Source organism: Eschscholzia californica, unplaced genomic scaffold, assembly GCF_041429995.1.
Source record: "Eschscholzia californica isolate CP2 unplaced genomic scaffold, dmEscCali1.0.p SCAF_2, whole genome shotgun sequence".
NCBI lineage: Eukaryota > Viridiplantae > Streptophyta > Magnoliopsida > Ranunculales > Papaveraceae > Eschscholzia > Eschscholzia californica.
The window spans coordinates 6,621,444-6,688,394 of record NW_028238309.1 but is presented as its reverse complement, the minus strand read 5'-3'; the positions used below and the strand labels follow the sequence as shown (position 1 = coordinate 6,688,394).

The following is a 66,951-nucleotide window of genomic DNA, read 5'->3' as shown; positions in this document are numbered from 1 at the left end:
TAATGTTAAAGAAATATTAATAATGTTGGAACATTTTCAAGAATGTTTAAGAATTGCAGAAATTATTCCTCAAGCATTATGTATAATGTAGCATGCAAGTTACATAACCTTCATCCATTTCAGAATATATTTGTACATTAGTGGTGGTATGACATTTTACAGATTGTTTGCATAAGTCTTACAGTGTTTGCAAGTAATATATAGAAATACTAACATATGTATTACTGTGTTTTTGAAGCATCGGGAGGTGTCATCAATATTGAAGGAAAACAAAAGATTGTGGAGATTAAACCTCAATTGAAAGTGTGGTTGATATTTTGTGCTTTGAGAAAGAAGTTCTAAGCAATAGTGAAGTTGTTTTTTGAGAACTGGTGTTATGTTCACATTCGTAAACCCGCAACGACTTCAATTTTGCTTAGAGGACAAACAAAAAATGATTATAAATTATTTTGTGTGGTATTGTACTGTTTTTGTTTGTTGTGGGATCTTGATGTTGAAAGAATATGAAGTACATTTGTTTAATATATTATTTTTGTTCTTCAAAATATATGAGATGAATAGACATTATACAGAATGTTTAGTTTGTTTGGGTAGTGCCAAGACAATTTAACAAATGTTAAGGCAAATTTGGAAATGTTACACAACGGCGGAGTATGTCCGTTTCAAAATCAAAAGTTCTCTCGTCAGCGGAGAAGTGTAGGTATTTTAAATTGAATTCTGCTTTGCAATTTAACAAATGTTAGGGCACTGCTTAAAATGCTTAGAAAACGTTAGGCTGATCTGAACATCTTTAATACAAAATTGTGGTGAACATTTTTCAAAATGTTCACACATCCTTTAAAATGTTAACACAAATTGTAAAGTGTTTTTAACAAAACGAGAACCAGTTGCTACTGTTAACATAACTGTACGGAATAGTGTTAACACATCCCGTAAAATGTTTAGACAAACTGTAAAGTGTTGCTTACAAAACGAGAAGTGGTTGCTAATATTAACAAATCTGTACGGAACAACAAAGAAAACACCATGAAAATACCCTAAAACCAAGAACAACCTCACTAATGGAGCTTCAAATAAGTAGATCTACAAATCTATATATTTAACTCTCTACAAACTATGAAAACACCATGAATACAAGATTTAAAGTTTTTTTTAACCTCCATTAAAGAAGATGATGAATGAAGGTGATGACTGAACCACGAAAACGTGAAAATGGTTATCTCTCTCGGTCTCGGTTTTTTAGAGAAGAAGATGATGAATGAATGAAGGTGGAATAGATTGAAGATGATGAATGAAGGTGGAATAGATGAAGTTTATGTCGGCTTCTATAGTCTACAGAGAAGAAGATGATGAATGAAGGTGGAATAGAATGAAGAGATGACCGGTGAGGTTCGGGTGAGAAGAGAGAAAAGAGGGTTTGGTGTTGGGAGGTAGAGAGAGAAAGTAAACCCAGATTATGAGAGGAAGAGAGATATTTTGGAGAGAGAAATTTTGGTTTGTAAAGGGAGGGAGTAGTTGGATATATATGGGAGGGCAAAAGAGGGATTAGAAGAAGTCATTAGGTCTTAGAGATACAAGTTGGGAAGGGATGGAGCATAGGGATGTGTATTTGGGTTTGATATGAGTTATTAGTTGATTATTGGGTTTTGGGTGGGATATTAATCCTTGTTGGGTTTTTTTTTGTATTTGGGCCCAAAATTAGGGCCTTTCATCAAAAAATTCTTTTATATTGGTAGTTACATTTCTCAATCATTTCCGATTTCATTCAGATCTCCGACAAAGTTATGTGGCCCCATTTCGCTCCTTAGAGCAACTCCAATGTGGGGCTCGGGCTCCCAATTTTGGGAGCCCCTGGATTTTGGGAGCCCCGGGGCTTTTCACAACTCCAACGTTGGGCTCCCAAGAGGGGCTCCCAAATCTAAAATATGCACATGTGTGGTGTATGTGTGTGAGGGTTGTGTTTTAATTTTCAACTATAAATTATTAATTTCAAATATAAAATTGAAATTTAATATTATGTTAGAGAGAGAAGGAATTTTGAAAAGATGAAAAAAAAATTAAAAAAAGAAAAAAAATTAGAGAAATGATTGGAAAAACAAATTTAAAACATTAGTTTAAAAAAAAAAATTTTAAAAAAATTAAAAAAAAACTAAATAAGTGGGGTGGATCCCCTTTTTAGGGGATCCACCCCAAATATGGCCGTTGGGAGACCCCCAACGGCCATATTTGGGGCTGGGAGCCCCCCAGCCCGGGCTCCCATTTGGGAGCCCGGGAGCTTGGGGCTCCCAGCCCCACCGGGAGCCCAGCCCCGGGGCTCCCGGGTTGGAGGGATGGGGCTGGGGGCTGGGGCTCCCAAATTCAAATTGGGAGCCCCAGCCCCCAATACGTTGGAGCTGCTCTTAGTGTGAAAAGCCTCATCAATTACTACTCATAAGAGCAAATCCAACCAAAGCCCGAATTTTTTACCTCAGTCGGACAATCCAAGCCCAGTCAGTACTGACCCCTTCAGACGACTCTATCATTAGAGTTAACTGAAGGCTTCCCAACATTACTGTTGGGATCCCAACGGTCATGTTGGGCTTGAAACGGTTAGAATTTTCTCTAATTTTTTTTTTAATATAATTAATTTTATTTCATCTTGTAAAATTTTAATTTATTTTATTTCATCTAAAAATTAAAATACATCCCACCAAAGTGTCAGTCTCCGACTAATTTTTCAACTTTAGAAAAAAAAAATTATTTCAAAAATAGTTTAAAGATGTGTTTCGTACATACACAAAACCATACACGTTTTACGCACATTCACAAAAAGTCCACACACGTGTTTCCCATATGCACAAATTTTCGGCTTCAAGAGAGGTTGAACTGAGGCTGACATTTTTTGGTGAAAAAGTGATTTTTTTGGCCTAAAACAGACTAGGGTTGGAGATGCTCTGACTACCGACCAAATTTACAAAGAAACCAATCATACAAAATATAACTAGTTAATTTGCCTCTTAATATATCATTAGAAAAACATTCATCTGTTTAGAAAGAGGTTTAGTTGTGGAATTATATTATACTAGGGTATATCCCGTGCCCTAGGGCACGGACACTTGTATCAATCAAATGTTACGAAATTTATTGGTATATTTTATTAAGAGAGAGAGATTTTTATTAGTTATTATTTTTTTTGTTTATTTTCTCTTAAATTAGTTATTATTTTATTGAGAGAAAGAGATTTTAATTTCTTCTTTTAACCCTTGAAATTTATTTTATTTCTTTTTTCTTAAATTAGTTATTTTATTTCTAAGAAGGAAATGATTATTGTTTTTTAAATAGGTAAATTTATTTCTACGAAGGACTATATTTTAAATTTTGAGAAAGACTTCTAGACAATATCTATTATAATAAAACAGAAGGGAAAACGCTGACTGGGACAAACACCCTGTTTTAATTAGGGATATTGTCTAGAAGTCCTTCTAAAAATTTAAAATATAGTCCTTCGTAGAGATAAAGTAACCTATTTAAAAAATTAATAACCGTATCCTTAATAGAAATAAAATAACTAATTTAAGAAAAAAAAAAGGAAACAAAAAAAATAAACAATAAGTAAAATACCAAAAAATTAGGGTGTCCACAATATAGCGATAATAAATATGAAAAGTCCTCAAATTTGATTTGTACAATGGTTCGTGCCCTAGGGCAAGGACACTTGTATCAATCAAATGTTACGAAATTTATTGTTATATTTTATTGTGAGAGAGATTTTTATTAGTTATTATTTTTTGAATTATTTTTTTTGTTTCTTTTCTCTTAAATTAGTTATTATTTTATTGAAAGAGAGAGAGAGATTTTAATTTCTTTTTTTTAACCCTTGAAGTTTATTTTGTTTCTTTTTAATTTAAATTAGTTATTTTATTTCTAAGAAGGAAAAGATTATTCTTTTTTAAATAGGTAACTTTATTTCTACGAAGGACTATATTTTAAATTTTAAGAAGGACTTCTAGACAATATCCTTTGTTATTAATTTATTGAAAGAGAGAGAGAGATTTTAATTTCTTTTTTTAACCCTTGAAGTTTATTTTGTTTCTTTTTTTCTTAAATTAGTTACTTTATTTTTAAGAAGGATACAGTTATTATTTTTTAAATAGGTAACTTTATCTCTACGAAGGACTATATTTTAAATTTTGAGAAGGGCCTCTAGACAATATCCCATATTAAAAAAGGATGTTTGTCCCAGTAATCGTTTTCCCTTCTGTTTTATATAATAGATTTATGGAATGCCCGACTATCCTTAATAGACTCTTTCAAAATTGATCTGGAGGTTGAGTTGGTACTAGGTTTGCTGTTGTGAGATATCTTTTTTATTTTTTTTAGAAAAGTAATATAGTATATGTGTCTTGAGCTCGAAACTTAAAAGGCTGAAAACTAATTTAATAACCTGTTGATAAATGTGATGGGTTATCTTAGGCTACCATTGTGTTTTGGTTTTGTTTTGTCTTCTATTTTTTCACGTTTCTTGGTTAAGGCTGTAGTGGTGGTAGATATCTTCGCTAAACGTGAATTATTCGGTAGGAGATCAATACAAGCAGACAAGATAAAAAAAGAGTCAATGTGCTAGGTGCATCTTCTATGCAACACTCAAATTGAAAAACTCAAAGTGCCACCTAAGTTCTTTTGTAGAAAACTCTCTCCAATGAAAAACTGAATTTGGATCTCAAAATGACGTGATATTATTTAATGTTGAGATATATCTCAAGAAGAAACTCAATATTTGAGATTTCTTTTGAGGATCTCAATTGGTCACTCAATATTAAAAACAAATCTAACCATCTACGAAATGACACCTAAGTCATTTTTAAGTTTTTAGAGTATTGCATTGGAGATGTCTTTTGAATTTAAGATCTGAACATTGACATCTAGGAAAGAAAATCTCAATTGAGGCTTGACACATAGAAAAATTTGAGTTTTGCATTGGAGATGCTAGGTCTCAAGGTTCAATTGTCCTATGGGTCAATTTGTTTGAGTTAAAATGTTAGTGTCGTGTTTGCCAAATGCAAAAGGCAAAACATAAAATTATTTTTGAGCAAAAACGATTTTGTTCAGAAATTTACAAAATTTTTGAGAACAAACTAAGATTGGTCAGAAATTTTCAATTTTTTTTCCTATTGATTTCAAGGGTAAAATTGTACTTTCACAAAATTGATTTTTTTTCAAATATTATTTAAATTTGGGCAACGTTTCCCATTATAGCCCAAATTTTGAGTTTTAAATTGCCCTCCCTAACTAATTTTTATTGTTGTGCATGGAATAACTTTTGTAACAAAAAAAAAAAAACAATTTCTATCTTTCTATCAAGCAAACAGGATTTTAGTCCACCACTTTTACAACTCCTCTTCATTTGCATTCAAGGTTAGTTATTATGGCTTTCCAAATTCATTATAAATTTATATTGCAACATTCAACATGATGGAATAAGAATGTGAGCTTATAATGACATTCTGGGTAATCAATCAACATGATGGAATTGAATTAGATATAAACCCTCTAGGTAATGAAGTTCAACAACAATACGATTAACAATCCTGATTCATTTAAGGATGTAATGTTTTTTTTTTTTGCTTCTTTAGTCAATTTGGTGTATCAAGTCTAGGGGTTGGATTTTGGCCCGGAAACCCGGAACCCGCCACGACCGTCCGAGTCCGAAGGGTCCGTGACCGTCCGATGCCCGAATCGGTCCGTACCCGCCCGACCAAAAGATCTTAAGCGGACGAACGCGGGCATAGGTCTTTACCCGGTGGTCCGACCGAGTCCGCCCGCTTATATCGTCCGCCCGACCGAACCCGTCCACACCCGTCCGTTTATCCTACTCGTTATACCCGCCCGCCTATATGATTGATTTTAAGCCTTTAGATTTGTAAAGTTAACTACAACCATTAGATTTCAAGAGTAAAAATAAATAACCCTAGAAATCACTTTTCTTAATTTTGTCTTCGTCATTCTACTTCTCTAGGTCTCTATCTCCTCCAAAATCTCAGTATCTCATCAATAACCCGAGAATCCACAATAAACCGGTCGTAACCCATGAGAAGAAGCATAAAAACCGATCATAATCCATGAGAAATCTCAATGCTTATCTTGCGATTTTGAAATCATTTACTTTTTAGAATTGTAAAGTGAAAGTTTTAGAAAGTTGTATTTAGCGAATAAACATTTTAAATTTCGAATAAAAGTTTCTTTATTTGTTCATTAGTGACCGATGTCCGCCCGACCGATACCCGGTTTGCCCGACTATCAAAACGGTCACGGACTGGCACTTTGTTGGAGAAAAATTCGAAATGTCCGCCAATTTTGTCTGGATGTCCGATTGGACACTTAGGACTCGTGTCCGTTCCGCCCGGAGTTAGTGTCCGTTTCCCGTCCGTCCGAACCGATTCCCACCCCTAAATTCAGGTCCATAAAAAGATAAGACCATTTTTTGTTAGATTAAAAAGTAACCATGGAAAAAAATTTAACCACATCCTCTCTCTCTCTATATCCAACTACTCTTGTCTTTCTTGTCATATATCCATTAATTTCCCGCCATTTTTCTACCTTTTCCAAACAAGTACTTACAACAAAACTTCCTTAAAATAAACCATAAAAATTTTAAGCTGTTTATATGTAAGAAATTAATGCAATCTTCAATTTTATTAGTAATCCCACCCCCTGGAATGAACAAGACAACAAACCAAACACAACCTAGAACAGGAATTACGAACTAGAAAATTCAACTCTCTACTTTTCACTTACCACTTCAACGTTTACTCTTTTTTTTTTTCTCTTTAGGGGTAGAGAGAGAAAGTAAACCGTAAGAAGATCAGTGGAAACAGTATTTTGGTCTTTCTCTCGCTCTTACTTTTCTGTTGCAGCTATTAGATGTCATTCTCTAGAGCTGTTGAGATTTGCTTTGAAAAACCCTAAAATTTTTCTCTCTGATCAACAAGGTTGAATCTGAGAAAGTTGAAACGACTTGTCATAAAAATTGCAGCATAAATCACTGCCATAACCCCGTTTAATATCTACCTAGACTCTAGAGAGAGAAAGAGAGAGAGAGAAATTTGGTAATACTACTAGTAGTTGGGGTAGTTGTTGTTGCCTTCTTCTAGATTTGAGAGCTTGAACAATGGAGTTCTAGGTTTAGGTCAAGCACATTAACCGGTGTATTTGATGATGAATCTCCATCTAATACTGATTCATAGCTGTTCATAATTATTGAATTCATCACATTGTAGCAATCCAGTAGTCTTTCCTGTATAATAAATCATCCGCCATTAATGAATCAAATTAGAAATCAATTCTTCATCTTCTAGAGAGAGAAACAAATTATTACCTTATTTACATAGATAGAAGAAGAAATTGCGTTTCTGTAACAAGAGAATTGCAAGGGAAACAGCTCGTGAGAAGAAGATAATAAAGCTGAAGCTGCAATTATTGATGGTTTGAACTCTGAAAGTTTGATTTCTGAAAATCAAGAGAAAAATTTATAACAATTTGATTTCAATAATCAAAGTTTTAGGAAAAAAGGAGTGAAAAATTGGAATCGAATTTACCGCATTGAGTTGTGAAGATGATTTCTGTAGCACGAGCTTCAAGAGCTTGTTTTAATGGCGGATCTTTAAGTTTGAATAAAGAAAGGAAGAAATACAAGAAGGAGAAAGGAGTTATTGAACGCATACGCCATTTTAGAGCTCCTAAAATTAAAAACTCCATTCTTTCAATCGTTTGTAAATCGAAGATGAATCCTTCTTCATGCTGTAAATTAACAGATGAATCAAACAGAGATTTTTTAAAAATTAAAGAAGTTCAAAAACAGTAGATTTAGACTAATTTTTTGAAACTTACCTGAAAGTTAGTGAGAGAAAACTCAGTCTGTTTCATCTTGGCAGCAAGAGAAACGCAAGAAATGGATAAAAGCCTTAACATCCATGGCTTTTGATGCTGAAATTTGTAGATTCGTTAGATATTTCACCGATCAAACTGACATAACGAGAATAAAAGTGGAAAATCAGATCAGAAACTTCATAAACGAATACTCTAATTTACCGGAACTTTTTGAGTGGAAATGAACCGATCGAGATAATTGACAGCTAGATAACGAATGAAAGGATCAAAGTTGGAAGAAAACTGCATTAACAAGCTAAAACCACATCAAAATGTGAACGATTAAAGAGTTGAAACAATGAGGATTCTGTTTCCGTTTCTGTTTTAGTTTACCTGTAAAATTAAAGAGATTGCTTCTCGACGAACAGAGAAATCAAGATCTCTAGCTTTCAAACTTGTGCCGAAGTTCTCGTAAGGCATGTGATCTGATTCAGATGCAAATAGAGATGAAATTGTTTCTGATTGATGTTCTTCGAAGCCAATTAATGGATTTTCATGATCGTACTCCATTTTTTTTATTCTTCGAGCGTTAGAAGGTTAGCGGAGAGAATAATGAACGAATTTAGAGAGAGAGAAAGGATGAGAAACCTTCAACTTCACTCTTGGTAGCTCACTACTTTCTTTTCTCACTTCCCGCTTTTATTGGGAAGGAAATCGAATGATGAAGAAGGAAGAAAAACTAGGGTAGTACCATACTCCCCATAAAAGCCAAAGTACAGTTTTGAATCATTGTTAAAACACAAATCACGAGGAAAGTTTCTTTCTCTCCAAGATCTCCGTTGTACATTTGTACTCTACTCCTCTACAATACGGGACAGAATAAAGTATGTATGGAGTCTAGTTTATGTATGATACTTCCTATTTCAAGTAAAAATAATAACGTATATAAATAAGATTTTTTTTTTTCTTCAAATAGTTTTATTCAGGGTTAATTTCATTTGGCCCTCAATTTTGTAATGATTGATCGTTTTGTCCTCAATTGTGTTAAGATTTATGTTTTGGCCTCTAGTTATGTGTGAATCTGTTTTGCCCTCTAAATGTTGTCATACTGTCCAATTTTGTTCTTAGACATTTTTATTTAATATATATTTCTTTTCATGAACAATTGGAAAGTGAGATAAAAATTGGGGGTCCAATTAGAAACCCGTACACAATCTGGGGCAAATCGTTTTTTTTCTAGTATTTCGGGTTTATCACATTTGAACCTAATTTTCGTACAAGATTAAATCTTGTGATCACCTTATTGCATAAGGGTGGATAATTATAAAACATAAAATTTGGGGGATAATAGCGGGAGCCACTACGGCTAGGTCGAGGGGGCCATGACCTCTTCTGGCCTAGATGCAAAGTTCCATCCCGGTTTATAAGTGTAATATTTGTCTATGTAAAATTATTCTTAACAAATACAAAAGGGTTAATTTGACATTGACCCCCATTTATATAGTGATATTAGGACTTCACCCCTAAAATCAAAAGTGTTCTGGCGTTTAACTCCCGATTGGCCTTTTTCCGTCATTTTCTCGTTAAATGGTTGGCGTGTGAAACACACACTTGATTCGTGACGAAAATACCCCCATCTAATCCGACCGTGAACACTCTCTCTTGTGATCCACGATTGTGAAATAACCTAGACTTTTTTAATATATCAAATCCTTCATGTCTCTAGGAGCAGACCCTCTTCTGGTTCAAGAAATCCCCACCCAAATCCTTCATTCTTCAATTAACCTTCTTCTCTCAATTCATCCAACCTTAAAAACAACCACCACAACCTAAAGAACAAAGTATAAGCAAACCAGATCTCTCCTCTGTGGGATGCCTCTCCACACCTCTCTTCTTCTTTCTCTATCTCTCTGCCACCACCACCACCACCATTTTGGAGTTCTCTCTCACAGAAAGCTTAGGTGTTGAAGATCTAATTAGGGTTTTATTTTATATGGTGGTGATCCAATGATTCGAGATGGGAAAAGGTCTATTATTAGAGAGTTGGTTCAATTCTTGGAGTTTCTCGATAGGGTTTTGGGGGTTTCATTTGATACCATTTTATTTGATTTTTGTATCTACCCATATTTGAAACTTATCTTTCAAACGTTTCTCATTTTTTTTTCTATTCTTTGGTGTTCTTGAGATCCTGCATAAAGAGCCCTAATTAAATCTTCAATTTGTATACTGAGTAGACCTGGTACTAATATGATCATGGTGGGTGGTTATTAAGTATGGGTGGTGACCATAAGAACACAGATCCAACAGAGTAGAAGGTTATGCATTATCTTGAAGATATTGAAGTTGCATAAACCCTAATTAAATCTTGGTTCATTAATGGTTATAAGTTTGATTGAAGTTGCACAAATCCTGAAGATATTCGTCAACTATGGCTTCATCTTCAATACAATGGCGATTTTGATGAATCTTTTCTTGAATTTCAAAGAAATATTCTTGAAATGTCTGGTCTTGGTGAAGAAACTTATGTCCCTGAAGCTATGCATTATCTTCCTCCTAGACCTTCATTGGCTGCTACTAGAGAAGATCAGAGCAATTTATGTATAGTGCTATAGATTCACTTTTCCAAAACAGGAATTTCTTGTATTTTTTTTTTTTTGTTAAAAAGACAACTCATCTTTTTAACTAGCTAGGCCCCCAAGTAAGTTATAAAAATAGGCTTGAAGGACATTTTTAAAGGCACCAACTTTTTAAGAGTCAAAAATATCCTTCATTCAATTAGAAATACCTAGTAATAATATGACTAATAAATCAGGAACTTGAGTTATGAACGAACCAAGTTGGATTGTCGACGTCGATTAAAATTTTTGGGGTTTGAATCGATTTTGGCTATAAGATAGGTTGATGTTTTTAGGTTTTGGTGATTTAATCTATTTGCTTGTTGTTTGAAGAGGCTTTTAAGGGGTTTGATTTAGTTTTTGGTTCTAAATTCTAGAGAGAGAAAGTTTTATATACTTTCAATGGAAGAAGAATTTGATAGTGTTTCAAGGTATAATCCAACTTCTTCATTGCTTTATTTTCATTGAGTTATGAATGATGGATGACAATTTGTTAGTTTTGATGTTTATGTTCAAACTTATTTGTTGGATTTATATGGAAGTTGTGAAAGTATAGTTGATGCAAGCAATGTGTTTGATAAAATGCTTGAAAGAGATGTTGTTGCTTGGAATGCAACGTTAGTTGGTTATACAAGACGTAGGTTGGTTGAAATAGCTATAAAGTTGTTAGATGAAATGCCTGTGAGATATATTTTTTTTCTTGGACAATCATGATTGTTATTTATGTTCAAATTGAGAATTTCATGAAAGTTTTGGAAGTTTTTCGAAAAAAAGTAAAATGATGATGCTAGAGCTTATAAAATGACTATTATGAATTTGTACGGGTTTTAGCTAGTTTTTCGATATAACATTCTACTAGACAAAATATAATAATTTGTAACAAATTTCATGTTAAATCAATTCAAAAACTAATTTGCAAACCATTTGCATGACATTGCAAGGCTCTGCAAAGTGTTTGCAAGGCTCTGCAAGGTGTTTGCAAGGCTCTGCAAGGTATTTGCAAAGCTTTGCAAGGTGTTCGCAAGGTTGTGCAAGGTATTTGCAAAAGTCATGCAAGTTGTTCGCAAGGCTCTGCGAAGTTTTTGCAAGGCTCTGCAAGGTGTTCGCAAGGCTCTGCAATTTGTTTGCAAGGCTATCCAAGGTGTTTGCAAAAACCATGCAAGGTGTTTGCAAGGCTCTGCAAGGTGTTTGCAATGCTTTGCAAGGCAGTGCAAAGTGTTTGCAAGGCAGTGCAAGGTGTTTGCAAGGTATTTTCTTAGACTAGGGTTAAGTTGGTCTTTTTATTGAAATTGAAAATTACATAATTACCATCAGGGAGGTGAAGCCTAAAAAACTTTGATGAATCCTTTTTAACCAAAATCATAATTTCTTAGGGAGTTTTGGTCAAATTCCCCTTTCCAAAATATCTCTGTTGGGCCTAAAGAAGGAAAAGAGACAAGGGAGAGAAGAAGTAGAAGAGAGGGAAAATAATTTTCTTTTAGGGTTGAAGGTCGCTGGGCGGAAAATTTTAGCCGCCGACCTTCCGCAGGAGAAGAAAGTAAGAGGTGGATATTTTGATTTGATATACTCCCTCCGTCCCAAATTAAGAGTCCTGTATTCCTTTTTGGTCTGTCCCAATTTAAGAGTCCCATTTCTTTTTATATCATATAAAATCTCTACCTTTTCCAAGTATACCCTTGTATTGGATTTTAAAGTTATTATTAGCTAATTAGAATATTTCTTAGTAGAATAACACCAAAATCTAGCTCATTCCCTAATAAAGTATCCCGCTTTCCATAATGGCTTAAAATCAACATTATTAGGGTATGAGATTAATTAAGAAAGAAAACACCAAAACATAAAATACGACCAACATTTGCTACCATAAAATTCAAGGAGGAATGATTAATTTGAATAAAGCAAAATTTTTATTTTTAAAATGAAATGTTATGGATTACATTTGAATAGTCCTTAATTCTCCAATTCTTGCAATACTCGTAAGACATTGTCCATTAAATTACGTTCACATTCTAGACGAATAGGAAGATTTCCGTCCTTCTCCAATTGATTTTTATTCATGTGTGGCATTCTATAATTATTAGAGCCACTCACTTTCATTATCTCAATCATACATTGCTGCATTGTTAAAAAATTACGATTGAGAAATTTCACAGGTAATTCATAAAAGGCATTTTGTACTGCATGAAGTAGATCATCGATTGTATTTGGTGCTTCTTGATGTTGCAATGACTGAATTGCTCTAAAAAAATCCAAGATCCAAAACGTTTAAATCTGGACTATTTGGCGGTTGACAACACAATCGGATATCAAGTCCAGTGTTTGAGACTGCTTGAAGAAACTCAACATCATTCGGGTTGATGTGGGGTTTAGCATTGTCTTGTTGGATAAAAATTGTATCCGTCACTGCATCAAGTGGCCACTTTTCTTTGATTGCTGGCAAAACTTTTTCAATCAAGTAAGATCGAATTGTGTCTTTATTTACAGACACCATTGCTTTTGTTTCTAAAGTACTTGCAATTCGATTCTTACTGTTTTTCTTAGCTGCCACTTTACTTGTGAAAGGAAAAATTCCAATTTTTCCAGAAAATTCTTCATTACTTGCATAATCAAATCTTGGTCTAGCAACAACAGCAAGGAACATAACTTTTGAGATGAATCTTTTGCTTTTACAAGTACGATATGGGTCTTCTTCTTCTGGGAGAAGATAATACTTCTGCGATTCTTTGGTCATATAAAACCATTTTTCATCAATATGTACATAGTTGTACATGTTCTGAAAAATAGGATTTCCATCGGAGTCTTGCTTTTCTATTTTCGTTGTTCAAAGATGGCTTCAAAGCATTTGAATGTGGCCTAAGCATACCTTCTTTAATTCTTCTATGAAGTGTGCTTTTTGAAACGTTTAAAGCGTTGGCCATGGATCGAATATTTGTTCGACGACGAAGAAGAGTTTCCAAAACTTTGCTACGATCAATTTGAATTCTTTTACGACCAACATTGCCGACAAATTTGTTGGATACATTAACAATTTCTTCATTAGCAAGACATTCTTGAGAACGTTTCCAAACTCGATGCACTGTTTTTCTACTCACAAAAAATAATTCGGCTATACGACCAATTGTACCTCTTAATAATTTTCCATTATCACTTGCTTTCAAGAGCTGATTAAGAATTTCTTGACGTTCCTGGTTAGACAACTTTTTTTTAGAACCACAATTTGATTGTTGTGAGCTCATAGTTGATGTTGGAAGAAAGAAAGTGGGATTTTGGTTATCTTTTAGATAAAGGTAAGAATAATTGTGTGCTTATGGAAATTAGTCTTATATAGTGCTACTAATCTATTTTGGAAATCAAAAATTAAAATTTGTCAAAACAATATTTTCAGTAAATTCAATTTTTTGTTCACAATTGAATTCTAATTTGAAAACTCAAATTTAGTTAAAATGAAAATAAAAAGCGTCAAATTTTAGAATAGTGAAAATTAACCAATTTTGAATTTTAAGATTATCACATTTTATTGTGTTTCTAATTTAGTGCTTAATTTTATTTTCAATAGTTGGACACTTATGGTAAGTGAAGTGAGAGAAATAATACCCTACCATAATTCTTAAAATTCCAAAAAGGATATACTACTAAATTAATATGGGTAAGAATGGAAAAGCAAAACTTGTGAAAAAAAGTTGACTTTTCAAAGTGGGACTCTTAATTTGGGACGGAGGGAGTATTAAATAAGTATAGGTTATTCCACAACCGTTGATCACGAGAAAGAGTGCTCACCGTCGGATTAGATGGGGGTATTTTCGTAAAGAATCACGCGTGTGTTTCACACGCCAACCATTTAACGAGAAAGTGACGGAAAAAAGCCAATTGAGAGTTAACGCCAGAACACATTTGATTTTGGGAGTGAAGTCCTAATATCACTATATAAACAGGGATCAATGTCAAATTACCAATACAAAATATAGAAGGAACATTTACAAAATGCAAGTACTGGATAGATAAAAATACATCCCACAACAATTGCACATATAAAATTGCAACTAGATCCTCCTTGTTGAAGGCAGCTAGAAGTATACACTTTATAACAAACAAAAAAAAAAGCTAGAAACATACACATGTTAAGAGTTTAAAAGAGTAAATTCTCTGCCACAGTAGTCACATGGGACAAATCAGCTTCTCTATCTTACCCTTCTGAAAATTAGGTCAAGTAATCTAAAATTAAACTAACTCCTCAGTCTGTCAAATTAGGTTATAAGAGAAAGCAACAAACTTTACATGATAAACCTTTTTTTATAACAAGACCATGAGGACTTTGACCCCAGGTCTTTCTTTCAATCTAAACTATTATATTGCTCTCTTGTCTATGTCTATCACGTGAGTTTTCTGCATGCTTATCTTTGCACGAGCTCTCACGATCTTTTGTTCTTAATTAAACCCTAATTCTCTTGAATGAGGGTTTAAGGATGAGAATACACCAACCATGATCCATGTATATCTGCACGAGCTCTCACGAACATTTTGTTCTTAATTGAACCCTAATTCTTTTGTGTAAGTGTTTGAGGACGAGGATAAATAATTCATGTATCTTTGCACGAGCTCTCACGAACATTTTGTTCCTAATTAAACCCTATTTTCTTTGAATAACCTCACAAAACGCAAGAGATAGATGTGTGACTAGAATGACGATTTAAGCAGAAAGCAGAGAAATAACTCCATAGAGATTTTGTCGTCAAACAATGGACCACCATATGCTTTCTTTAAAGCAAATTCTTATGTAGATTTGTGCAACTCCTATAATCTAGGGAAAAAAAGAGAAGATAAAATGGGCGTACATGCTAAGCACATTCCACTGCGAGCAAAAGATAAAAGGAAATTCTATTCACCCCTTACAAAATTATTCTACTTATAAACTTTCTTGAAAAATGTTGAATCTCATTTTTCTTTACTTGAAGATGCATCTTAAGGACGTCACATATGAAACATATGATGTTCCCATAATATTGTTTGGGAAAATTAATGTCGGGGGCATGATCTATATGTGCAAAGTTAAGCTTAACAAATGGCGATGCCTCTAAACATGGAACAAACCTTCGTACCATGACAGGCAATATTGAATATGTGGCGTCCGGGTTCGTGTCTTTGCCAATACCTAGATTCAGCCTTCACTAGAAATAGAACTTTGTATATACGTGTTGGGCTTAGTTCTGGTCAACAAAAGCAAACGCAATATCCCTAACTATTGGAACTTATCTCATTACATGATAAGTAATCAAATAAGCATAAAATCTAACGATGTGGAATCAATGATTTATGCTCTATAACCAAGATATATAATAACTTAATTCGCAACCCTTATAACCACAAAATAGTGATAAATGCACAACCAATACTGATACGACATTGTCTTTTCAATTTTTATATTCAAGACAACATCTTAGATGCAATCGATGATGTTATGCCAAAAGAAAGCCACGGGTGGATGAATGAGGGATTAAATTCGATGGTTCTTTCTCATGGAGGGTAAGAAATAGAGTTGGTCGGATTAAATGAGATAAGAACAATATTGACAGACTTTTCTTTGTCAAGGCAGGTTTGCCAGCTACACTTAAATGTCCTTGTTTTATCAAATGACCCTATATACAAAAATAATCTTCTTCATTTATTTGTGACCACTCTTATGCCAACTATATAGATAAAACTATTTCGTACCTGCTCACAACCCCATTGATCTTTTCGGTGTTTATGTTTGAAGCTACTAATCTACTTAGACATTGATTCATTTTCCTGTATGTAGAAATTATTTATACTAGATTACTCTATAGAGTGGTGGGTTTAGCACAACGAGTCAACGACACAGAAACTAAACCAGATGAATTATTTTGTTAATACCTTTTCTGAATGTAATGATCAAAGTCAATTAGGGTATTCAATGAGAACTTTGCCTAAGGAGAGTTAGAGATTACTATAAATTGTGCAAAATAAGTAGGAATGCTTAGGGAGCTTAATTTCAGAGTTAGGTTTAAATTTGAACCTTTTAGGATGTGGTATAAAAGTAAAGTTTAGTGGTCCTTGCAAATCTGTGCCTGCCTGATACTCTTGCCAAAGAAATTGAGGGCTTCAATTACCTAGACAGACATTTATGTTAGTTGTTTGTGAAGGTAGTTTGAATTTTGACCTTTTGCCCAAATTAACATTCTTTATGTACATTATTACTGAATATACTCCTTAATATACCCCTAAAAATACAGAACATTTCTTCATGTGACTAATGCAAAATGAGGTCGAGCGGAGTTAGCCTATAGAGTTTCCATATGTTTCCAAAACGTGCGGATAAGTTGAAACATAAAATGCATTATTTGTATAGATAGTCACAAGGTTTGTACTGATTGCACATATTCACATTAGGGGTCCTGAGCGAAAACCTTATAATATTGACAAACTATGGATAAACCTACAACGTGGAATTTGTGTTTACCGTTTACGACATATCAATACTTCATTCCTTTAATCATCTTCACCTCAGAAGGTTTAGTTTAATTATCAATTATTAGGAGGGAGTGATTTCTAATAAGTAGCATATATTAGGTTAGGTTCTTGTACTTTTAGTGATTGCTTCGATGAAAATGACTTATGAGAGACAAAATTATAGAGGCTCCATAAGAACGTTCTAAAGAACAAGCCACTCCATCCTAAACTATATCACACCTAATCACAATAATTACAATCTCCTTTCTTTACCTTTAACTTTTCTCTTTTAATTATGAACCTATCTCTATCTATGAAATCTAATGGGAGCACAAAATTAAACAAGATGTGGCTAGTAAAAAGTTTGTTTAGAATGGTATGTTTAATAGACCCTCTATTATGGAAGATCTTCCTTTATACGTACATATAATACATAGAAGACACATAGGGCCACCCTTAGGTAAAAGGAGAGTCTATAGGCACCTTTTTTTTTTTTTTACTACGGTCTGCTTTCTCTCTTCGCCCTCCGCTGACTACGCAGGTCCGAGAGCACTCGGACGGGAACTAATTTGTGTTGGGCTTGAACAAGACTGACTGAGACCAGTCCGAGTGCCCTCGAACTACCTGGTCCGTGGACCTTGGACTGCTTAGTCGGAGACCAAGAGAAGTGTAAAGAATGAAGGAGGGCCTGAGTAAAAAGGAGGGATGCCTTTAGAGTGTGGTAAATGGGAAATGACATGAACCACATGAAGTTGGTCAGAAGATAAAGATCTTTAGTGATTGATCACCAAACATCTACTATTATTTTGTTTCCTTCCAAAGTAGTTATTATGTTCTCTTTGTTAATCTTTTCTTTCTCTTTTACTATATCTCTCATCTCTTTTAGGGAAGGGTGAGGACTAAGGATTCTCTGTTTCCCACATGCATTGATACAAGAGAAAGCCAAGAGCTTAAAAGATAAATTCATTTTCACCTCTCTCCCTTGCTACCAATCTTTGGTTCTGCTTTTCCTTTCCTTCTTCCTATCTCTTGCATGCTCTCTCTCTATCTATACCTTTCTCTTTTTCTCTCTCTACATTTTAGAGAGACAATGTATATATTTATGGTTTATACTAAAACATGACTTTATATTGTATTTGGTAGTACATTCTTCATGCCTCTGAGAGGATTGTTTTGTAAAAATTGAAGTGGGCCTCTTTATTTCTACTACTTTGGACAAGATTTGAATTATGAACTTTGGTGAGGCATGCCTGCAGCTGCTATACATGTGAAGAGAGAAAGAGACACAATCAAAAGAAAAAGACCAATTCTAGTATGACCCTCTATTTGTCAGGGTGTCGGGGAGTCTGGGACCAGAAATGTGTGTATATAATTATATCGTTTTCATTCTCTCTTCCCTTCGGACGAGGGCACTCACAAGTTTCAGACTAAGTTGTATGAATTTTACCGTAACCTTAACTCGAGCAAAAGAAAATGGGGTTAGAAAAGAAAATTGTGCTACAAAGAAAATAAACGGAAATATTGTACGTACTTTCGCACGCTTGTGTGTCCGGGTGAAGAGCAAACTCCAGCACTTTCAGTTAGGCCTAGAAGTGCCTTTAGTGCTTATAATTCTTGTTTTGTTGCAAGAAGTGCTTATAAAGTTAGGACAAGTAAAATGCTGAAAGGGTATGTGCCTTAAAAGTTAAAACCAGCGAAAATTTTCCCTCTGATCTCCTTCTTCAATCTCTATAGGAAAATTTTATACACACTCACGGTTTCCACCTGCCACACTCACATGGGAAATGTTACATACACTTACCATTGTACCTGCCACACTCACATCTCCTTTTGACTTCAACAAAAATTACTTTACCTGTGAGTATATATAACAAAAATGGCGTGCATTTAAATTTTTCCCACTCGCATGTCACTTGGCTTGGTGAATTTATTTTGTTCAAGAAACGTTTTATTCACACTCCCCACTTAGTCAATAGGTGCCAAACCAGTTAAAAAATCTAAAATCCTTCACCATTCCCAAGATCATACAGAAAAGGATCACCCACAAATAGGTATAAAGACATTCCATAAGCTCTGTTTGAGGTGTACAAATAGGTATAAAGACATTCCATAAGCTCTGTTTGAGGTGTTTTTCTTTAAAGAAGTGGTGCATCAATAGAAAAAGAATATCATGAAAGTAACCTATCACATGCAACAATTTGATAGTAACACGGACCTTTTGCCGATGGACAAGAGAATACATCAATGAGCTATATACCGGTATATTATAGAACCTATCAGTGAGTGTCACACTGATCGGTAGACAGCCATATCAGCTTGTTGTCTTGGAAGTGACAGTGAATAATTACGGATTATCTATATATTAAAACAAAAGGAAATGTGCTGACTCGGACAAACATCCTTTCTTAATAAAAGATATTGTCTAGAAACCCTTTCCAAAATTCACAATATAGGACAAACATCCTTTCTTAATAAAAGATATTGTCTAGAAACCCTTTCCAAAATTCACAATATAGTCCTTTAAAAAACTGATTTTTTAACCAATTTGAATAGAGTTAGTTTTGGTATTTCAGATGTTGTGATTTTTTTTCTATTTGGGGACGGGAGGGGAAAAAAGGGTTTTGGGAGAAGTTTCTAACTTTTGAACCGCACCATTGAGGGATTTGGGGAAAGTTTATATCTTTAATCTCCACTTTCTCTCTCAAATCTCAAGTATTTATGGTGACAGTGGTGTTTGAAGTCGGCAATAAAGAGTTGAGATATTGAAAATTTGAACCAATATTAGTTTAGATTGGGATTACATGAATAGAATTTAATATGGTTTGATGAACGATTATTCTGATGGTGGTGGTGGTGAGATGGGTGGAAGGCAACTACAAATAAAGGTAGAGTTAGAGAGGCAATAGAGCTTCGCTTAAACAATTTTGCCGAATATGCTTGAAGAAACTGTTTGTGCCCTATGGGCACGATAGGGCACGAGCTATACCCTAATTTTTATAATTTCGCATCACATATATGATGATCATCTCTCAAATATTCGAGAAACTTAGTTTTTTTTTCTTTTGTTTTTTAATGAGTTTTGGGAACTTTGTCTGTACTATTAGTGAGAAATATTTTGACGAGGAGTGCAATAAGTACATCAACACGAAGGCTCCTCGATGTATTCAAGAGAAACGATGGTGCACGTGTCCATGATGTGAGATGGTTTAATGTATATAACTAGTGAGATTGACAATGAAAATTTATCCCTCGACCAAGGGTGTGTTCACTTTGTAGCAGATCCAGATTGGAATAAAATAGTGAATTGTATGAGATTCAGATTGGAACAAAATTATATATTAATCAACAAAAATATTTTTAATAAGTAGTAATAAGAATTTAAACATAAACAAAAAATAAAACGAACAAGAAGTTTATCTCTATGTAATTGTGTAGTAAACTTTTGTAGGTAATGAAATAGAAATGTGAGATTGAAGTTTGAAGAGAATTAGAAAAGAGAAACAAAGAAATTATATGAAGATGTATTTTATTTTTGTTACTCTTCTATTTAGGAGTCTTTTTAGGCTCCCATGAGTAGTTAATTAAGTTTAAATGTTATGATGTTGTCTTTTAAGCTTCCTATTTATCAGGGTGTGTTCACTTTGTTATTTGATGTAACTCATAGAAAAAAATATTGGATTATTTTCCAAATGGCCCCCAACTTTGTGACCAGCTTCCTGTCTGACCCCCTAAATTAGCAAAAATATTCATATGACCCCCTTTTTGCGTTATCTTTAACATTCCGTTAACTAGTCATATTCTCTCTCCTCCATCTCATCTCTTCTCTCTGCCACCTCATCTTCTCTCCACCTCATCATCTTCTTCGGCGAAGGTCGCCGACCGGCGACCTCCAAATATAAAAAAACTGTTTTTTTTTTATTTTTTCTCTCTCTAAAAAAAATTTGCTTTAGAGAGAGGAGAGAGAAAATAAATTTTTTATTATGTTTGAAGGTCGCCGACCGACGACCTTCGCCGAAGAAGATGATGAGGTGACGAGAAGATGAGGTGGCAGAGAGAAGAGATGAGATGGAGGAGAGAGAATATGACTAGTTAATGAAATGTTAAAGATAACGGAAAAAGGAGGCCATGTGGGTATTTTTACTAATCTAGGGGGCCAGGCAGGAAGCTGGTCACAAAGTTGGGGGCCATTTGGGAAATAACCCAAAAATATTTTAGAAATGATGTAACCTTTGACTTTAGGTTATCTAAACAACTACTCTGCCAGCTCTACTGTTCAAACAAACTTGATATATGTATACACAAAAATACATATAATAATACTGTATGTATATATATAAATATATATATTATATAAATCGGGGTCCCCCTAAATTTGGAGGCCCTAGACTTAGGTCGCCTAAGCCTAAGGCCGACCCTGCCATTCAGCTCATCCTCGGAGACAGATTGAGAAATTTGCTCAAAAAGATGGGAGGAAGTTTTAAGGCGGCGCCCTTAATTCGTTGCTAAAGGTAATCCCGTTTATTATATATTTTGGTTAGATGATACAAGCAAAAAAAGTTTGACCTAATGGTACAAATTGTGTCGTTAGGTCAATGGTTAAGTCAAACTTGACCAACCCTCTCTACCCTCTTCTCTGGGGAAAAGCTGTCGACCGACGACTTTCAATCCCCCCCCCCCCCCCCCCCCCCCTAAAAAAAGAAGGAATTTTTATTTATTACATTCATATGTTCACTTTATTATTATATTAAATATTGTTAGGATTAATGCGCGATATAGTATTCTTATTCAAATTGTTATTGGTTGAAGCTCGTCGAACAAAGGTTACCGGTCAATGACTTTTTGCCAAAAAAGAAGAATGAGGTGGCGAGAGAGATGAAGTGGATGTGAGAAGAATTGATGAAATTGAAGATAGAAGTGGAGATAAGGTGAAAATAGGTGAATTATGATTGTTTTTTTAGATTTAATTTCATTTTGGCTCTTAACAGTTTCTGGAAAAAATGATAATTTTTTGACAGTTCGTGACTAAATTGAACAGTCGAACACTTATAGAGGTTATAACAACGAATGGTCACAAATTGGGGAACAAAACAGCTTTAGCCCTGATTAATAGTGAATTGGGAGTATAAAGCAGCGCCCATTTGTGTTAAAGTCATCCATAATGAATTTGTGAAACACGTTATTTTGGTTTTTATGTCGTACTTATCATATTTCATTGAACTGCGAGATTGGAACCATTAGAAACTCTTTTTGGCCTATAAATAGTCCTAAACTAAACTAATACCAAAGCATCTCTTTCAAATATAACTAATAAATACTTTCATTTTGCTCCGTACATCAAATTAAAATTGTTCATTTGATCTACTGGAAACGAAAACGCAAAATAAACTTTAAAGCTGAAATGTTGGGGAAAACTGATTTTGTGAAACTAAAGAAAAGGGTTTACTGGCCATATGAAACTGGATTAGTCCTTTATTATGACAGTTTCTCCATGGCAAACCCCAGCAAAATAATTCCTTAGTAATAAATATTCTTTCTCCGTTCCTAAGATCATCCTGTTATTGATTTCAACAAAAAAAGATCACCCTCTTATTCGTTTTAACAAAAAAAGATCATTCTATTATTGTTTTGTGTCATACTTTTTTTTTTCGAAAATTATGTCATTTTCTTAAACGGTAGAATTGAGATTCTTTAGTTCTTGTTGTCTTTTTTTATAAAATAAGTTATTGAGTTATTTTCTTTTTTGGCCCCCTATTTTGTGACCAGCTTCCTTTTTCTCCTGTTTCATTAATTTAAAACTGATTTTTTTTTGTTAGCACCGTCAGTTAACTTTAATGATTATTTTTTTGTTTCCATAATTGCCTTTCTTATAAAAGTAATTTGAAAATTCAAAATTGACCCCCTTTTAAATATGATTTAATTCCCGAAAGTTGAACTCTTTTAAAACTAATTTGGGGCAAAAATGGAATTTACTTTTAAACATTAAAGATACCTCATCTCCCTCCCCTTCTCTCTCTCCTCCACATCATATATCTCGCCACCTCATCATGTTCTCTGGCGAAGGTCGTCGACCGACCAAATTTTCCGATGACCTTCAAACTTATTTTTTTCAATCTATTCATCCATCTCTACTTCTTTTCTTGATATTTCCGGTAAAGGGGCTCTTTCCCTTTGCCAGAGTAACCAAACTGAAATCTGGTTTCAACCAACTAGATTTCAGGATGGTTTGAAACCGATCGGGATCTGGTTGTTGAAGCCAGATCTCGGTCTAGTTTCAGATCTGGTTGTTGCAGCCAGATCTCAGTCTGGTTTCACTTTGAAACCAAATCTTTAAAGTCTGATTGGTCCAGCATGGGGCCCCTCCCCTTCGCCAGATTTATAGAGAGAGATAGATAGTAGGAGAGAGAGAGAGAGAGAGAGAGAGTATAGAGAGATGAAGAGATTAAAAAAATTAAGTTTGAAAGTCGCTAGAAAATTTGGTCGGTCGACGACCTTCGCCGGAGAAGATGATGAGGTGGCGAGAGATATGATGTGGAGGAGAAAGGTGATGAAATGGAGGAGAGATGAAGTGTCTTTGATGTATTTAATTTTTTTTTAAATGACCCTGGAAAATTGACCAGCTGCATCTCTCAAGCTACTACTACAATTACTTGCTTCTCAGAAGCTGAATACATTTCTTTAATGACACTTCGAAACAGATTTGGTATGCATTTGTCTTGGAATACAAATTACAAATTTATTCTCACTCCCTCCACCTTTAGTAACCTTGCTGCTTCCTTTTACTGATTCAGTCGGGTCTTTCGATTTGACCTGGATCAGTAACCCTAACCAGGTATCTAATTTTTCTTCCTTTGACAGACAGTTGGATATTATTTCTCTATCTAGAGAAGTCTGGAGGGTACCCCTAGAGTCTGATGATTCCGAACTCTGGAACTCTATTGTCTTCTTTGAGGATACTAGATTCCTTTTTCACCCTACCTTGGAGTGGTTAGTTTTTGTGTTCTAAGGACTAATTTGGATTGGTCGGCTTGAAAGTTTTACGGAGTGGCGTTCGCTTCTTGAGATTTCATGCTCGGTTCCGAATGAGCTGCAATGGACTGTATCTTTACTATACACTTACTTGTGGGGCTCCGTTGCTACTCGTTCTCTTTTATTGGAAGGTTGGACCGTTGTTAGATACAAGACAGTTAGGCTGACGGCTTACCACACAACCATGAGGGTTACAATCAGGAGAATTAATTTTATGTTGCGCTTTTCAGTTTCTAACTCCTATGTGGTAGCTTCGTTTCTTTTCCATCTGTAAACTTCCGACTTATAAATAATACAATGTTTACAGTTGTCTAAAAAAAACTTTTTTTTCTCTTCTCGAACTCTTTTTTCTCCTTGTCTCTTCTCTTACTCCATTTTTCCTCTCTCACAACTCTCTTTCTCATGCCGACAAAAAGATGAAGATCAAATACAAGCAGAGCAGGAAAACATGAGCAAATCGATCTTTTTCCACTATCATCATTACTAACCGCTTGTTATTGATATTAAAATAAATATAATTTTTTATTTCGCAAATTTAATAAGAGATTTAAAGTAATTATAATTCAACAATACATTATTTTTTTTATGTAATCTAGGTAACGACTCAAATTACATAACTTAAACATGTGAACTTCTTAATACATTTTGTAAAAACTTATTTGAGGAGACATTGCATTAAAATACAAGGGCCACATTTGTGAGTTCGGCCTGAGCCAAAAAGAGAATGTTAGGGCCGACCTAGAATATCCTCCTTCGCTTTTACGATCATCTGCTTAAACTTTAAAAATCACAAAGTTCGTGCTCAACTCCTAATGAATATCTGATATTGACCATGTACTCTAACAATTGAGTTCATAAAACATTATCTGATCAAGAAACTCGACATATTTAGAGATGAAAAGAGAGAATTTCGAATTAGATTGGTGGTGGGAGAAGTGCTAAGGTTAAATGAGGCGTTTCAAAAAAATTTCAGTGGTGGTGAGCGGACTTACAAGCGTTTCCTTACTGTTAGAAGAGTTGTTGTTCTGCTCTATTTCTCCTTACCTACAATTTGTTGGGTTTGTATCATGGTTGGGCTCATTTGGGTGATTTCTTTGTTGGACCCATAACCATCTTATAATTAATTGAGAGTGAGCCTCACTCACTACTAGTCAAAACTATTTGTCTTCTAGTTAGCGCATGGGTGGGGTCCACCTCTAGAGGGAAGATGGCATTCAAAGCTTTCTTTCTCTAGACAATTAATGTCCCACATCTTCCAACTAGTGAAACTAAAGTTGCCTTATAATAAGTTGCTTGACAACTAATTGTAAAGCACATTGTGGAGTAGAGAAGGCTCCCACACGCGCGCGCACACATGTGAGGCATTTGGGCTTTTAACCATTTGGACTCTTTGGCTATTTGGGCTATTTGGTGCTGGGTTATTTAGGCTTATGGGCCTTATGGGCCTTTGGGCCGTGGCCCGTGAGCCCGTGTGCTCGGGAGCTTATAGTGAAAAGACTCTTTTGCCACGAAAAGTAGTTTTACTTAAACTCGGATTTTGACTAAGTCGGTGGGATTAACCTAATCAGTATTTGAGTATATCTCTAACTGATCTCGTAAGGATTAATCAAATTAGTTTCCGAGTTTATCTCCCACTCTCTTAACTTCTCTACCACGTTTCCTAGGCGGTTAGGGTTTTCTCAGAGGCTATATATACTGGCCGAAATCAAGAGAGAAAACACACAACTAAATTTCGGCTATCTTCCTCTCTCTGTCTGTTCAAGCTTCGAGTTCTTCAATCTCCATTACTATCTCTGTCAGTGCAGACAGAGGCGGTAAGCTGTGGTCAATCCTTGGGGAGTGAATGGAAACAGCAATTTGCACCAAGGTTACTCTGAAATCACTTTCAAGGCAGTAGCCTCTATACCACGACACAGCGAAGAAAGTTATTACCGTTCGATAAATTCCATTGATCTTTCCAATATTTCCAACACAATTGACTCATTACGCTACTTGATCTGAATTTGTTGAGATACTAAACTTATATATTGGTAGAATTTCACGTTTGAGAAGAAGAGTAGTTCTTGTTGGGATTTGTGGTGTAATCTCAACCTTCGGTTTTGGTGTAAGTTCTTACAAAAGTTATTAGATTATCAAAAGGGTTTTTTAGTTTTTTGGTCTCTTAACTTTTGACCAGTTCTTTTATCTCTATTGTTTTTATAAATTCAAATATAGTTTTTTTTTTTTATCGTCAGTCAACTTTAACAGTCGATTTTTTGGTTCGCTAACTATCCTTCCATTAAAAATGAATATTTAACAACTCATTTCAATATGTAAAAAAAAAGTTGTAGAGTGTTGAAGTTCTAGAAGTTACCAAATTTTTTAAATTCACGTTCTGGTAACCAACCTTGCACGCTATGATGTGCATTTCACTGAACAACAGAGATACTCTGCCCAATCAGTCTCCCACTCTCCTGGGTGAATTCTAATTGGATAACGTGGTCGGACAAGATGAAGAGAGAGAAAGTTTCCATTTCTCTCCCTAAATCTCGTCCAACCACGTCACCCAGACAGGATTCCTTTAGGGGTGTGGTCGGACAAAGCGTTATTTCCCTGTACTAAAATATATCCCCAAAATCAGGGTCGAGCCCACATAGGGGCGCGTGCCTCCACGACCCTAATGTGACTCGTATGTGTTAAATTGCACTTGTGACTATATTATGTATCTATAGCATCACATTTTAAATAAAATTCTTCTCTAGCTCAAGTGGTGAAACTCTTGGATTACATGTGGAGGTCTTGGGATTGACCCACACACAACACTTTTTTTTCTTGAATTTCCACTACTTACACTGTTTCCGTAGAATGTCTACTATTTACGTTACTTGAAAGTATTGTTTGGTTTAAGATGATTGCTTATTGAAAATACTTTATAAAGTGTATGTTTGGTCTAAAATTGGTTCTTATTAATTGAACAAATTCAATTTCAGCCTCCTCAAAGTGACCAACTTAATAAAACGACTTCGTAGAGATGATGAATTTTCTAAATAACTCTCTTAATTTTGATTATGTCTGATTTTTCAGTGACTTGTATTTTGGACTTCAAGATTATTTTTTTACACGTTTGTTATAGTAAACATGTTATTAGAAAGAAATCTTTATCTTTATTTTTTTCCATAACGATCACTTGCTCTTCATCATCTCCACCATCGTTTTCTTAATCTTCACCACTATCTCTTCATCCCTTCCTTTGTTTTTTATTTTAATATTTTTTGGGAATGCAGTTGGGGGAAAGATCTCCAAATATTGATGAGAAAATTATTACTTGTTGTACATCAAAATTACCATGGAATATCTAAACTATAAATAAAATTTTGTTGTACATCAAAATTACCATGGAATATCTAAACTATAAATAAAATTTTGTTGAAATTTTATTTTTTAATTTTAGCCTAATCGTATACTATGGAATTCTTTCACTATCTATAACAAAAAAGTGCCCACACTCATAAAATTTTCTCGCCTCGCCACTGTCGGGAATACTGACCATGTACCAAGAGCAACATGGCAATGGGTTAAGAGACGGTCTTAGGTAGACAATTTCCATTTGATTAACCAGTCATTCTTTAATAAATGATCACGGTGAATTAGTCTCACTAGAATTTGTTCAATCATATTTTTTGGTCTGGTGTTGAGTAAATAACTATAGGAAAGATTTGTTATGAAATGAGAGATTCTCCCTGTTCCTCCAAATGAGGAGATGATATCTGGGCGACGAATTAGTTCGCTACTCCCATCTTCTCTGAACCACAACCATAAATCACTATCATCAATCAGACATTTCCCTGGAGAAATTGAAAACATTTCCCGCCCAAATCCAATTTCTCTATCTTCATCTCTCCAACACTACATCCAATCAGATTCCCCTTCTCATGGTCTGAAGATCCATTCCCATATTCTGAAAATTGGGTTCAACCCCAACACCAACATTTCCATTAAACTACTTATTCTCTATCTCAGGTGCAATTTGTTAAATTATGCACGTCAAGTGTTCGATGAAATGTCTAAACCAACTGTTTCTTCTTATAATTCCTTGATTGCTGGTTACCTCAAACAAGGCCAACTTGAAGAATCACTTAATTTGATTAAAATTTTTGCTTCTTCTGATGAAAAGCTTGATGGGTTTACGTTTTCGATGATTTTAAAGATATCCACAGCGTCTACATTGACATCCAAGGATGTAGCTAAACAAGTTCATACCCAGATACTTAAATCTGATATAGAAACAGATGATGTTCTTTTTACTGCTCTTGTTGATTCCTATTCGAAAAATGGGAAGGTTGATTATGCCAGGAAAGTGTTTAATAAAATGTTCGAAAGAAATGTTATTTGTTCTACAGCGATGATTACTGGGTATATGAAAGAAGGATCTGTTCTTGATGCCGAAGAGATCTTTAAGAGAACAACTGATAAAGATACTGTGGTTTTCAATGCCATGATTGAGGGTTATAGTAAATCAATTGAAACTGCGAAAAAATCTATTGAAGTTTATATTCAAATGCAACGGTTGAATTTCCTACCAACAATATCAACTTTTGTGAGTGTTATTGGAGCTTGCTCTGTATTATCTTCATGTGAAGTTTGTCAACAAATTCAAACTCAACTTATGAAGACGGAATTATTCTCAGATGTAAAATTGGGAAGTGCACTAATAGATATGTATTCTAAATGTGGAAGAATTGAGGAAGCGAGAAAAATTTTTGATGATATGCCAGCGAAAAATGTTTTTTCTTGGACTTCTATGATCGATGGGTACGGGAAGAACGGAATGACAGATGAAGCTCTTGCCCTCTTTGAGAACATGCAAAAAGAACATAGAATTCGACCCAACTATGTTACAATTCTAAGTGTTCTTTCTGCTTGTGCTCATGCTGGATATGTTTCAGAAGGATGGGTGATTTTCAATAACATGGAAAGAGATTATATGATCAAACCAAGGATGGAGCATTATTCTTGTATGGTTGACCTCTTAGGTCGTTCGGGTAGTTTAGAAGAGGCTTTGGGATTCATTACGGAAATACCTGAAAAACCAAATTCTGATGTTTGGGGTGCTTTGCTTGGTGCTTGTAGGATCCATGGTGATGTAAAAATGGCGGATTTAGCGGCAAATGAGATTTTCAAATTGAATAGTGATGGGAGGCCGGGAGCTTATATTGCGTTGTCAAATACTTTTGCTGCTGCTGGTAAATGGGAAGGTGTTAGTGAAGTGAGAGAGTTGATGAAGGAGAGAGGTGTCTCTAAAGATACTGGTTTCAGTTGGGTTGGGACTGATAGAGGTTTGTGTGGATTTCATGTTGGCCAAAAACTATGAAGAAAAAAAGGTCACAATGTCTTGGGCTATTCTTGTAAGTTTGGTGGAATAGGGACCGACTAAGCCTCGTTTTATCTTCCAAGTCCGGTGTTGTTCTTTTCAAAGGTCGAGCTCATCGCAAAACTAATCTAGACTTAGAAGAGTCAGACTCAGACAAGCCAGACTCAGGTGAATTAGATTCAGACAATTTAAGAAAACAAATTCAACCTTTATCTATTATTTACCACATAAACAAGTAAGAGGAAGGAATAGTGAGGAGGTTGGCCGACTTGTGAGTACGGACTGAACCATGGCGGAGCTATGCTAGTGGTCTGCTGAAGTGATAGTAGAAAGAAATTTAGCGTGTCTTATCTTCTCTACAATGTGAATACTGAATAAGCTACATTTTAGGGGCACCGCCATTAGCGAGTAGCTGATTCCGGCACATTAAAGAGGAATGTTTTTTCATCTAATTTTTTTTTTTTTTTCTCTTAAACTGGTACTTTTATTTGGAAGCTAATTGATGGAGGATGTTTGTTATAGTGAAGAACAAAGAACAGAAGCCATCTGCTAAAATTCGAGTTTAGAATGTGGGTGCCTGTAGATAAACATATAAGAACCCATAAAGTCAAGGACAACTAGCAGTGTCATGGCACCTCCGTTGGTCCCTTACGACTTCAGTTAGTAATAGACTTTCTCTCCCTAGAAAAGTATCTCTGGTTTTGTTTGATATTAAGGAAACAATTCCATGGAAATAAAAGAGTTTCCACGAAATGATTTCCACGGAACATATTTCACGGAAATAAAATTCTTTTGTTTGGTTGTCATTCGTTATTTCGTGGAATTGCAGAATTCTAATGTTTGATACGCAGTTTATTTCCACGGAAATGACTATAATGTACTCCAAATTCTTCGAGAAAATGAACGAAAATATGAAATCATATTATCCTGAATTATCACAAAGTAGTACTCATATTTACCATACAAAATATAAACTATGATATACATTCAAGAACAACAACATAGAAAAAGTTGATGCAACAACAAAAAATTTCTTTCTAAAACTAACCTTACTTTTTATGAGTATCTTTATTTTTAGTTTTCTCTCTTCATTCACATTTTTCTCCTCCCATTACAAAATATAAACTATGATATACATGCATGGTCATCTTTACAATAAAACAATTTACTGAACATATTACTGAACATATTTTTATTCTCATGAAGAAATCCATATCACTTGGAACAACATAATTCCAGTACAATCAAATATTTTCAAGGAACAAAACATTTTACAGTAAACAAAATTATTTACCAGGAATAAAACAACTTACGGTGCAAAATATTATTCCCATGAACACTAGACAAATCTAAATCACAGTAAAACAAAATATTTTCAAGAAAAAAAAAAATTTACCAGAATAAAAAACATTTACCAGAAACATTTTCAAGCACAAATGATTTTTTGCTCAGTTTCATACCTTCTTCTTTCTAGGACTAGTCCTTCTAGCCAGAATTTCTGCTATCGGTCTTTCCTTTACTGATATCTCTCTATTGGAAGTTGGTTCTATGATAGTCACACCCTTTGATTTCTTGTTCGTATCTTTACTTTTCACCATATCTGCGTCAAAGAAATGTAAGATTATACACAAATTTTATGGTTTCTAAAAACTTCTAGGGTTTCTAAAATCTTCTAGGGTTTCAAACAAACCATAAGAGATCATTTGTATAAACTTTAAAGGTTTCTAAAATATTGCGTCCCTTCTGTGTCAGAAAGTAAAGTTTTTCACAAATTTTAGGGTTTTAAAAATCTTTTATGAAAGAAACTTTTATTAAACAAGTTTAGGTGGATGAGATAGAAGTAAAACCTACTTGAATCCCTTCACAAACTTGTAGATTATTTCTCCAAACAGACTTGAATCCCTTCCTTTTCTTCAAAATAACTTCAATCACTTTAGAAGTAAAAGTTGAAAGAGGAAGATGCAGGAGGAAGATGCAGGAGGAAGATGACGAATGAAGAAAAATTTGGAGAGAGAGTTTTCTTGAGAAGGAGCAAAGTTACCTGGGAAGAGGGACTCGGCGTGGGCAGAAGTAAATGTGGAAGTGACCGTTTGCAGAAACGTCACTTCCGTCCCTCGAAGAAGTCAGAAATCGCGCCAAAAAATTGGCCAAATCCCGGTTGATTTTCAATGGCACGGGGCGTAAATTCGACGAACTTTAGGGTTGTTTCCGTCATTTTAAGTCCAGGCCTGACATTTTGGACCTCTCGTTTATTTATGGGCAACCGTGGACGCCCAGCCCATTTTGGGCCTCCTTTTGGACGTCCAGCCCAATCCATTTTTCAGTCAGGGGTCCAAAAAGGAGGGGGTTAAATGAAAAAAAAATCCTAAGTTGCCTAAAAATGAGGTGCAGGTCCTAATGTCAGGGAAAATATTTGTTTACCTTTTTTTTTTTTTTTCTTCCTTTATTGCCCCTCGACTTGACCCAGCCCTTCTCTCTCCCACGTTTTTTGAGGGATCATTAAATACCCGTCCCTATCTCACAGGATATCACATCCTTCCTCCCTCCTTTCGCGCCAACAGCTTCTCCCTTCTTTCCTTTTCTTTCTCTCTCTAAATTATCAAGCCATTAATCCTGAGTTTCCCCCCATTTTGCCAATTTTTTGGGCGAAATTTTTGGGATCCCGCTCTTTCTCTATTGATCAGTTTCAAAATCTTTGAAAAGTTTTCAAATTTCATCTTCCAACCTATTTATACCACCCACTGTCTTAATATCTTCCAACCAGAATCTGCTCTTATCTTCCAACCTTTTCAGGTAATTCCTCTTAAATGAGCAAATCCTATTTGTCTTCAATGATAGACTTTAAGGAAGCTGAATATTCCATTTGTTCTTTTAAGGAAGATGATAATGCCTTTTAAGGAAGAGGATAATGCCTTTTGTAAATGAAACTTTGACATTCTAAAATGACAGACAAAGTGAAAGGAATATTTTTCTATTCTGTACATTATATTTTCATACCTTAAAAGGCATTATCATCTTCATTTTTCATACCTTCTTTATTCTTCAAACCTTCTTCATTTTTCTTTTCCCTCCAGTATACAATGGATATTGAAGGAATGCTTTCTGGGGACATTGTTGCACGACGTCCTCTCTGGTGAAACAAACTTCAACTTAGTTTTAACAGTATACAATGGATATTAAATTTTGTTTTTTCTTTTCTTTAAATTATCGTTTCATACCTTCTTTATTTTCTCTCTCTATCCAGGTTGGATCGTGATTTTTTCGGCTATGCTTCATCTACTTCTGCTGCAACATCATCAGAATTGATGAACCACAATCAAGCATCTAATTAGTAAGTTTGGAACTAACTTGAACTTTACTGTTTCGTTATTGTTTTACTTAAAATAATAAATTGGTGAGTACACATTTTAATTTACTGAAATCCAAACTCTGCTCAGTACATATTTTCATTTACCAGAAACAAAACTGTTTCCTTACCTAATAATAATTTACCATTGCCATTTATATGAACCAGTAACAAATGTCTAATAAGTATGTGTGGAAGTCATTACATATTGTTGATTGTTGTGTACTTATAACCAGCTCTTACTTTACGGTAAATCCAATAGTTTTATGGTTCAGTATACATGAATACTTCAAATTTTAGTTAGTACATATTTATGTTTACCGTGAACAAGAATATGTTCAGTAAATATTTATGTTTACCGAAAACAAAACTGTTTCCTTACCTAAATTAAATTCAGATGTCAATGATATGTTTGTTTTGTGCAGTCTCCCACTGGATTTTTCAAGAAATTCCTCTCTCTTGGTTGAGGATGCATGTACTGCCATTGTCAGGGCTGAACCTCTAAGGTCTGCTAGCTGGCCTGAGGTGTTTACACATTTGGGGCAGGAATTCCCTGGAGGCGCCAACGCCTTTCGAAATGCACTTGGACGATATTCAATAAAGCACGGGTACAATTTTAATTATTTGAAGAATGATCTTGATCGTATTACTTGCGTATGCAAATCCCCAAAATGTTCTTGGACCATTCACGCTGTGGCTCCTCTGAAGTCAAGGTCAATGTTTGTTCTAAAAGCTTACAACCCTGTGCACACATGCCAAGATTTTATAATGTCAGATAATAAGCCAAGATTATCAACCGAAAGTGTTAGCTTATTAATAGTCGATGACATTAGGGAGAATCCGACCAAAAGTACTAAAGACATTGTCAGATCTTTCAAGAAAGACTATGGAATTCAACTCAGCTACTACTATTCATATAAGGCTCGAAACAGGAGTATTTCTTTGGCCTATGGGGAGGAAGCTGATTCTTATGCCAAACTCAATTGGTATGTTGATGCCCTATCACGTTCTAACCCTAATAGTTTAATTGATCTTGAAGTTGATAAAGATTCCCACCATTTTGTTCGAATATTTATTGCTCTTGGAGCATGCATCCAAGGTTTCAAGCACTGTCGCCCATTGATATTTGTTGATGGTACTTTTGCGAAAACGAAATACAATGGGTGCATTCTTGCAGCTGTAGCGAAGAATGGCAATGATGGTAAGTATTTTACCAATATTTTCCGTCCGGTACACAATTTTATTTACTGGCTTTTTTTTTATTTCCTGTTCTAACTACTGCCATATGTACTTTGCAGGTTTTTTTGTTATCGCCTATGCTGTCGTTGACGTAGAAAATGATCTAAACTGGACCTGGTTTTTTTGTAACTTGGCGAAAATGGTTGATAATAGTGAGTCTTTGACTTTTATGTCGGACAGGCACAATGGTATTATAAATGCAGTTTCGAACATTTTCCCAACCGCGCACCATTCATTCTGCGTTTGGCATCTAAGAAACAATTTGAATGTACGTGTAAAGAATGGTGCGAAGAAGTCGGACTATTTCCAATCCCTCATGTTTAAGGCGGCTAGAGCCCTTACTATATCGGATTTTCAGAAGTACACTTCTGAACTTGTAGTCATGGGTGGCAATGTTGTGGATGCATTTCTTCACTCTGTAAATCCGGAACATTGGGCTGATGTTTTCTTCCCAGGAAAAAGGTACGGTTTAATATGTTCTTCGCTCTCGGAATCCTTCAATTCGTGGATAAGGGATGAGAGAGTTCTAACAATAACCGTAATGCTAGATATGTTGAGGATCAAAATTATGAACATGATGAATGCCAGAAGAACTGAGTCGGCAACTTGGGACTCTTTCTTGTGCCCTAAGGTCAACGAAAAAATGCAGTCTAGATTCAACGTTGCCTGTAGCTGGAAGGTAATACAATCAGGTAAATTTGTGTATGAAGTAATGTCCATGCCGAGTCACTCTGTGGACCTTGGGGCTCTTACATGCACATGTCGTAAGTGGCAAGTCCAAGGTATCCCTTGTGAGCATGCCATATTGTGTATTAAAGTGCATGGAGGTGATTCATCATCCTTTTTTGATCCCGCTGTTACAACGGATGCATACTGTAAGACTTATAGTCATTCCATAAATCCTGTCCCATCTTTCGATCAACCAACAACGTTTGAGGAAGCCAGCAAGATACTTCCTCCTTTAACCAAGAAACGTCCGGGCTGACCACGTTCTGTAAGAATTGAAAGTTCTGGGAACTTTAGAAAGAGGCAGCGGATATGCGGTAGGTGTAAGAAGCTCTCTTATCACAACCGTGCTTCGTGCAACGAAGCGATTTAGTGATTGAAATGGTTTTTATATCAGCAGCAAAAACTAGGGGCACTCTACAACTTTGAAAAGCATTTACAGTGTTGGGAGCTTTTCAAATTTTTGAAGAGAGTCACATTTTAGCCTTGTGCTGCTTTGATTTTTTTTGTATATTTTGTCGAACTTAATGTATTTGTGTTTAAAGTCAATGTATTATCTTATATTTTGTTAGTGTGTATTGTGCCTGAACATAATGCATGATATGAAACTTTTAGTTTTATCCAGTACATTTTTCTATTTACCAGAAAGCTTAAGTTTTGTCCAGTAAATTTTTTTATTTACCGGAAAGTTTAAGTTTTCCCAGTGTTCAGAATGTATTTTTTCTAAGTCAAGTCGAGTACATATTTTTATTTACCGTAAATTTTTTTATGTTTTGAGAATATATTTTCTCGAAGGGATTTTTTCTAAGTTTTGTCTAGAACATTTTTTTATTTACCGGAAATTATTTTTTTTCCCGGGTTTTTTTGGGACAAAACTTCTAAGTTTTGTCCAGTACATGTGGATTTTCCGTAAAATTTCTAAGCTTTTTTGGGAGAAATTTCTAAGTTGTTGTGTCTAGTACAATAATAGAGTTTTGTCCAGAACATGTGGATTTTACTCAAAAATATATTCAGTACAATTTGTTCGAAGTTGTGTTTAGTAAATTTTTTTATTTACCAGAAATAATTTGTTTTCCCGGGATTTTTTCCGAAAAATTTTCTAAGTTTGGTCGAGTACATATTTTTATTTACCGGGAAGTTAAATTTTTCCCGGATTTTTGGATATTTTTTCCTAAGTTATGTCAAGTACATAATTTTGTTTACCGGAAATTTTTTGTTTTCCCGGCATATTTTATGGAAAATTATCAAGTTTTTCCGAGTGAAAACATATTTTTTTCCAATACAAAACTTACAAATTTTCACAATAACAAAACCTTCCAAGTTTTTTCCAGTACTTAGTAACAGTTAACAAACACAAACATAATTTTCACATAAACTATTTATGACCCTTCATTTATCACCCTTCTCCATACCTCCTTTGATTCCTCCAAAATTTTGAAAGTTACTTCTACCCTCTTTCTTCTTGCTTTGTCTGCATAAGTTTCCACCTGCGTGCAGGACCTCGGGAAATTGGACTGGTTGCTTATGTTGAAGATATCCTCCAACTGGAGCATTACGTAGAGTCCACAGTCTGGACTATTTGATTCAAAAATAAAATGTGAGTTTAAAGAAACTCAATAACTACTAAAGTAAGGAAGCAAAATTTAGACTCACCTATCCCCTTGCTGAGGGCAGTCAACCTCCTTTACATAGGATATCTTTTTCGTCATCCTTTCTTTAGCGTATTGCCCACTTCGTTTGCGCGTGCACTTCATCTTTATCAATGTCTCTGCCAGCTGCGATGCAAATTTCTTTGCATTATTGTTGCATTGCTTAGCCAGGTTAGTGTCACGCTGCAAAGAGTTGTAGTGCTTCCATTCATTTTCTTCAAATTCATAGACCAGCAGAGTCCAATGATGACCCTCGAATGAGTCATCAGTGTACGGCGTATTCAGTGGCGCACACAACGTTGTAGTATGATCTTTGATGTATTGCGCTTCCAGCCGTTGATTTAAATTGGCCTCAATACTTGCCTGACTCCGCTCTTGCTTTATCAAGGTCTGCAAACCATTTAAATTCAGTGACTACTATTTACTCAACACTCCGCTGATTTAAATTCAGTATTGGCCTCAATACTGCGCTGATTTAAATTCAGTGACTACTATTTACTCAACACCATTTAAAAATGAATTATATGTTTGACAAGGAAACTTACAAAAAGCAATGAAGATAGGAAAATAACTTCTTTGTTCACGTCTCGGGCGTCCTGTGCAAGGTGGTCCTCAAACCAGTCTATGATTTGCGAGTCACATCCCCGAACCATCATAAGTTCATCCAAATCTTTTGCTTTCAGGCAATGTTCTTTATCCTTGTTCCAGACTTCGAGGCTGTACATAGAATCCAATCCAGCCACACAATTATTTTCCAGAAAGATATACATTTACTATACAAATTGTTTACCATACATTTTTTTTTTTACCAGACATTTATTTATTTACCAGTTACTGAGTTATTTACCTTGTCCACCCGTATGTCATGAATTCTAGCATTAGTGATTTTTCTTTCTCCTGGACGTAGGGCCATAACCCTCCCTGTCTCCAGTTACTTATTGGTTCTTTCACTTGTTTCTTCATTGTGATCGACTCTATATCAATCAGAGGGAATTTAATGGCAGCTGCTGCTCTGGATGTTTGTTTTCGTGTTCTGGGATTATCCTTGACTCTTTTGATAAGAGATGTTGGTTTAGCAATTGACCCTTTCTGTGTCTTCGATACTACTCGTTTTGGGGGGCTCACGTGTGGTGATTTAATTTTTCTACTTGTTCCAACATGATCCAATTTTTTGGATACTTCTTCCACCGATGCTCTCCCCATTTCTGCAATATCGGCGAAATTCTCTTCAGCTGTTTGACAAACATCATCTCCCTGCTGTGGTGGTGGAGTCCACACAATAATTTGCGTCCCCAAGTTAAGATCAAAACTTGGGAAATCATTGCTGTCATCCTTCATAATATCTGTCAAATAATATGTATTCAGAAAAATAATGTTTTTAACAAACTAGGAAACTTTAATTATTTCACCACATAATTTGGCAACATTACCTCTCTTGGGAGGCATCTCTTTTTCATAAGTATCATCCACCCACCCTGCATGCTCACTAGACAAATTGATATGAACCTCATCTTCATCATCCATCTCATCATTTCCTTCTTCATCCAGCTTGGCTTTCTTTTTTTCCTCTCCCTCATTGCCTTCATCATTTAGCATGCTTATTATACTTTCTCAGAAAAAGAATAAAACTGAAAAATAATAATATTTACTGAGAATATAAAATAAAATAGAAACTATTTCATTACCATCTTCATTGCCATCGCTATCATCTTCGTCACTGTCTTTAAGTTGATACTTATTACTCCGATCATTTTTCTTGTCCTTCCTTTCATCTTTCTCCTCTTTCTCATCTTTGTCACTTCCATCCTCGCTTCCATCTTTCTCCTTTTCATCTTCGTCACTGTCATCATCTTGTTCCTCATTATCATCTTTCTCATCATCTTCCTCATTATCATCTTTATCATCATCTTCCTCATTATCATCTTTCTCATCATCTTCCTCATCCTCTTTTTCTCTACCCTCATCCTCACTTTCTTCTCCTTCATCATCTTCTTCTCCCTCTTCATCATCTTTTTCTACACCCTTTCCCCCCTCATCTTTCTTGTCTTTCTCTTTCTCCTCTGTCTTCCCTTTCTCCTGTTTCTTCTGTTTCTCTTCTTTCTCTTTCTCTCCATCTTTTGGATCTTCCATCTTACTTTTTCCCTTACAATAACGTGCGCGTAGCTCCTCCACACTATCCGTAACCTGGATTAGGCCATCTTCTCCTCTAACCTGTTCTTCTACAGGAACTAAAAAGGTTTGAAGGAGTGCCTCATATGCTTTGTAAGAATCATCCCTATCCTCGCACGCTTCTCGCAGTTTTTCTTTAAGTTCAGCATTTTCCTTTTGTAGCTGTTCAATCCTTAGAAGCAATTCATCTACCAGTTCTGTGTTCTTTGGGGCTGACAGCAACTCTTTTTCTTGATCAGTTGGGGGGTACACAAATGATTCACTGACCTGGTTTAATGTACAATAAACCAAATTATTTACCAGGAACTAAACATTTACTAGGAAATAATTTTATTTACCAAGAACAAAACAATTTAATGGTTCCTTTTCTATTTACCAGAACAAAACAGTTTCACATTAACACTGATCAAATGTATACCTGTTCTGCAGTAAGATTTGCAAGCTTCTGGTCAAATGTATCATCTATATTGGTCAAAGACCACCTCACGATCCTTGGCACCTCATCCCTAAACCTCTCTTGTCGATCAAAACATGTAGTATGCTCGCAAAACCACACCTATAAAAAACATAGAGTATGAGACACATGAAGTTAAGTTTGAATTTAAATGATAAAAAACATACTCACAGGAAGTAATACAAGGCACCCTGAAGCTTTCAGTGGGTCGTTGGGGTACTTATTGATGTGATCAATTAGGAATGAGTGCACCGCTGTTGGCCAACACAAAGTTTTAATTGATTCCATTGTATGCAAGTTGAAGAGAATACGCATTGGAACCTTGTAACCTGTTAGGGGAGCAAATAAAACACTCGCACAAATATACATGATGATCAGCCTGATGACATCCATGTCATCTACCTCTCCGTTGACAGCATCTCTCAGTGCCTTGGATATTTGTATGCATGATATCATTCCAGGGATTTCACCAAAGTACTTCATACAAAAATCTACTTCAGGCTGCTTTACTGATCGATTTTTAGGGAAGACTTCTCTCGCCTCTCTTGACAATGGCATACCTAGAATTAGGGCCACATCTTCAGGTTTCAGTTCCATTTCTTTCCCCGCCAACGTAAACCTTTCTGTCGAACTAGAATAGAGGCAGAGAATTTCAAAGATAGCCTTGTTGGGTTTGTTTATGTTATCCCAATCTATTTTGTCCTCAACAAAAGCCATCACCAGATTTTTAAATGGAGTCTCGGCTAACAACTCTTTCTGTGTAGTCGACATCTTTGGATATGTGTTCTTCATTTGTCTCCACGTATTTCGAAGGGCATACTTGTAAGCCTTCGGCACCAGTGCTGCCAGGTTGGGTGGTCTATTTTTCCGTTCACCCGTTGAGTTTCCACCTTCTGTTTTTGTTTTCTTTCCTTTCTTTTTTTGGCTGCTTTCTTCTCTCTCTGGTGCAGCTTTTCTCTTGCCTTTCCTTTCTTTCTCTGCATTGTCTTCTCTCTCTGGTGCAACTTTTCTCTTGCCTTTCCTTTCTCTCTCTGCATTGTCTTCTCTCTCTGGTGCAGCTTTTTTCTTGCCTTTCCTTTCTCTCTCTGCATTGTCTTTTACTTCAATGCTCTCAGTACTTTCTACCTGTAAAAAATGTAACCAGGAAAGAATGTTGTGTCACACATTACAACAAACACTTGAAATGCATGGTCATCTTTACAATAAAACAATTTACTGAACATATTACTGAACATATTTTTATTCTCATGAAGAAATCCATATCACTTGGAACAACATAATTCCAGTACAATCAAATATTTTCAAGGAACAAAACATTTTACAGTAAACAAAATTATTTACCAGGAATAAAACAACTTACGGTGCAAAATATTATTCCCATGAACACTAGACAAATCTAAATCACAGTAAAACAAAATATTTTCAAGAAAAAAAAAAAATTTACCAGAATAAAAAACATTTACCAGAAACATTTTCAAGCACAAATGATTTTTTGTTCAGTTTCATACCTTCTTCTTTCTAGGACTAGTCCTTCTAGCCAGAATTTCTGCTATCGGTCTTTCCTTTACTGATATCTCTCTATTGGAAGTTGGTTCTATGATAGTCACACCCTTTGATTTCTTGTTCGTATCTTTACTTTTCACCATATCTGCGTCAAAGAAATGTAAGATTATACACAAATTTTATGGTTTCTAAAAACTTCTAGGGTTTCTAAAATCTTCTTGGGTTTCAAACAAACCATAAGAGATCATTTGTATAAACTTTAAAGGTTTCTAAAATATTGTGTCCCTTCTGTGTCAGAAAGTAAAGTTTTTCACAAATTTTAGGGTTTTAAAAATCTTTTATGAAAGAAACTTTTATTAAACAAGTTTAGGTGGATGAGATAGAAGTAAAACCTACTTGAATCCCTTCACAAACTTGTAGATTATTTCTCCAAACAGACTTGAATCCCTTCCTTTTCTTCAAAATAACTTCAATCACTTTAGAAGTAAAAGTTGAAAGAGGAAGATGCAGGAGGAAGATGCAGGAGGAAGATGACGAATGAAGAAAAATTTGGAGAGAGAGTTTTCTTGAGAAGGAGCAAAGTTACCTGGGAAGAGGGACTCGGCGTGGGCAGAAGTAAATGTGGAAGTGACCGTTTGCAGAAACGTCACTTCCGTCCCTCGAAGAAGTCAGAAATCGCGCCAAAAAATTGGCCAAATCCCGGTTGATTTTCAATGGCACGGGGCGTAAATTCGACGAACTTTAGGGTTGTTTCCGTTATTTTAAGTCCAGGCCTGACATTTTGGACCTCTCGTTTATTTATGGGCAACCGTGGACGCCCAGCCCATTTTGGGCCTCCTTTTGGACGTCCAGCCCAATCCCTCTTGCAAAACTAGGTATAATAGTACTAACAGAAGCAAATTTATGCATATATAAGTTATGTCGACTACGGTCAATCTCTACCTATAAACAGAGGAGATAAAATCTGCAGGGACCATCAAAGTTATAAAAGGACTTGAATAAAGGTAATGGGTGGCGCCAAACTAACTTCTATTGTTGTTGTTTTTTTTTTGTTGAACCAACTTCTATTGTTGTTGTTTTTTTTTTTGTTGAACCAACTTCTATTGTTGTTTTTTGTTAAGAGGAACTTCTATTGTTGTTGGTTATGTGATCAAAAACTTTTAAGGGAAGTTTTATAAGGCCTCCCCAATTTTGTTAAAATGCCTCCCCATGAACCATTTTACTTGATAAATTATCATTGAGGGGGGCCTTTTAACAAAAATGAGGGGCTATAAAATCTCTCAACTTTTAATTTCTTTATAAAATTGTACAAGGGTACATAACAATTAACAAGTACTCACTTTAAGAAACTTTTAATTTATCTCTCTAGTACCATGTACAATTGTCTTTTCTTCCTAAGTCTTTTTTTTTTATAAGATTTTTCTTCCTAAGTCTTGGTAATAGGAAAAGCATGAACATACAAAAACAAATCCATAAAGCAAATTTTGATTATACCTCCTTTTGTATAAGCTATATCTAATGAGATGTTGATATTTATCTATTCTTTTATGGTGAGTAAGTCTGTAAACGGTAGCTTATCGGATCGAATATAGACATATTCGTATCCGAATCCGACAAGCTATCCTATATCTGATAATTTTCCTTTAAATTTTTAACCATTAGATTTATATAATAAATCTCAACCATACATTTTATATATTATTATGAATAAATTTAAATTTTTATTATTTTTTATATTACTTATTGGATACGGATATTTATCGGATCAAATATTAGTCTATCCGTATCGGAATCCGATAAGCAGATATCCGATAAGGGATATCCGAATCCGTATCCGTATCCGATAATCCGAAATTTTGGATATTTTTTAAAATTCCAATACGGATTGATGAGTAAGAAAGATAGATGGTTAGGAAAAGTGAACAAGTGAAGAGAAAAAGAAACTTACTTGTTCTGGAGATAGATATTTTTTTTTGTTTTCTTTTCTTCTTTAGGGGCAGACAATGGCTTTAGAAGATGGGAAAGGAATTAAAGATTGTTTATATCGCAATAAAAGTGACGAAAATTGAAGATTAATATAGATATATTTTTTTGGACGAAAATATATAAATAAATACAAGTTTCAAGTATCCAAATATTTTGAAATATTATTTTTATGTTTCCATGGAGTCTAATTCCTAGGGGGAGCAAGGGATTAAAACTTCAGAGAAATTGATTCCCAGGGAAATCAAAGTCGTGGAAATAAACTTTGTATCACACGGTTGAAATACCTATTTCCATTGAAACACTTTTATTTTCATGGAAATAGGTGATATCAAACACACCCAGCTATCTATTTTTTTGTGTGGAAATAAGTATCTCTATCTCTCTCTCTCTCATTGAACTTGTCAAAGTAGAGATGGGACGCTTTCCTAACAGATGAATTAGATTACTGATATAGATGAAACAATCTTTTTAAATTTCTCATTTCCTATCAATAATAATTAGATTGTTTTTCTCGAAAAGTTGTTTTGGTTTCAGAGTTTTCCGAAAAAGGGATGTATTATTTTTTATTAGGTCGATGTTTTAGAGAAATAAGAAAAGTCCCAGGGGAATAAAATTTCGTTGGGTAGAAAAAATAGTTTTTTCTCCAAGCAATCCCTTATCTTTCTCTCTCCTTGATCTTTCCGTCAAATTTCAGTCGAAAATCAACTAAAACCTTAGAGTTTCAGTCGAATGAAACTCTAGGGGTTCAGTCGAATGAAACTCTAGGGTTTCAGTCGAGATACAGGGAAAAAGAGATTCGAGGGGGAGATAAGGTGATCTATAGAAAAGGATGATGATGATGTCATTCCGATCACTTTCGGAAAACTGAACTAAGTTTCCAAACAGAATCCATCTATATTATAGTTAATTGAGTTTGAGTAATCATCTATCACAAATGATCATCATATAGAACAATCAAAACCTCTAGATCATGAGGAAGACCCATCTAAATCCAAGAATATTTAATTTCTCCAATCCTAAATGGATATTTTTTTATTATCTGTTTTGTATTTTGATGATCCCTTATGAGGTTTCAGATTATTGAAACCAAAGAAGAATAATAAACAAGGCAGAGATATCAGAGTCTATGACAAGATGAAGCCTTTTTTTATGGAGGTGCATATGTGAGAGAAGAAGATAGGGAGACGTACAAAGAGAGAGATAGAGAGAAGAACAGAAAGAGAGAAGAGAGAAGAGTGAAGATGAGAGAGGAAGAAATGTTGCCGGAGAAGATGGAGGTGCCGTCAGAATTAATGGTGGAAATCGTCGGAGTTAATGGTGGTAGAAGAAGCTGAAAATATAAGAGTTTAAGTATTTGGATGAACCAAAAAGTTCCAATTCTTTTTGTTTCCTCGCAAAATTTTGTACCGAAATAATTTCTTAATTTTTCTAAATCACCCACATATTAATATCATGGATAGTATAGTATTGGACACATAACTTACAAAAAACTATTTGAGGAGTTATGATTCCACCTATAATAAATAAATCTAAAAATATCCAATCATTCTCATATTCTAATGTTTCTTCGGCCAGCTTCTTCACATCTTATTATTTTTTTTGTTGAAAGATTCTTCACATCTTATTAGATATCTCCTCCATTAATTCCTCGAGAAAGAAGTTACGTATATTGATTTGACATTGATCACGTTAAAGGTGGGGACGTAGAGTTAGGGTGATCTGTTTTTTCACGTAAAGTTGCTATGTTTACAGACATACAACTAGACACCTATGGAACTTGAGAAAGACGGCCAATAAATTCAATGACCCAAAAATACACTCTTTCCTTCAATTTATTAAGCATCTGGGTATTCTATATTTTCAGCCAACTTCATGGTTTTTTTTTCCTTTTTTTTGAGGTGCCAACTTCAAACTCTTTGTACTTCATCAAAAAAAAAAAAAAAACTTCAAACTCTTTGACATCTTATGGTCGAATTTTGGTGAAAATTGTTGTTTTCATGATTCTTTTTTATGCTATTAGGAAAATAAATAAAATTAAAGTTGAAATATATAAATTTTCACCACTTCTAAAATAACTTAAAAGATTTTTATATGGCATTTAAGGTCTAAAATATGTTAATGGTAATAGTTATAGTGACTTTACGATGTATTATTAAATTCATGAGTCCTAGTGTCATGTAAATTTAATGGCTCTAGCCTCTTGTCGGAACTCGGAAGTAAATGTATACATATACATATATAGCTATGTATACTTTGCAGTTGAGGTGCAGTTTATGTTGTTATTTTATTTATTTTTGAGTTAATTCTTATTTGACCCCCTACTTTGTGACCAGCTTCTTTTATGGCCCCCTATTTTCTGTAAATTCAAATTTGGCCCCCTATTTTCATGTAAATGCCATAACTACCCCTCCCATTAATATATTTTTAAAATAAATTTAATTAGTAAATATCTCTTTCCACCTCACATCCCCCTCCACCACACATGACTCTCCACCTCATCTCTTTCTTCTCTGACGAAGGTCGCCGGCCAGAAAATTTTCCGGCCGGCGACCTTCAACATAAAAAAAAAATAATTTAACTCTCCTCTTTCTCTCTCTAAAAAAAAATCCTCCTTCAGTCTACACGTTTCATTCATAAGTTGACACATAGTATTCCACATTAAAAAGGAAAGATAAAAACCAACATCCATACTCAAAACCAATATCACCCAGCACAAAAACCAGAGTCTTAGTCTAGAGAGAGAAATAAAATGGCAGATGATCAATATTTGAAATCAATGGAAGATAACAAAATACTAGGACCTTTCATCACAGATCATAAAGGTCCAGTCAAAACAATGGCAGATCATCTCAAAGAAATCTCATCATCATCATCAAAGTCATCTTCATCTTCCCCAAATGTCAAAGTCTCATCTTTACTCCATGCAACATTAGCAAGTATAGCAATAGTAGGACCTCTACTAGGAATAATGAATTTCACACTTTTTACAACCATTATAGGTCTAATAATGACCTTCCCACTTCTACTCATATCTAGTCCAGTTTGGGTTATAGGTGGGTTTTTTATTGGATTAGCCATGGTTGGGTTTTTAGTTGCATGTTTAATGGGGTTAGTAGGACTTCATATGTTTGTTTGGAGTTATGGGTTGGTTAGAGAGAGAAGAATAAGAAATGGGGAGAAAAGTAATGTTGGAAGAGAGAATAATAAGGAACTATTGAGTGAAATTACAGAATCAGGGCAAATAGTTAAGGAAGAAAAGAGTGATGAGTTTGGTGGGCATTTTCAGCACAAGATTCAAGTTTATTCTCCTTCAGACTCTCTTCTTGATGAAACCAAACCAGATCTGGTTTCAAATCATACCAGATCTGGTTTCAAACCCGACCTTGAAGGTCTGGTTTTTCCGGCGAAGGGGAACCCCTTCGCCGGAATATTTAGAGAGAGAAGGGAGGATTTTTTCTTTTATAGAGTGAGAAAGAGGAGAGTTTAGAAAAAAAATATATTTTTTTTATGTTGAAGGTCGCCGGCCGGAAAATTTTCCGTCCGACGACCTTCGCCGGAGAAGAAAGAGGTGAGGTGGAGAAACATGTGTGGTGGAGAGGGATGTGAGGTGGAAGTGAGGTAGAGAGAGATATTTACTAATTAATTTATTTTAAAAATATATTAATTGGAGGGGTAGTTATGTCATTTACATGAAAATAGGGGGTCAAATTTGAATTTACAGAAAATAGGGGGCCATAAAGGAAGCTGGTCACAAAGTAGGGGGCCAAATAGAAATTAACTCTTTATTTTATGAACTTTCAGAGTATACATTTTACTATAAATCTTAGGGAAGAGAAAAACATGTAAAAGTAAAATTTTAAAGACAAACAAATTAACAATGCTTTTACTAACATACAAGAAATATTTACTAGAAGCCAGAAATATTATACATTCGACAAACCAACATATATATGGATGTATATATGGTTGTGAAAAGCGAATAATCTTTTTCCCCCCCAAAAACAAAAAATAAAAAAAAAAACGATTTTGTAAAATAGTTCAAAAACATCAATCACCAAGATATGATATGAATGAAGTGTGAAAATTTCTCCCTGCCCCTATGGCCTATAATAATAGATAGTTGAGAAGTAAATATATAAGTCAACATGAAATTTAGTCATCATTTGACTTTGACTTAGTCAACAATTCATCTGCTCCCTCTTTAATCAATTTCCATGCCGCGATTACGTGGCGTTCTTCTGTTAATGTGGCTCCCACTGCAAATCTCAACATGTACACATCACCGACAACAGAGTGAGTCATGTAAACCTTTCCAGTTGAGTTGACCCAGTCAAGTAGCTTCCGATTCAATAACTCAATCATACCCGGTTCACAGTTGTTCCACGGTTTCAACCGAAAACAGACCAAAGCGAACCGCCTCGTAACAACTATCTCGAACCGTGGGTCAGCTCTAACAAATCCTTCAAACGATTTAGCCATTCGAACATCAGTTCGTATGTGACTTTGGAGATTAGCTACACCATAACTTCGTAAAACTAGCCAGAGCCTCAACGATCGAAATTTCCGACCTGTTCCAATCTGCCAATCTTTGTAATCCACAACTGAGTTCGACTCACTAGGTTTATTCTTCAAGTACTCCGGGTTAGTACTCAACGCTTTAACTAACAAACTCGGTTCTTTAACCCACAAACAACAACACTCCAAGTAAGTAAGAAGCCACTTATGAGGACTCAAACTCAACGAGTCAACTCGTTCGATTCCATCCAAGTAATGACGAAACTCAGGACATATACAAGCACTTCCAGCATAAGCAGCATCCACGTGGATCCAAACCCCAAAATGACTTGCCACGTCAGCAATCGTATCAATTGGATCAACCGCATTGGATGAAGTCGTTCCAACAGTCAAACAAAGATAAATCGGAGTCAACCCAGCCTCCACGTCAGCTTCAATCATTGATTTAACAAGTTCAGGAGAGAGTGAGAAATCGGTCTGACTCGTTGTGGGTAACGATCTAATATTACATGGCAAAATACCAGCAATTTTACAAGCTTTAACAAAGGTAGAATGAGTTTGATCAGAACAATAAACGATTAACTTTCCGATTTTACCCTCACCGATCCGATATAGAGCCCGATCTCTTGCTGCGACGATAGTACATAAAATGGCTTCACTACTGGTTCCTTGAATAACACCACCACCCGAACCAGAAAACAGAAAAGATTTAGGAAGTTTAAGCATAGAACCGAACCAATCCATAACAACCATTTCGAGTTCGGTAGCTGCCGGAGAAGCAAGCCAATTAAACCCTACTGAATTAAAACAAGTAGAAAGCATTTCTCCCATAAAAGCAGCATTACTAACAGTTGCAGGAAAGAAACTAAAAAAATTAGGGCTTAACCAATTTGTCATACCCGGAATAATATCTTTCTTGATATCTTTCAATATGTTTTCAAATGGTTCTGGTTTATTTGGTGCAGTTTTAGGTAATTGGTTCAATAGATAACCTGGTTCAACTTGACTAAGAACTGGGTATTTTTCTATATTCTTGTAATAATCAAGTATAAAATCAATGGTTTGATAAGCTTGTTTACGGAATTCTTCAAGATCTAAGGGTCTGAATTCATTGAGTATGGGTGATTCAGAGAAGTTTGTATTATCTATGCTTCCCATTTGTTAAATATGGAGACAAAAAAAGTGGGGTTTTTGTTTTCTGTTCTGTTGTTCTAGTATTGGAGGAAAGCTGAAAGGATGGGACAAAGCTCTACAAACATAAAGGGAGAGAGAGAGAGAAAGAGATCAGGTGTAGAGGGAGAAAGAGAAGATGAGAATAGTATTAATGAGAGAGGGTTGTGTGTATATTTTCATGTATATATAGGGAGTGATCTATATATAATTATTAATGATATAGGGTTATCTAGTAATTAAGAATGAAATAGGGAGTTATCTCAACTCATTGTTGATGGATTTGACTATAGGTTTAATACAGTCTCATATATATCCAACTCTCCCTAATTAGTCCCAGGGCCACATGTAAAAAGAGGAAAAGTGTTTAATTTTTTCTTTCTAAATCCTGTCCGATCACCGTCACCCTATTTGAACACAATCAGGAAACTGATTGTGTGTTCTCTCTTGTGTTCATCATTGATGAATGAACTTCCTGCTTAGTTTTCTCCCCCTGAAGTTCAGACTCAGGTGAAAAATACTTAGAATCTTCATGAAAGATAACATCCGATGTAACAAACATTCGTTTAGTTGGAGGATGATAACATCTGTACCCTTTCTGATTTGCACCGTACCCTACAAATACACATCTTAATGCCCTTGGAGTTAATTTTGTACGTTGGTGCTCATGAAGATGAACAAATGCTACACACCCAAAGACACGGGGAGGTAAATTTGAAACTGTCGGAGAAGTTATAGCTTCCGATAAAGCTTGAAAAGGAGTCTTAAAATCAATAGTACTAGATGGTACTCTATTAATTAAATAGGTTGCAGCAAGAAGTGCTTCTCCCCAATAAGATAATGACATATGTGCTTCGATCAACATAGCCCTGATAACTTCTAACAAGTGACGATTCTTTCTTTCAGCGACCCCATTTTGTTGAGGGGTATTTGGGAAAGTAGTTTGATGAACAATACCATGAGAAACCAAATAAGTTCGAAGTTCATGATCCATATACTCTCCTCCGTTGTTACTACGAAGTATCTGAACATTTGCGTTGTACTAAGTACTAAACAGTTTATGAACCTTCTGAAATAATAACTTTACCTCACTTTTAGATTTCATCAAACACACCCAAGTCATCCTAGTACAATCATCAATAAAGGTAACAAACCACCGAGCCCCACCCAAAGTAGGAACCTTAGATGGACCCCAGACATCGGAATGTAAGATCATAAAAGGAGTTGGACTTTTATTTAAATTTAACGGAATTGATGCACGATGACTTTTTGCAAGTGCACAAACATCACATTGAAAACTTGAAACATCGCATTTAATAAATAGCGATGGAAATAACTTCTTAAGGTAACCAAAGGAGGCGTGCCCCAGACGGCGATGCCATAACCATATTTCATCTTTATTTTTTATTTCAGAATTGTTCACTATTAATGCCTGACGCAATTGTTTGCCTTGTCCGAATGTCCTTAAAGACACAAAATTCAGGCCAAAAGATGACAACACAAAATAGAGTGGTGGTTATTTGAGACACTGATAATAAATTATGATCTAAAGATGGGACAACCAAAACAGAGTCTAAGTTCAATGTGTTCGTTAGAGTTATAGGTCCTTCCCCTACAACAGGGGCTGAGGTGCCATTGGCAGTAGAGACATATTTATGTGAAGATTCGTTTATGGTTGAGACCTGTCTAGAATCAAAAGTCATATGATCTATAGCACCAGAATCAATTATCCAAGTACTATTCGAAAATTGTGTAGACATATTTAAAGTCTTGCCTACATTACCTGTAGTGGCTATCGTCGATGAAGCTTGCTTAACAGTTGGATCTACAAGGGTCTTCTTAGAGTTTTTCTTTCGATTATGATCTCACCATTCTGGATAGCCTAGTAGTTCATAACAATGACTTTTGGTATGACCAATTTTGTTGCAGTGTGTACACTTATAAGTAATTTTGTCAGATTGACCAACAACTTTAGCAAAATTTGAATTTGCCTTATTGAGAGTCATTATTGCGGAAGCATCAGTTGCCCTTCACTTTAGCTAAACCGGAAAAACAAGATGAAGATGAAAGACTCTTCTCTTTCAATCAATATAAATTCCCAAACACAAATTTAAGACTTTTGGCTCTGGTACCAAGTTGAAATTGATCAAAGAAATTATTTTATTCCTTGATGGATTACAAAAGAAATATAAGACTCTATTTATAAAGTTATAATACTACTAGTTTCTAACTTTACTAGTTTCTAATATTTTACTAGTTTCTTAATAGTTTATACTATTATATTTACTAGTTCCTAATTCTTACTAGTTTCTAATATTTGATATTTCCTAATATCTATTATACGGAATATCTTAATATATAGAAAGATATTTCAACAGAATTTGACTACATATTTAATAAAGAGTTAGACCTAAAAAAAACTTCAATAATTAGGAGGAGACTAGTTACATGTGAAGATTATGAGTAATTAAGGGGAAGTAAGGGGGGGGTAGTGGATCAAGACATTGGGGGACATTAGGGGACAATCAGAGACAAAATGTTCCGTGGACATTTCAAGACATTTCGGGACATTTGTCTGTAGACAAAATGTCTTTATAGACATTTCAAGACATTTGATTCGTAGACAAAATGTCTTTGTAGACATTTCAAGACATTTGATTCATAGACAAAATGTCTTAAGAGACATTTCAAGACATTTGGTTCACGGACAAAATGTTCCGGGGACATTTCAACATACTGAATCCATGGACCAAATGTGTAGTGGACATTATTATTATTATTATCATTATTATCATTATTATTATTATTATTATTATTATTATTATTATTATTATTATTATTATTATTATTATTATTATTACTATTATTGTTATTATTATTATCTTTATTTTTATTATTATTATTATTATTATTATTATTATTATTATTATTATTATTATTATTATTATCTCGTCATTGAAGGACAATTGGTAGACATTTATATTGTCTAACCATATGAAATAATATATTTGTACTCATATTTCAAAAATATATTTTTCGATATTTGTGGACATCTGTGGATATCCGAGGACATTGAAGGACAGTTGGTAGACAATTATTTTAATTTTATTATTATTGTTTAACCATATGAATTATGAAATAATATATTTTTACTCATATTTCAAAAATATATTTTTAGACTTTTGTAGACAACCGTGGATATCTGAGGACATTGATGGACAATTGGACATTTATTATTATTTTAATATTATCATTATTATATAATCATATGAAATGATATATTTGTACCACTAATCTGAAATATATTTTTTGACTTTCGTAGACTTTCGTAGACATCCGTAGATATCTGTGGACATTGATAGACATCTGTAGATATCTGTGGACATTAATATAATAATAATATAATAAAATAAAATAACATAATATAATAATAAAATAACATAATATAATAATAATATAATAATAATATAATAATATAATAATATAATAATACAATATAATATAATATAATATAATATAATATGATAATAAAATATAATATAATAAAATATTAATATAATAATAAAATATAATATAATAATATTATATTACTATAATAATAAAATATAGTAATATAATAATAAAGTAATATTATAATAATATAATAATATAATAATAGCACAATATAGTAATATGATAATAATATCATTATTACTATAATAGAATAATAATATTATAATATAATACTATATAATAATACAATAATATAATAAGAGAATATAATAATAATATAATATAGTAATATAATAATAAGATAATAATATAATAATAGTATAATTTAATAATATGATAATATTTTATATATTATTTATTATATATTATTTAATCTAATTTGATAATAATAATTATTTTTATTTTCTTCCTCACTGAAATGTCCCCAAGTTTCCTCAAATGTCTTCCATATTTTGAGAGACATTTTATCTCCAAAAGCTCTCCAAATTTACACTAAAATGTCTCCAAATGTCCCCAAAACTAATTTGTCTTGAAATGTCCCCAAATTCGTGTCCCAAACGAATAACACGGACATTTGGAGACATTTAAAATGTCCCCAACCAATAACACGGACATTTCGGGACATTTGAAATGTCTCCAACCAATAACACGGACATTTGGAGACATTTCGGGACATTTGAAATGTCCCGAACCAATAACGCAGACATTTCGGGACATTTAAAATGTCTCCAACCAATAACACGGACATTTGGGGACATTTCAAATGTTCCCAACGAATAACACGGACATTGGGGGACATGAAAATGTCCCCCAATGTCTTGATCCACTACCCCCCCTAAGAAAAGTAGTTAATGATGGTAGGAAGGAGCATTTAAGTGGTTGGGGTGTTAGATAATGATATTTTAAGATAGGGGTTTTGGGCATGTGTGGTTGCTATGTCATCACCTCATTAAAATCTGTTAAATTTATAAATTAATGTCTTCTTCTTGAAATACTAGTATTTATATATATGTTGGTTGTTAGTTTTGATTCATCAATGCAACTTATTGTTTATATTTGGAAAAAAAAAAAGCATCACATTGACTTAAAGAGTGAGTGAGTCCCCTTCAAAGTACAACTCTTTTAACCTTTAATCATAAGAATCATGGTATTTCTCTAGCACTTGTGATTTCATAAATTCACTATGGTCTATTTTGTGTCTATAAACATACACATTACAGGCCAACGGCCAACCTAGATCTTCACAGACTATTGGATTTCAATATCTTGATGATCTCGGTGCAATCTAATCTAATCTCTCACTTAATGATTCGATTGAACGGTTATGTATGAAAAAATATTTATAGATTTTTATAACTATGCATATAGAAGTTTTATTAAGTTTAATTTACAAATAATCAGTTAGACTACAAGCCTACAACTACTTGTACAATTTTATGTCTGGCTTGAGATTATGTATTTATGTCGGCATTGGTTGCATGTTGAGTTTCTCTTGCTATATTACTACTGCAGTATGCAAAAATGAATTATATTAAGTTACAAACAATTATCTAGAAACAATTGACCGGTATTAAGTTGAACTTCGAGAATGGGATTTATAGGACTTTTAGTTCCTCATGAGCTCTAAAACACAGAGGTCATTTAGAACTTTAGGTCTAAAACAAAGTTTATTTAGAACTCTTTTACAAGTTAGGCACGGCAAGAGAAAAAGTTGCCTATAGTTATGTCAACATGCAAAATTTTGACATGTTTCTTAAAATTTTCTTGGGTTATTTTCTATTTGGCCCCATAATTTTGTGACAAGTTAGCTTTCCTTTTGGCCTCTTATTTTCAAAAATTCAAAATTGACCTCCATTCTCCATCAAGTTTTTGTGAGGGTCCATACTTTTCTTCCGAAAATACCCTTGCGTATGTCAGATGCCATCAATATTACTCCTTTTCAAAAATGTAAAATCAATCACTTTAACTTTATAATCATCCTCATCAACAACAATAATCACCCATTTATTTCAATACGATACAAAAAATAACAGAGCCATCTTCGTGAACTCATCGGCTAGATGCATATGATTGGGCATCGTAACCAAGAGAGGGATCTATCTACAAACTAGGAACTAAATTTTATAATATATTGCAGAAGAAAAAGAGAAGGGTTCCAACTTCCAATCAAAATTTTGACCCGTAATATGCTCTAACTAAACATCTATTGATGCAGATAAGGCCGGGCCGGACGACCCCATTAATGGGCCTCACGGACGGATCATCTAAGTAGGCCACTCGACCGAGCCCATTAGGATTATTAGTAAGAGTCCAAGTTTAGTCAGATTCCTATTGAGTCTAGGTTTAGGAAGTTGCTATGTTTAAGTATTTTGATACTTTAGGAATCCTAGTTTGAGTCTGTCTAGAAGAGTCTTAATTCTTATAAAAGGAGGTCAAGTCTGTCTAAATTATTTAGATCTTGAAGAGACAAATCAATCGAAGTTAAAGTATTTACAGTTATTTTCAATTATTTTTATCGTTCTTCGTATTAGTTTATTTTATTCTTAATTTTCGCTGCATCTACATCATCAGTGGAGGCTATTTATGAAGTTGACGAGAAGTCTAAAGTCTCTTGTTAGAAATACCGAGAGAGCAGTCTAATTATTGCTAACCCTTCACTATTAGGATGACCCTCCACACAAATGATCGCCTCCAGAAAAATGAGCCTAAAACTTCGACATTTAAAAGAAGACCCATTTATCTTTATAATGGTACGTGGAAAGATTGATTGTTATTATAAAAGAGTAATTTCTAATACTAGATCATTAAACAGTACGAGAAATATAAATAGGAGTATGAGAGATATAAATAGAAAAATGTTAGGGAACAAAAAAATAAGGTAGATTCTACACAAAAAATTTAGATGATTTTCTATGATTCATGTTTCCAATGATTTTGATCTACTAAAGCACAAATCACAATAAGCAACACATAATATACTTCAAGACTTTGTCTAGTCTTTCTTGTTCCCTACTATTTCTCATCTAAATATAATATATTCCCATATAAGTAGCCTAGGCATTTGAAGAAAAGCGCAATTTAAACGTGTTTCACAATCTACCGTCCAATATCCTTTATTTAAAAAAGATGTTTGTCCTTGTCAGTGCTTTTGCCTTCTGCTTTATTATATAGATATTTTAGTAATTATCTTGCATCGGGGAAAGATTTATAACCTAATCATTTCGAAACATAAAAATTTAACAGAAAATTGAGCTGAAGACCCAATTTTAAACTTTTTTTTGTTAAAAAGACAAGTTATATATATTTTTTTTAAGAGCCCAAATTTGTATTTTCTTGTTAAAAACACAAATATTTGTATTTTGTTTGGTTAAGACAAGTTATATATATATTTTTTTAAGAACCCAAATTTGTATTTTCTGGTTAAAAACACAAATATTTGTATTTTGTTTGGTTAAAAACTCAATATTTTTTGTAAAGTTGTTGTAAGGCGTTGCAAAGCGATTGCAAAGTTGTTGCAAGACGCTCCAAAACTGTCGGAAGACGTTACAAAGCTGTCGCAAAGCGTTGTAGAACTGTCACAAGACGTACAAATCTGTCGCAAGGTATTGCAAATTAAAAATTACTCAGAGAACTGAAGGCTAGAAAATTGACTGATCTTTTTTAATTAAAACCCAAATTTTTAAAGAAATTTTATCCACACTTTCCGAAATTTAATTAGGTTTGAAGACTACACCGTCATGAACTTCTAAAATAAGAGGATAAATAGAAGGGTTATTTCCCCAAATTTTTAAAGAAATTTTATCCACACTTTCCGAAATTTAATTAGGTTTGAAGACTACACTGTCATGAACAGATCACGGTCTGTTCTTGAAAAACAGACCACTCCGGCGAAGGTCTCCCTTCGCCGGAGTAATTTTAGAGAGAGAGGAAGAGAGAAATTTTTTTTTTTTTTTTTTTAGTTTGAAGGTCGCCGGCCGGAAATTTGGTCGGCCGGCGATCTCCGTGCGGAGAAGGTGATGAGGTGGCGTAACAGATGATGTGGCGTGAGTTGGCAGAGAGAGAAAACATGATGGAGGAGAAAGAGTGACGGTGTTATAACGGAAGGGGACCATATGAGTATTTCTCGTAAAGTAGGGGGCCAAGCGGGAAGCTGGTCACAAAGTTGGAGGCCATTAGGGAAATAACCCCAAATAGGAAGCAAAGTCATCCTCAACCTCAAATTACTTAATTGACGTATACTTAAATAATACAACCATTCAATAGGGAGCTCACATTCAGTACTCTATAAGCTAAAGGTTATTAATAAGACTTCATTGACTTGCTCTTTGTCAGTCTATTTCAGTTGTACGAAGACTTATATTGTAAGGATTACACAATAAATAGTAATTTAGTCATCCTCAACCTCAAATTACTTAATTGACGTATACTTAAAGAATACAACCATTCAATAGGGAGCTCACATTTAGAACTCTATAAGCTAAAGGTTATTAATAAGACTTCATTGACTTGCTCTTTGTCAGTCTATTTCAGTTGTACGAAGACTTATATTGTAAGGATTACACAATAAATAGTAATTTAGTTAGGAATAAAAAGCAAAATTCAAACCTAACAAAATTTTAAAAATGACTATTTTCTTTCATTTTCATAATTTTTGAAGGTCGGTTGAAGGATATCAATGAATGGAGGTTCATTTTCTTCGAACTAATTTTTTATTTTCATAATTTTTTATTTTTTATAATTTTTTGAATGGAGGTTCATTTTCATAATTTTGAATGGAGGTTCATTTTCATTTTCATAATTTTTTATTTTTTATACTTTAGGATTGTTCAAATAAAATAAAAAATAATTTACAATGTTAGTTCGAAGAAAATGAACCTCCATTCATTGATATCCTTCAACCGACCTTCAAAAATTATGAAAATGAAAGAAATATATATATATATATATATATATAATATATATATATATATACTTTAGGATTGTTCAAATAAAATAAAAAATAATTTACAATGTTAGTTCGAAGAAAATGAACCTCCATTCATTGATATCCTTCAACCGACCTTCAAAAATTATGAAAATGAAAGAAAATCGTCATTTTCAAAATTTAGTTAGGTTTGAATTTTGCTTTTTATTCCTAACTAAATTACTATTTATTATGTTCTGACTTATATGTTAAAATTAGTTTAATTTTAAATTTTGAAACGAACGAATTACACAATTTCAAATAGAAATATAAAGATAAGGGGAGGAAAAAAATAATACTTATTTTTTAGTTGACATAATTTACATTTGATCAACATTTTAAGAGCTGAACAACATTAAAGTCCAAAGAATAAGATTTTTTTTTCTCTTGTTTTCTTATTAAGGCGACTGACTACCTACGATTGCGGTTTTAGTCTAACAAAATTCACGTTTTATTTTGATAATATTTTAGTTGCATTTATAAAAGGTAAACGTTCTATAAAAATACGCGTGCTATATAGTTTCACTAATGAAGACGAGATTATATTTAGGTAGGCTTAGATTAGATTTAAGTTCTAATTGCTTAACACTAATGATGGGTACACATGAAAGTTGATCTGCCTCTAATAACTATGAAGTGGTTGCAACAAAAAAAAATTTGTAGGTGCTTTCAACAAAAGAAAGAAGAAAATTATGAACTGCCTTTGGTGTAATATTAAGGTTAGGTCACTCGGAGCTTGTGGAGGCGCGTGCCACCACATACCCCTTGGTGGCCATGCCCCTCGTTGTTAAAATATTTTTGGAAAACAAAAGTGGGAACTTTTCAACAAAAAAATAATAATGTGGAAACTATTAATCCGTAACTTTTCTATAGTCAAGTACAACTCTTTGACATTTTGAGACCCTCTTAGTACTAGAAGATAAATTCCCTCCACCAATGGACAAAAAAGAAATTGTTACCACAAAAGGAAATTTAATTTAGAAAATGGCTGTCTTTTTCGTTTGATAAATGCAAAAATAATATGTGTGATAAATACGTCTAAAGCATGTGCCAAAAACTTTTGTAGCATTGATGATTAGGAATTAAATAGGAAGTTTCGTCATTGCCTTCTCAACCAGCATATGAATGTTGGTTATCACATTAATCATTTTCTTGTAGTAAAAAAAAAAATTCATCCATCAAATTGAATACTGACAAATAAAACATTTTTTTTCTTAAGTTTTAAATGTAAACGGATGAGAAGGTTGGACCAATTTGATAAGAGAACAAGTTGGAGTTGAAAGACAGATTACAGGTGAGAAGATGATTGATGACTCCGTATAGACAAAGTATTATTTTAAAAAATGTTAAATTGAGAAGGAGAATTGATTGTTCGCCACATTATTTGGAAATTAATATTTTGGTGAGAAAACTATAGAAGATTTTTCTCGTTGCTAATTCTAGATTTTGTTGTTGGATATCAACTTAGACATTCTTTTATTTAAGCAAAAAGTCAAATTGTTGAATTTGTTTAGGTTTATGATTGGATAGCCTTTCGACTTGTTTCTATGGAAAAGCTCATGCTTTGGGTAAGGGTTGAGTTTGAAGTAACCACATACTCTATGCCGGTATAGAAATTCCCGTACTTTTTTTGGATGGGTTCTTGATCCAACCTCTCAAAGTTGGCCTATCTATGGAAATCTTCAACTTTGAATAACCTATTCTTTTGTGAAAATCTATAAGCTCAGTTTGTTAACTAACTAGTTATAATTGAACATGGTTCGAGACAAGTGGCGGACCCAGAAAATTTCCTATGCGAAGACACATTTGATTATACTAAATAGTAAACACAACAAATACCATCACCAATGGCGAATTGTCGAACATTATTAAGAGGTTTACCAAAATTAGTTATAAGTAACTTATTAAAAAAATAAGTGTCATTCAAACTAATGATTCCATGTATGTCATATCAATGCTCTTAACTAATTAGGTTACGAAAATATATATAATTAGTGTTCAAGTATATAAAAATAAATGTGTACGAATTATATGTTAATAAGAGGACTCTCTAATTTGGGGATTGGGCAAGAAAGGGAGAGAGTTTCGACTTCTCAAATCGACAACAGCGAGGAGGAGCCGAGCAGCAAGTAAAGTCACCAACCAATACTAGGGTTTATCTTTGATCTCCACTTTCTCTCTCAAGTATTTCTGGTGGATGGAATTCATATGAGAAAATCGTATTTCAATCATTTTATGATTTTTGCTCTCGGGCGGAGTTTATATTAGTTCCGGCAGTTAGCCACCATTTTGGGTGGAGAAACGATTACTTTAGTAGTTATCGATTGCTTTTTCAGTTTGAATTTTAAAATCAAACGGTTTTTGGGAGTTATTCTCTCTAATTGTTGTCTATATTCTCGAATTTAGGTTGTTTTCAACCTATAATTCCATCACCAGTCGCTCTTTAGGAGATCAGTCATAGTATTCTGTTTGTGTTACTATTCATCACTTCTCGTTTAAAATGGGAGAACCAAGTGCAACGTTCCTGGAACAATTCGCAGCCTTGACTACCGATGAACAACCACCGATCACGGTTGATGGGGAAGATATACAATCCCAGGCAACAGATATTGAAAAGCAAGGAGTAGTTTGGTTTCAAAGTACTAAACTGGTTGATATTCTTCAAGCTTTATCTCGTCTATCTCGGGTTATACATGGACCTCACAAATTTCATTTGGCGGAAGTCAAAGATAATGTTTATCTCATTAAGTTTGCTACAGGCACAGAGTTGGACCTTGCTATGGAGAGTGCTCCATGGGTCATACAGGATGAACTTATCGTTCTACAAAGATGTCTCCCAGATGTTTTACCGGCAGACCATAAGTTTGAATCTGCTTGGTTTTGGGTGCAAATGCACGGAATACCTCCTACTACATTAACTTCGGAAACCGTAAATAGATTGGCTGCCCCCTTAGGGAATTATATCCCTACTACTATGGAGGAGGCTAAGAAATGGAGTTTGTTTGGACGAGTTCTAATAGAACTAAGTCTGACAAGCAAGTTTCCTGCTATTGTTTATCTTAAACTAACTAATTATAAGATGGTGGCTGTCCAGATCCGTATTGAAAAGTTGCCTAGGTTTTGCATTTCATGTGGTTTTACAGGCCACACGATTAAATTTTGCCCAACTATGATGGCTTTTAATGATCTTCTCAAACAAAATCTTTCGGATGAACAAAGGGTTAAGGTATTAAAAGCCATGACACCGAACTATAGTGAGGAGTACAAGGTTCCCTATAATACTAGAAACAAATTAAAAGAAATAGACTCTTTTGGTCAAGACAATGCTGATTCCAATGAATCCGGTCTTAATACTGATTTCTCGATTAAATCCAATTTTGGTGATTTATTGTCTAACTTATGCAAAACCAGAAAAAGGGGGATTGATTTGTCTTATGCAGCCACAGGATTATACTCTAATAGATTGTACCAAGGGGAAAACTCAAGATCAGGAATTGCAGTAGGTTCAAATTCGACTGATGATTGTATGGAAACGGAAATGCAACTTTCTGAAGGACGTTCATTGAAGTACTATAAAAGAACTCCTCATCAAATCGTGTTAGAAAAAGAAAGGGTGCCGGCAACCCAAATGCCGAATTCTCCATGAAGATCTTTGCGTGGAATTGTCGTGGGCTTGGGAACACCCCGACAAAAGAGACTTTGAAGCAGTTCCTGGGAGCCATTAAACCTTCATTGGTTTTTCTCTCTGAATCGAAGATTGTTAATTATATCCCTCTTGCTTGTTTTCAGCATTTTAATCTTTCTCATTATATGTTTGTTCCCTCTCTTGGTCGTAGTGGGGGGTTTGATGCTCCACTGGTCAGACGATATTAAATTAGATATTCACTTTTCGTCCCATAATTTAATCCATGCCATTATTACTACCTCTTTGGATGATCGGTGGGACATTTTCTGCATTTATGGTCCCCCAATGTTCAACATAGGTCGACTTTTTGGAATAATTTACTTAGTCGTATTCGTAGTACTAATAATTCATACTGCTGTCTGGGAGATCTAAATGCTCTCTGTAATCCCAATGAAAAATGGGGTGGTAATTCTAACATCCCATTTATGAATAATTTTCAGCAATTTATTCAAGATGCAAACTTGATTGACCTCGGTTTCAATGGTCCGGCTTATACTTGGACCAATAATAAAGCTATACTCCATCTTACGAAGGAAAGATTGGACAGAGCCCTTTGCGGCCCCATTTGGCTTATGAAATTTCCAGATTCTGGTGTTTTCCATTTGTCTCGCTATAATAGCGATCATTCACCCATTCTCCTTAAACTTAGGGTGGAAGGACAACCAGTCAAAACTATAGCGAAATTCGAAATATTTTGGACTCGTCATGATCAATATAATAATATCTTTGCAGATAAATGGGCGATGTCGACGGGCACCTTTCTGGAAAAAACTAATCAGGTCAAAGACTCAATACAAAAATGAAGCAAAAGAGCTTTTGGAGTCCTACATAATCGATTAAGCAGTCTACAAAAACGACTCCAAAATATTCAATCAATCACTACAACAGAAGATACGCTGAAAGTAGAAAGTAGATTACAGGAGGAAATCATTTTCTTGGAAGAACTTATCCGTACCAAAGCAGAACAAAGAGCAAGAACCAAATGGGTTCAAAATGGGGACAGAAATACCAAAGCCTTTCATGTGGCAATGTCAACCAGGCGTCAAAAGAATAAAATACACCAGATTACCATTGCAAATGGTGAAATCTCAAGAGATATGGACAAAATTTCAGAGGAATTCATTCAGTATTTTCAGAATTTATTTAGGGCAGATCCAGTTGGGATTCCACCCACCGAAGTTATAAATAACTATAAGGTTTTTTCTGCTGAACAACTGACCAATATCTCAAGGATTCCGTCTTCCGAGGAAATAAAGGCAGTGGTTATGGAGATGGGCTCTATTAAAAGTCCTGGACCAGATGGGTTACCATGCTATTTCTTTCAACATCATTGGGATACGATAGGGACAGAACTCATTCAATATATCCAACAGGCATTTGCTACAGGTATGATTGACCCTCAGTTGAATTTTACTACCATTGCCCTTATTCCTAAGATTAGGAATCCGAGTTTAGCCTCGGAGTTCAGACCTATCTCCTTATGTAATTCGGTGTATAAATTCATCACAAAATTGATAGCTAACAGAATCAGACCTTACTTAGAAGATGGTATTATGTGGACTCAAAATGCATTTGTTCCCTCTCGTCAAATTATTGACAATATTATTGTGACTAAGGAACTCTTGCATTCTATGAATTATTCTAAAGCTAAAAAAGGCCATTTTTCCCTTAAAATGGATATGGCCAAAGCTTATAATAGGGTTAATTGGGATTTCCTCGAAATTGTTCTTAAAGCTACTGGCCTTGAAGGCCGTATCCTTCGTTTAATCATGTCGTGTATTACTACAGCTAGATTTAGTATTCAGCTTAATGGGGCCATAGTTGGAGACTTCAAGATAACTAGAGGCCTTAGACAGGGCTGTCCTTTATCGCCCTATCTGTTTATCCTATCCTCACAGTCTCTCTCACTCCTTTTCAATTATTATGAGAATCAAGGTACATTTACAGGATTTAAGATCAATGCAACAGCTCCTAGTGTTACTCATCTATTGTTTGCTGATGATCTCATAATTTTTGGTAAAGCTAATTAGGAAACTTTAAACACAGTAATACACATCATGAACCACTACAGCAACTTCTCCGGACAGAAGGTAAACTTCTCTAAATCTTCTCTCTATTTTAGCAAAGGTGTACCCCAGCATATTGTTGATACATTTGTCCATCACCTGAATGCTCCTTTGATGCTTGATAGAGAAAAGTATCTAGGAGCACTTATTCTCAAGAAGGAAAACAGAATAGATAGCCACAATTGATTAGTTGATAAGTTTAAACAGAGTCTATCAGGGTGGAAACAAAAGTTCATAACCCAAGCTGGTAGAACTACATTAATAAAATCAATTCTAGCCTCATACTGTACTTATACTACTAGCTTTTAAATTATGCCCATAGGTATCATTAATATGCTTGAGAAAATTGAGAGATGTTTTTGGTGGGGGCATCAATTGGATGAAAACAAGTTACATTTTGTTAATTGGGACATCATATGTAGCCCTAAACATAAAGGAGGGTTTGGTATTAGGTCGATTAAAGAGGCTAATCTTTCTCTCATTGCTAAACTGGTTTGGAAATTCCTAACCAAACCAGAGGACATTTGGGTTCAATTATTAAAAGCTAAGTATCTTAAGGATACTGACTTTTGGAGTACCAACTGTAAACAAGGTAGTTCCCATATTTGGCATAGTTTCCATCAAATTAAGAACTTCATGGAAGGTAACTTACTGTGGCAGATAAGTAATGGACAAATGATTGATATAAGGTCTGATCCTTGGATCCCTTCTACTCCTAATCACATGCTTACTTTTATTAATACTTTGCCTAACAATTTCATTACAGTCTCTGACCTAATAGAGCAGGACACAGGGAGGTGGAATTCAAATGTCATAACAGAGTATTTCAATCAAGAGGATGCCAACATAATTCTAGAAATTCCAATACATGTCAATAATACTGCAGATAAACTAATATGGTGTCCTGCTTCAAATGGTAAATTCTCTAGTAAATCTTTCTATACCCATATCAAAGAAAACCCAATAATCAGAGAGCAAGCATATTACTTTCCATGGAAACAATTTTGGAAGAAGAAGCAATTGATTCCAAAAATTCAAAATTTTATTTGGAAATTAGTTCATGAAGGATTACCTTTATTATATAATATAGGTAAGAGAGTCCCTCATATAGATCAGGAGTGTATGCTCTGTTCAACAGGAGAGATGGAATCAACTAATCACTTATTTGCAAATTGTGGTATTTTCCACCAACTGATAAACTATGCAAGACTAGAGGAGATGCCATTCATAAAAGTAGACCCAATTAAAACTATGGCACATATTCTAACCACTACAGCTATTTCGGAAGAGATTTGGTATAAAGTAATTTATCTCTACTGGGAATGGTGGAAAGTGCGAAATAATCTCCATTTTCAGAATTAAACCCCTCATCTGGCAAGATGTTGGTGGAGCGTGAAGGAATCCCTCAGGTATATAACATTATCCCCTTCTGATTTGAGTAATAACCCTTCAACGCAGGTTAACTGGATACCTCCTCAAGAAGGTAAGATTAAGATCAACTTTGATGGCTCATTTAAAGAGACAGAAGCTTCTTGCGCTGCAATAGCTAGAAATGATAAAGGAGAAATTTTAGGTATAAGGAAGAAACTGATTGAACCGGAGTCACCATTGCATAGTGAGATCGCCGCTCTGGAAGAGGCGATAACCCTAGCTGAAGAGTTGAGAAACTCATCCCTTATAATTGAAGGCGACGCTAGGGTTTTGTTGGATTGGATGAGAGCCGTTGATCCCGATATACCGTGGCGATTATCACACCGGATCAACGGTCTTCGTAAGAAGGCGCATGACGGACAGCTGGATCTTATCTACTGCCCACGTGACTCCAATAGAGCAGCGCATGATCTGGCGAAGTCGGTCCTTCCTTCTAGAAACTAAAAGTTTAAATCTTTAGCCCCTGGATGTTAATCAGATTACTAGTTAGTCCCTTGTTTTGTATTGTTATTTGGTTTCGGCCTAACTTTGTAACTTTATATTATTTATGATATTATGGCTTTCAAAAAAAAAAAGAGGACTCTCTTCTTTAAAAATCCTTATAATCCATATTTTGTAAAGATTAAAGGAGGAGAAGAGAGATATCAATGAATTAAAAAAGACTACTCTAAAAAAAATATACATAAAAGTGAAAGATGAAGAGGGCATATGGTAATATGGAGACTCAAATAATTTTACTAGAGATTAGATGAATTCTAGCAAAGGAAAATCCGATCAGTAGAGGGTAGGGGCAAAAATAAATAGGTAAGGTTTGCCCCTAATGGGCCGTAGGAGCACTTTGAACGGGTGTCTTTGAAATCACCCAAAACAAATTATTACGAAAAAAATAAAGGGAAGGGACTACCCATGGGATAAGATACCAGGCCCTCTTCCGCACAAGATTAAGTAGGCTTCCATCGAGCCAAACTTTGTTTCTTGATAAAGTAGCACGATTAAGTTATTTTGAAGGCTAAGCTTGGAATATTTGGAACTACAACTATTTCCTGACTGGGGGCTGTGGGGACACGTGACCCCATAGGCCCCAACGTGGGTCCGTCAATCGAGACTATGTTGAATCTTATTAATTTGACATTTTGACTGGTTCCACCTCAATCTATTATATTACATAGAAGAGTACTTGCTACACAAACATGTTCTCGTTGCATAACTAAGTACATACAAAATCATATACATATGTTCATTTTATTACGCTTCAGATTAGAAAATTTGTTAACGGATGAGACACGATAGAACGAGTTTTTCAGCCCGACTAGGCGACTAATAATGAGGCATATATAGCAAGATTTACTTAGTGGTGGTCGATGGGACGTGCCATGCTGAAATTGAATGAGGATAGCACACCACGCCACGTTTATTTTGTCCCACGACATTTGAGGTGCCTATAGCGAGAAAGAGGTGCCAATTGCTTGGTGGTGGTGTTTTTTTTCGTTCTATGAAACTCTTTGACCCCCGAATTTGGAGTATCCTACTTTCACGCGATTTACAGGGTTCAACAAGTAATCGATATTTCAGGATCAAAGGTGTAGTACTGCTTGTAGTAGCGGTCCTTATATATCGTATTAACAATGTCGAAGAAAAAATTCTCTATTTGATGGACCTTCTTCCTATACCTATGTCCAAGTCAACAGGCTTTATAAGAGAAAATGGAACCAATTGTGTCTCCAAAGAGTGACCGAAAGGCCGGAGATCAGTCACAAAAGTGTTTGACCGCTCTTGTTGAGGGTTGTTGACTTTCATTTGTTGTTAACTTAGTTCCCTTGAAGACATTTCTCGTATGGGCAGGCTACAGAGACTCCCTTGAAGGAGCTTGATTTTTAAAAAAATCGATAGTGATGCTATGCCCGGCCTAATCCTGACAGGGGTACTAGACCGGTTCAGATATAGTGAGAGAAAGTTTTGGCCTATGTCCGCTCCTTGTCATCCACATGAATCTTTTTTGTTGAGAACTTGTTGAGTATAGAACACACGAGAGGTGGGTGTCAACTAGCTTGCAACGTCCCATCATCCATGTACGTGTGTGCAATTAAAATTTCCGACATTGCGAACGGGTACAATTTGGTTCAAATGCAATTGAGATTCATAAAAGTAACCACGGGTACAAGTAATGGTAATGGTATAACCCTGAAAAGTACAAAATTGGTTATTCAATTAGCAGTACAAGATTCTTTCCTAGTACAGGAACATGTCAAGAAAGTGGGCAATATTCTTTGGGAAGGTCTAAAGGGGCCAATCATAATTTCTGTAGACGCTCTTTTACAGCTAAATTCTTTAGATGCTTTATGTGGAAATTGGGCGCTTAAAGCAGTTATGTTGAGCGTCTTTAGCTCCGCCCTTATTCTTTTCATATGGAAAACTGGTAGTACAAGCCTCAAGATGCATTTCCAGTACATGAAAACTCAAGTGTACTTCAAGTGCTTGTCTAAACCCTAGTACTATACATAAATATAGTATATTAAGAATGGATAAGTGAAGGAAACAAATCGTGCAAGGGAAAACAAAAACCGAAAGAAGAAGACGAAGATAAAGAGGAGAAAACATCATTGAGTGCAGCATTGATGAAATCTTCTTTTTTTTTACCAACCTTGGCATATACTAAGAATCCAAATTATTTCATGATTTGGTCGGATAATTTCGTCAATGCTGCATTCAATTATGTTTTTTTACATTCTTTTGATCAAGTCATAGACTCATGATACCCACTAGAATCACTAGATGGAACAAATGATCGAAATATACGGGTTTAGTGTTCTCTCTTCCTTTCTCTTATTCAACATTCCTTTTTTTTTTTGTTTCTTTAATTTCTAATGAAGGTATAGCCGAATAAGTAGTATTTTTTGAAGGTCAACAGAAGAAGCAGAAGGTCTAGCAAACAAATGGGCGTAAACAAATCAACCAACAATGCCGATTAGATTCATGCTCTTTCGAAGCAACAATGCTAAAATTTCTCCAAAAGAAGAGACATTAGAAATGCTATCAAATATTTATGCTTTAGTACTACTAGTAGTATAGTTTGATATGACAGAACAAATGTTTGTGCTGAACCCGGAATACGTACGATCTTATTTTGGTAGAAGAAGACTGATAGTCTGTCCGGCCGCATACCTCGGCCTGGATTTAGCCCGGATTGTGGCCAGGCAAAGTCCCATTTTCCTTGGTAGAAATGTTTGAAGCAAACATGATGAAGTGTTTGAAAAGG

General features: G+C 34.7%; 6 protein-coding genes and 1 pseudogene across 6 annotated transcripts; 3 read left to right on the top strand and 4 right to left on the bottom strand.

The window, feature by feature from the left end:
• Positions 1-6,653: 6,653 nt before the first annotated feature.
• On the bottom strand, positions 6,654-8,608 carry LOC147555729 (putative cyclin-D6-1). Its single transcript, XM_086663401.1, has 6 exons — positions 8,239-8,608; positions 8,068-8,148; positions 7,867-7,962; positions 7,575-7,776; positions 7,355-7,485; positions 6,654-7,273 (listed from the first exon to the last, which is right to left on the bottom strand). Exons 1-6 carry the CDS (start codon positions 8,413-8,415, stop codon positions 7,127-7,129), a joined length of 834 nt encoding a protein of 277 aa, XP_086519527.1. The 5' UTR covers positions 8,416-8,608; the 3' UTR covers positions 6,654-7,126.
• A 3,794-nt stretch (positions 8,609-12,402) lies between these two features.
• LOC147555728 (uncharacterized) lies at positions 12,403-13,191 on the bottom strand (annotated as a pseudogene).
• Positions 13,192-27,048: 13,857 nt separating this feature from the next.
• Positions 27,049-30,107, top strand: LOC147555727 (Tetratricopeptide repeat (TPR)-like superfamily protein). Its single transcript, XM_086664056.1, has 2 exons — positions 27,049-27,213; positions 27,627-30,107. Exon 2 carries the CDS (start codon positions 27,691-27,693, stop codon positions 29,299-29,301), a length of 1,611 nt encoding a protein of 536 aa, XP_086520182.1. The 5' UTR covers positions 27,049-27,213; positions 27,627-27,690; the 3' UTR covers positions 29,302-30,107.
• A 3,918-nt stretch (positions 30,108-34,025) lies between these two features.
• Positions 34,026-34,871, top strand: LOC147555726 (uncharacterized). The gene has a single exon (XM_086658520.1). The coding sequence runs from the start codon at positions 34,026-34,028 to the stop codon at positions 34,869-34,871; it is 846 nt and encodes a 281-aa protein (XP_086514646.1).
• Positions 34,872-37,220: 2,349 nt separating this feature from the next.
• On the bottom strand, positions 37,221-39,655 carry LOC147555725 (uncharacterized). The gene is made up of 6 exons (XM_086658518.1): positions 39,056-39,655; positions 38,849-38,986; positions 37,947-38,697; positions 37,692-37,841; positions 37,312-37,604; positions 37,221-37,235 (listed from the first exon to the last, which is right to left on the bottom strand). Exons 1-6 carry the CDS (start codon positions 39,653-39,655, stop codon positions 37,221-37,223), a joined length of 1,947 nt encoding a protein of 648 aa, XP_086514644.1.
• A 6,789-nt stretch (positions 39,656-46,444) lies between these two features.
• LOC147555724 (tryptophan decarboxylase TDC2-like) lies at positions 46,445-48,233 on the bottom strand. Its single transcript, XM_086664087.1, has one exon. It carries the CDS (start codon positions 48,044-48,046, stop codon positions 46,526-46,528), a length of 1,521 nt encoding a protein of 506 aa, XP_086520213.1. The 5' UTR covers positions 48,047-48,233; the 3' UTR covers positions 46,445-46,525.
• Positions 48,234-63,643: 15,410 nt separating this feature from the next.
• Positions 63,644-64,139, top strand: LOC147555723 (uncharacterized). Its single transcript, XM_086658517.1, has 2 exons — positions 63,644-63,673; positions 63,723-64,139. The coding sequence occupies exons 1-2, from the start codon at positions 63,644-63,646 to the stop codon at positions 64,137-64,139; spliced, it is 447 nt and encodes a 148-aa protein (XP_086514643.1).
• Positions 64,140-66,951: the final 2,812 nt, after the last annotated feature.

What these genes read in the sequence shown, in the direction of transcription:
- LOC147555729 (XM_086663401.1), bottom strand. Translation starts at nt 8,415, where the DNA reads ATGGAGTACGATCATGAAAATCCATTAATTGGCTTCGAAGAACATCAA. An exon ending in CAATCTCTTTAATTTTACAG is followed by an intron (nt 8,149 to 8,238) that starts GTAAACTAAAAC and finishes TTGTTAATGCAG; the next exon opens with TTTTCTTCCAACTTTGATCC. An exon ending in CATCTTCACAACTCAATGCG is followed by an intron (nt 7,486 to 7,574) that starts GTAAATTCGATT and finishes CTTGATTTTCAG; the next exon opens with AAATCAAACTTTCAGAGTTC.
- LOC147555727 (XM_086664056.1), top strand. Translation starts at nt 27,691, where the DNA reads ATGATATCTGGGCGACGAATTAGTTCGCTACTCCCATCTTCTCTGAAC.
- LOC147555726 (XM_086658520.1), top strand. Translation starts at nt 34,026, where the DNA reads ATGGTTGATAATAGTGAGTCTTTGACTTTTATGTCGGACAGGCACAAT.
- LOC147555725 (XM_086658518.1), bottom strand. Translation starts at nt 39,655, where the DNA reads ATGTCGACTACACAGAAAGAGTTGTTAGCCGAGACTCCATTTAAAAAT. An exon ending in GGTGCCTTGTATTACTTCCT is followed by an intron (nt 38,987 to 39,055) that starts GTGAGTATGTTT and finishes TGTTTTTTATAG; the next exon opens with GTGTGGTTTTGCGAGCATAC. An exon ending in CAAATCTTACTGCAGAACAG is followed by an intron (nt 38,698 to 38,848) that starts GTATACATTTGA and finishes ACATTAAACCAG; the next exon opens with GTCAGTGAATCATTTGTGTA.
- LOC147555724 (XM_086664087.1), bottom strand. Translation starts at nt 48,046, where the DNA reads ATGGGAAGCATAGATAATACAAACTTCTCTGAATCACCCATACTCAAT.
- LOC147555723 (XM_086658517.1), top strand. Translation starts at nt 63,644, where the DNA reads ATGTTGGTGGAGCGTGAAGGAATCCCTCAG. An exon ending in AGCGTGAAGGAATCCCTCAG is followed by an intron (nt 63,674 to 63,722) that starts GTATATAACATT and finishes CCTTCAACGCAG; the next exon opens with GTTAACTGGATACCTCCTCA.